Here is a 72,089-nt window from a genome sequence, read left to right as displayed (position 1 = left end):
ATATATTTGCAGATGTCAGTGACCCCTTGTATATCGACATATATCACACTATCGCCCTTTCTATCTGTATTATGTGTATATATATATATATATATATATATATATATATATATATATATATATATATATATATATATATATATATATATATATATATATATATATATATATATATATATATATATATATATATATATATATATATACACATATCTCGGACAGGGGTGGTGACAGGCACGCTACGCCTTTCATTGTGTGTTTGTCAGTGTATACTGTGTTTCCTGGACTCCGCATGTTTGTGTCTGTACCTGTCACATTACACACCTGCCATAGGATAAGTTTACCTCCCATCCCACCTTGCGAGGGACAGTCCCTCTTTGTGCAGTTGTGTCCTGCAAAATATTTGTGAACATAGCAAATGTCCTGCGACTTTGGGACAAACATATTCCCTATAGTTTATGTCATAGTTGCATAACACACTTATTCTGTATCTGACCCAACTACATGTTACAGGACACGGAACACGTACCTGCGACCATTACTAGACTAAGCTTTTTATCTATGCAAAACACTGACGTTCTGGTTTTCGTCCTGGCTGGGTGTATGTGTTGTCCTGCAGACATCTGGCGTATGTCCCACATTGGTTATTTGAACTGTGGCAACCCATCTTGCCTAGCAATAGTGTTGGGTGATTGTATACATGACTGCCTGTTCCACTCCTGGCAGTGGTCGTTTTACCCTTCAGAGCAGGCACTATTTGTTCGGGGGTGACTAATGCTGGTGTCACCTGTTCTGTACATCATTGACCGTGATCTGCGCAGTGGTCTGTCACGCATAGCCCTGTTTCACGCATATCCATATAGTCGTATTTAAACATCGCTTACCAGCTGTGGGCAACGCTTATTCCTGCAAACATGTGCTACACATATTCTGATGACCTGCATCCGGAATGCATTACCCGTGCCGTCGGGATTACGTTACATCCCTTGCGGGACGTGGGTCCGAGAACATGCATGACAGTCACTGCATGTACCACTTGGACATCTGGGGGTTGTACACGAATTATGTCATTTTGTATGTGCAGTACACTACAGCAGTTACTCCACACTACACTCACATGGATAACTCCGTTAGTTTACAACCTGATTGGTCCAGTTAATGGTATGTCCATGTGATGTTTACTGGCTGTACTCTGGCACTGAGTATGTATAACACAATTAGCTACACCTGATAATTTGCTATACCTTCATACGACTGTGGATGCAGCATGCCGGGGTGACGAATGCCTGTCATGGGTACATCCCCTGCCTTGACACAACATCCATGATTACATTTTGTGGAGCCCCTCAGTAACGCGGCGGGTAATCCGTGATAGTGCTTACACACATGTGCTCCCGTGATTGCCTCTGCTCCAGTGCGCGACAGTTGGTTACTCGATGTTGTGGTGACGGGAGTCACTGTTTGCCCCATCTGGTGTTTTGCCTCTGACAATCGGGTGTGTACCTACTGATGTACCTGAGAACCTATACACACAGCACCGACAGATGCTGATAGGTGCATCTACTGTTCAGGTGTTGACATTTCCGTGTTCCAATGGCTGTTGCGTGTACAATGTTTGAGGGCTGCCTATGTAGGATTCCACAGTGGGCCACCTATACATCACAATTTACAGGTAGTCGTGTTTGTGTGCCATCCATGTTATTGTGTGTGCAGGTGGGGAGGGGTGTCAGTCCGTGGGAGCCTACACTGTCAAGGTATGTGCTATACGTTCCCTCTTTGCCAAGGCATAGGCATATTGGGCATGCCTCCGTCTGCCTACTGGGGCTGGCACAGTGTGTCCATGGTCTGGATCCCTCTGTGCCTGTGTTGGCCTTGGCACTTGCGGTGGGCTGTGAGGCCCTCCCCCATTTTGACCCTGCTGCAGCTGTTTCCGCAGGATCATATTATGTAGCATGGCACATACTATGAAGATGTGGGCACACGTGCCTGGAGAGTACTGCAAGGCTCCACCAGATGTGTCCAAGCACCGGAACCATGATTTCAGCATCCTGAACACATGCTCTATGATGATTCTGGTTTGTGCGTGTGCCTCATTATGGCATTTTTGCATTGGTGTGTGTGCATTTCTGATGGGGGTCATCATCCACATCTCCAGTGCATAGTTAGCATCCCCCACAAGGTGTCCTTGTGGGATGTCCCCCCTGACAAATACCTGATACAGCTGTGAGGCATGCCAGATATGGGAGTCGTGGTAGCTTCCAGGGCTGCCAGCACACACATCCATGATAATGCCCTGGGCATTGAACACGACCTGGCAGTTGATGGAGTGGAATCCCTTGCAGTTTATGTAGTGCCTACCATACTCACCGGGTGGTGACTTGATTTGTATGTGCGTGCAGTCTATCACACCCAGTACCTCTGACTAGTTTGCCACACGGTGGAAATGACGCATATTGCTGGCCAACTCCTCCTGAGTTCAGGGGAAGTATATATGCTCATTGGCATGTGGTAACATGGCATCCAGGAACTGGTGTAGTACCCTGGATGCCGATGCCTGTGAGATCCCCATTATATCTCCAGTTGACCTTTGAGAGGTACCTGTGGCTAGTATTCGCAAGCTTACACATACCACTGGGAGGATCCCCGCTGTTGTTTCTGGTTCTCAGGCATGGCCGGCACAGCTCTACTATTTGCTATAAGATGTCCCTGTCCACCCTGTAACACTCTACTATCTCCAGATCATGTAGCCCCTGGTAGGTTACCCTTGGTCTGAACACTCTTCTCTTCCTCCGAGACCTACGGTGGTTGTCGGCATCATCCTCCACAACACCATTGGTTTGCAACACATGCTGATGAATCACAGCTATGGCAGCTTCCAACATGTGCATTTTAAAAGTTCCCCGTCTGTTTACACCTATGGTCCAATGTTTGGGAATACACAGGTGTGTGTTGGGTGCTTTCACACTTTATACTGTTTTGCTGTGAACACTGATGATGTCATAGGATGTGTATGTACGATCGTGGCTACAGGGTATCTTCTGTGTTTTATTAAAGGAACCACTATTGTGCTGCCTTTGGTGTTGCATTACATTTGGATGCCGTGAATTACCTCCGGCCCTTCCGTTTACATTTGTGCGTGTTACACCTACCATTTGCTGGCATGCATCCAGCTGCCTGCTTTCATTTGTACTTTCCTAGACCTGGCTTATCTTGTGCAATGTGTGCTATTGTTGATCTACTGTGGGTTTGCTTTGCTCTGCTATGACAGTTCTCCTATCTTTGCATTCCAGGTCCTCCCCTCCTTTCTTTGCAATCCTATGCCTCCCCTATCCTGTTTTGCAGGTTTCTGCATGCAGGCTTGTCTACTGCCGTCGATTGGCCACCGTGAGTTGATTGGTGTTAATTGCTCATTAGTATGCCAATTACCCTGCTTTGGCATTTCCTTCTTTTCTTCCCCTGACCTTCCTGATTGTGCTATTGTTCGCAGCGCGTGCATCCGCTTACCGGGTTTCGGGCACGATTTCATCCGCATACACATGTGCTTTCAGGCACCATGTGTGCTCTCAGATAAACGGTTCTATACCCTCCTCCCCACCCCTGTCCTGCAGCTTTGCTTAGCAATGGCCAGGCCAGATTTGCATTGCTCCAATGTGCTTACTGATACGGTGGCACACCCCTCTGCTGATGTCATGCATCACCTCTGATACACTCCTCAGTGTTATAGTGCTGTGCCATCAGGTACATCCTTAAACCAGCGGGATGTTTGTGATTCATTATTATCTGCCTCATTTGCATGGCATTGACTACTAATTCATAGTTACAGCACCGAACACTGTCGCGGGCCCCTGGCAACCCTTGCGCCTTGCTTGTGGTGTGCCATGCCTACCATTGCATATTATGGTGCAATCCTAATTTGTCTTTCAATGCGATTTTATGACATTTGTATATATCTCCTTTGTATTCCTGTTTGCACACACATTTTTTTGCAGATGTCAGTGACCCCTTGTATATCGACATATATCACACTATCGCCCTTTCTATCTGTATTATATATGTGTAGATATATATATATATATATATATATATATATATATATATATATATATATATATATATGTATATATATATATATATATATATATATATATATATATGTACATATATATATATATATATATATATATATATGTACATATATATATATATATATATATCTCGGACAGGGGGGTGACAGGCACGCTACGCCTTTCATTGTGTGTTTGTCAGTGTATACTGTGTTTCCTGGACTCTGCACGTTTGTGTCTGTGCCTGTCACATTACACACCTGCCATATGTTAAGTTTACCTCCCATCCCACTTTGCGAGGGACAGTCCCTCTTTGTGCAGTTGTGTCCTGAGAAATATTTATGAACATAGTAAATGTCCTGCGACTTTGGGACAAACATATTCCCTATAGTTTATGTCATAGTTGCATAACACACTTATTCTGTATCTGATCCACCTACATGTTACAGAACACGGAACACATGCCTGCGACCATTACTAGACTAAGCTTTTTATCTATGCAAAACACTGACGTTCTGGTTTTCGTCCTGGCTGGGTGTATGTGTTGTCCTGCAGACATCTGGCATATGCCCCACATTGGTCATTTGAACTGTGGCAACCCTACAGTACGTATATCTTGCCTAGCAATAGTGTTGGGTGATTGTATACATGACTGCCTGTTCCATTCCTGGCAGTGGTCATTTTACCCTTCAGAGCAGGCGCTATTTGTTCGGGGGTGACTAATGCTGGTGTCACCTGTTCTGTACATCATTGACCGTGATCTGCGCAGTGGTCGGTCTTAGCCCTGTTTCACGATATCCATATAGTCGATTTAAACATCGCTTACCAGCTGTGGGCAACGCTTATTCCTGCAAACATGTGCTACACATATTCTGATGACCTGCATCCGGAATGCATTACCCGTGCCGTCGGCATTACGTTACATCCCTTGCGGGACTTGGGACTGGGAACATGCACGACAGTCACTGCATGTACCACTTGGACATCTGGGGGTTGTACACGAATTATGTCATTTTGTATGTGCAGTACACTACAGCAGTTACTCCGCACTACACTCACATGGATAACTCCGTTAGTTTACAACTTGATGGGTCCAGTTAATGGTATGTCCATGTGATGTTTACTGGCTGTACTCCAGCACTGGGTATGTATAACACCGTTAGCTACACCCGATAATTTGCTACACCTTCATACGACCGTGGATGCAGCATGCTGGGGTGACGAATGCCTGTCATGGGAACATTCCCTGCCTTGACACAACATCCATGATTACATTTTGTGGAGCCCCACAGTAACGCGGCGGGTAATCCTTGATAGTGCTTACACACATGTGCTCCCGTGATAGCCTCTGCTCCAGTAGGCGACAGTTGCTTACTCGATGTTGTGGGGATGGGAGTCACTGTTTGCCCCATTTGGTGTTTTGCCTCTGACAATCGGGCATGTACCTACCGATGTACCTGAGAACCTATACACACAGCATGGACAGATGCTGATAGGTGCATCTACTGTTCAGGTGTTGACATTTCTGTGTTCCAATGGCTGTTGCGTGTACAATGTTTGAGGGCTGCCTATGTAGGATTCCACAGTGGGCCACTTATACATCACAATTTACAGGTAGTCATGTTTGTGTGCCATCCATGTTACTGTGTGTGCAGGTGGGGAGGGGTGTCAGTCCATGGGAGCCTACACTGTCAAGGTATGTGCTATACGTTCCCTCTTTGCCAAGGCATAGGCATATTGGGCATGCCTCCATCTGCCTACTGGGGCTGGCACAGTGTGTCCATGGTCTGGATCCCTCTGTGCCTGTGTTGGCCTTGGCACTTGTGGTGGGCTGTGAGGCCCTACCCATTTTGACCCTGCTGCAGCTGTTTCCGCAGGATCATATTATGTAGCATGGCACATACTATGAAGATGTGGGCACACATGCCTGGAGAGTACTGCAAGGCTCCACCAGATGTGTCCAAGCACTGAAACCATGATTTCAGCATCCTGAACACATGCTCTATGATGATTCTGGTTTGTGCGTGTGCCTCATTATGGCATTTTTGCATTGGTGTGTGTGCATTTCTGATGGGGGTCATCATCCACGGCTCCAGTGCACAGTTAGCATCCCCACAAGGTGTCCTTGTGGGATGTCCCCCTGACAAATACCTGATACAGCTGTGAGGCATGCCAGATATGGGAGTCGTGGTAGCTCCCAGGGCTGCCAGCACACACATCCATGATAACGCCTTGGGCATTGGACACGACCTGGTCGTTGATGCAGTGGAATCCCTTGCAGTTTATGTAGTGCCTACCATACTCACCGGTGGTGACTTGATTTGTATGTGCGCAGTCTATCACACCCAGTACCTCTGACTAGTTTGCCACACGGTGGAAATGACGATATTGCTGGCCAACTCCTCCTGAGTTCAGGGAAGTATATATGCTCATTGGCATGTGGTAACATGGCATCCAGGAACTGGTGTAGTACCCTGGATGCCGATGCCTGTGAGATCCCCATTATATCTCCAGTTGACCTTTGAGAGGTACCTGTGGCTAGTATTCGCAAGCTTACACATACCACTGGGAGGATCCCCGCTGTTGTTTCTGGTTCTCAGGCATGGCCGGCACAGCTCTACTATTTGCTATAAGATGTCCCTGTCCACCCTGTAACACTCTACTATCTCCAGATCATGTAGCCCCTGGTAGGTTACCCTTGGTCTGAACACTCTTCTCTTCCTCCGAGACCTACGGTGGTTGTCGGCATCATCCTCCACAACACCATTGGTTTGCAACACATGCTGATGAATCACAGCTATGGCAGCTTCCAACATGTGCATTTTAAAAGTTCCCCGTCTGTTTACACCTATGGTCCAATGTTTGGGAATACACAGGTGTGTGTTGGGTGCTTTCACACTTTATACTGTTTTGCTGTGAACACTGATGATGTCATAGGATGTGTATGTACGATCGTGGCTACAGGGTATCTTCTGTGTTTTATTAAAGGAACCACTATTGTGCTGCCTTTGGTGTTGCATTACATTTGGATGCCGTGAATTACCTCCGGCCCTTCCGTTTACATTTGTGCGTGTTACACCTACCATTTGCTGGCATGCATCCAGCTGCCTGCTTTCATTTGTACTTTCCTAGACCTGGCTTATCTTGTGCAATGTGTGCTATTGTTGATCTACTGTGGGTTTGCTTTGCTCTGCTATGACAGTTCTCCTATCTTTGCATTCCAGGTCCTCCCCTCCTTTCTTTGCAATCCTATGCCTCCCCTATCCTGTTTTGCAGGTTTCTGCATGCAGGCTTGTCTACTGCCATCGATTGGCCACCGTGAGTTGATTGGTGTTAATTGCTCATTAGTATGCCAGTTACCCTGCTGCATTTCCTTCTTTCTTCCCCTGACCTTCCTGATTGTGCTATTGTTTTAGCGCTGCATCCGCTTACTGGGTTTGGCACGATTTCATCCCATACACATGCGCTTTCGGGCACCATGTGTGCTCTCAGCTAAACGGTTCTATACCCTCCTCCCCACCCCTGTCCTGTAGCTTTGCTTAGCAATGGCCAGGCCAGATTTGCATTGCTCCAATGTGCTAACTGATACAGTGGCACATCCCTCTGCTGATGTCATGTATCACCTCTGATACACTCCTCGGTGTTATAGCGCTGCGCCATCAGGTACATCCTTAATCCAGCGGGACGTTTGCGAGTCATTATTACCTGCCTCATTTGCATGGCATTGACTACTAATTCATAGTTACAGCACCGAACACTGTCGCGGGCCCCTGGCAACCCTTGTGCCTTGCTTGTGGTGTGCCATGCCTACCATTGCATATTATGGTGCAATCCTAATTTGTCTTTCATTGCGATTTTATGACATTTGTATATATTTCCTTTGTATTTCTGTTTGCACACACATGCCCTGCAGTTGTACTGTGAGTTACTGTGGACATGACATTAAATGTTGTTTTTTAGGTGTTGTACATCTTTTCTTGTGCCATTGGCTGTGTATTTCGCCATTGGCATATGTTAACTTTGTAATACATGAGTCTGGTCCACTTCCATAACTCCAATGTTCTGTTTGGGAAAATGTAAACCATGTTTTTTGGTTTACGTTTCCATGGGTTTGAGCTACGCCTGCACCACTACGTGAATCACTGTATGCCTTTATTAGCATGGTGCGACACTGCACATGGGATGATTTGCATACCTATGCCAACGGCTGCGTAGATCTGGCGTATGCCAGTAGTGCACGTTGTGTTGGTTCGTACCTTAATAGCTCGGCGGACATATTTGGCATTGTCCCGCATATGCTACGCCTGTGCCTGGCGCAGGCTTCATGAATCCGGGGGTAAGTTAATGAATGTACACATTTCTGAATACTCAAACGGCTGAGCTACACTATGCCGAATAGGAAGTTACCTCTGCAGAATAAATAATGAGTAAGTTTGTCCTGTAGCGTACCTCATACAAGCAACAGCATGGTGGACTTGACAAGCAATGCAACTGGAACTGTAGGTAGAATTTATAATACTAGCAAGTCACAAAGAGGAAAAGATGTGCTACTAATAGATGGCTTCATTTACCACCTGAACAAAAGAGCAAAACACAGGAGCTATTGGGTATGTAAATTCAAACATGCTCTGCAGTGTAAGGCAACAGCTATCACTGATGTTTTAACTAACGGAGAAGAGTTAATAAAGTTAGTAGAGCATAATATGAAGGAGATCCAGGCGAGGTAGAAGGGTACACTGTCTGTGACATGCTAAAGCAAAAGGCAGCATTATCTAGAGCTATCCCGTGTCTAGTAGTTGACAATGCTGTTTCTAGTTAACATATTGAGTATGCCACCTCTTTGCCAAGTAGAAAAGCAGAGTCCGTACATGTTCCGCTGTGAAGTTTAACTGTATTTATGATGTAGGATTATGTTTCTTGGGATTGAAATTTTGTGGTTTACGTTTGTGTTGATAAACAGTATTTGTTTAAGTCATTGGTTTGTGTGAATTGCACATGTGGTCATGGTCTTTGTTTCCAAGGTGTGCACTAACGGGTTGCTGGTGTGCTGGTCAGGTCTGCTTTGTCTTTTTCGGCAATATGTGGTTCAATGCAGTTACTCGGCCGCTTGAATATTCAGCAATGTGTACGTTCATTAACTTAATCTCGGCAATGTGTAATTCGGCGTAATGTTGATTCGCTCATTAGATATGAACCGATATATATATATATATATATATATATATATATATATATATATATATATATAAGATCTTTCTTCATAAAAAGCGTTACTGCATTCGAGTATAAATATATATATATATATATGTATATATATATATATATATATATATATATATATATATATATATATATACACATATATATATATATATATATATATATATATATATATATATATATATATATATATATATATATATACGGATTCACTTTACAAGCTCATTGTTTTAAAATGTTGAAATTCATATGGCCGAGACCATATAATTGACATTTCAAAACATTGAAACTGTAAAGGAAACAAACAAAAACAAAAAACAAAAAAAAATTTTCTAAGATGTTTTTGCAGGGGGGGCCTTTTCTTCCAAGTTAGTGCAAACCAAGAATAGTATTGCCAGGTCTCTGGAAGGTATTCCACATACCTCCAGCAAATGTCTTTTGAACCTTAATAAATGGCTGTAAATTTGGCTTGAGTACAAAAATACTTGTGCTAACATTGCCAGGCAAAAGATGCAGAAATATCTTGACATAATACCATATGACATGGATAAACAAACACTCTACCATTCCATATCAGTAACATGCGAGCTAGGTACAACTCCAATTTCTCACTAATGCTCTAAGTATTTGTATTTTACTGGGTAACAACCTCTTAAATGTTCAACTAACTAATCAACTGTTGATATTCAAATGTGCAGAATGTTTTGTTAAGTCACACTTTTATTTTGTTAGATATACCAATGTCTCAGACCATACATACCCTTTCATTTCAGAAGTATGGAGCTACACTTTCATTGGCTCCAGGTAAAGTATGAAAAGGACAGGCCACACAGTATACACTTTCTTGTACTAGTTGTAAGACTAACAGCTCTCAAAAAGGCCCACATTCCCTTTACCTCTGATTTTAAAGTCAAGGTAAATAACCAGTTTTAGGTCTACACATGCCATGAGAAAGATACATTTTATGAATACAGAAAAAAAGAAAGGTCCACACTATTCTGTCAATGGCATATCTCTTTTCTGGTGGCTTTCCCATGGATGTTGCTTCCTGAAGGAACAGCAAGGTGTCATCTGTCTTATCAAAGTTTGCCTTACCAGAAAGTGTCCACAATAGTTATCCAGTTAAGTAGTACTGAATCATTCTATAGGCAAATAGGTTCTGTACACTCAGTTGAAGAGCAATTTGAGTGCATAAATAAATCAAACACATTCTTTTGTCAATGATGTTTTACCTTAGAGGCAGGATGTTCAAAGACTTTGTTGTTCAGTAAGTGGCTTGAGGTAGGAATATGTGCAAATATTGTGTGTTTGATTTAGAATCAAGGTAAGTACAGAGGTAGATATGGTGGTATGTGTCTGTGTGTGTGAGTCTGTGTTTGTGTACATTTGTATGTGTGAGGTTGATGGTGAAAATAAGTGCTATGTATGTGGATCGATTTAGCCATGTTTGTGTGTGTGTGTGTGTGTGTGTGTGTGTGTGTGTGTGTGTGTGTGTGTGTGTGTGTGTGTGTGTGTGTGTGTTTGAATGTTTTGTAGTGGGAGTGTAAGATTGTCAAATGCAATTTGTTTTACAAAGGGCTGATGAATGTTGTTGAGTGTATGTTTAAGTGTTTATTGGTGAGGTTTCGAGTAATGGTTAGGCATGGGGATAGACATAGTGCTGTGCACATTTGATTGTGTGTGCATCTGCATGTGTTTATTGGTGTCTTTGAGTGTTTTGTGCAGTGGTACTGTCATGCGAAGTGGTCTCTGCCTTTAACCCTAACCCTACACATTAGATCACAACAAGCTCTTCAACTTATAGTATTATTATTCAGACAAATTTAGTTTGAAGATAATGTTATGGTTATGGTATATGGATCTGAAAATTAATGTATCTTTTTTTCTTTTTCAGTCATATTGACATTAAATGTTATTTTTCTGTTAATTTCCAATTTGAAGTACTGGCGCCTATCACTTGTGTGCCAATATCAATACACTTCTATGTAAAGGACTGTAATTATGTAAATATAGACATGATAAATTTATAATCAGGAATTATAACAGAAATCAATGTATTTGAGGCAGTCAGACACTGATTTTTAATCTCTTTGGAATTACTGAAACCAGTCCATCCTTCCAGGTTCTCAGGACAACCTTTTTGTCAATATCTCACTGAAATGTTGTAATGATTGTGTTAAATAATATCATCCCTTAGCCTGTACAGTTCAAAAGATAGTCCATCAGGGCTGAGGTGCTTCTCTTTTAGATGATTTTGAAAATGTACAACCAGATCATCTAGCAATACAGACCAACAAGGTCCACATCTTTTTACTCTGTTAAAGATAATAGAAACAAACCGTAGTTCTAAAAAAACTTCATTTAGCTACAATCAATTTTCATAGCATCTGTAACAAAATAACAGACTTTCATGCTTGGATTGCTCAACAAACCCCAGATATCTTAAAAGCCAATGAAACCTGGTAAAAACCTGACATAAAAGATTCTGACGTGCTAACTCCTGGCTATAATGTTGTCCAGGCAGATAGGATCTGTATAAAAGCTGGTGGTATCACCGAATTCTATTCTAACCATTTTAATTGTATTTTATACTATAACACAATCCCTACTTTTGGAATAGATTAATTATTTGTCTCCTTCCTTCAAATAAACACCTCAAAAGACTATGCATATTTGTAATCTGAATTACCCCAGGACAAAACATCCCTATACTTGAAACTATTTTATTCTCGATATATGCTACAATTCCTAATGAAACAATTATATTAGGATATGTAAATATAAACTGGAGAAAAATAACATTGGACTCCCCAATAGATAGCATTAATCTTTATGACTTGTCACAACTCATAACAACAGCAACTCAATATGACAAAAGTCTTTGGAATGGATTTTCACTTGATTGGTTTTTTGGTGTCTGACCCAAACGCATTTCCCATTTCTGGTGCCTTTTGCTTATATTTATGTGACTGGCTACATGCCTACAGTTTTAGATATACCACCCATATCCCAAAAATATCATTATAAAGTAACATGTACTCTAACTAAATTTAACCTTGAGTTCTTTCTCACTCTGTTACAGTCAATCAACTGAACTTCTCTACTGTCGCTAACTCCAGGCAGTGCAACTGATTGCTTTAATAATGTATTTCTAAATCTTCCAAACAGTCATGTCCCTTTATGCACAAAAAGAATAACAGTTAATCATGGTCCCTCGTTATCTAAACCAACCAAACAGCTAATGTCAAGTAGAAATAAAGGATGGAAAATTGGGATAAAACTAAACCTACTCTCAATTTACAAAACTTCAGGTGCTTCTCAATCAGGTGAAAATGCAAGTAAAAAAAGAAAAATAAAATAAAAGACTTCTATAACAAACTTCAAATTGCAAACAAAAATAATTCTAAGAAATTTTGGACTACCATTAACTCCATACTCAGCCCTGGCACCAAGATTGTCTCCAACCAACACCCAGGTTAATCCCCTATTCAATCTGCCACTGTCTTTAACAAATACTTAATTGATAATATTGCTAACTTAACCTTGATAAATCCCAATCTGAATACTTGTACTTCAGATTTCTCACTGTAACCAGTATCCTCTACTCACATCAAAAAACGTTTAAGCAAACTTAAACCTCGCTCATCCTCAGCTAATAACCTTCCCCTCAATACATCAAACTAGCAGCTGAAGCTATAGCCTACCGAGTTAGCATTCTCATCAGGTGATCCATCACTGAGTAATATGTTCCAATTCTGTGGAAAAAGTCATCCATTATTCCATTACACAAAGCAGGTAAGCCTTCTAATGTCACTTTAAAACCATTGCTATATTAGTATCGCTGTCCAAATCCATTGCTATCTTATTATCTCTGTCCAAAATGTTAATGAAATTTATACATCAGCATTTTGTCAAACAATTAATTTAAAATGTTCTAATTTCCACTCAGCATGGTTTCTGGCCAGCCCATAGCACTACAATAGCCCTAGTTTTCTTACATAGACATTGCAAACAATGCTAGAGACTCTGGGAAGTTTGTTTCTTCTTTTTATTGTTCTCTATAAAGCTTTTGGTACTGTTTCCCATTCAAAACTCCTCCATCACATGCCCAGCTTTGGTCTCTCATCCCCCTCAATCAACTGGTTTTCCATCTACCTGTCAGATAGACAATCATCTGTAAAATGGCAAGGCTCCCTATCGCCCTACCTCACAAATATCACTGGTGTTCACCAAGGCTCTATACCTGGGCCACTATTTTTTCAACATTTTCATAAATAACCTTGTACATAGCATCCTGCAATAGCTCTTTAATCCAATATGCAGATGATTCCATGATCATCTGCTTTTCATATAACCTGCTTCATCTACAACAAATAACCTAACAAGCTTTCTCCTCTCTGAAGCATGGATACATGTTGATTAACTATTACTTAACCCAATCTTGTAAAAATACATTAATTGAAGTTGCCCCATCTACTAAACACCTTGGTGTAATAATTGACAACAGTCAAAAATTTGATCTACAAGTTCAAGAAAGCAATAAAAATGCATTAAATATTAGCTATGCTATACAGGCATAAATCTTATCTAAACAACCAGACCAAATTTTCATTAGCCCACACCTACCTATTACCTTCACTCCTGAACAGTACACACATTCTCAAAAAACAACAAGCCCCATTCAAGTCCAAAGTTGAATCCTGCTTCAACAAAACAGCTAAATTTGTTATCAGTTCCACACATCTCATCTACCACTGTACTCCCCTACATTCCCTTCAAAGGCTGTCACTACCTCAATAAAATGCCTATTTTCAGTTTACAATTACTCATAACATAGTTTACAAACCTAATGACTACCCTGCCTTACTCTTTCTTCTCCAAACCTATAATTCCACCAGATCTCTACAATCTGAAAACAAAAATTTTCTTACACATTATAAACCCAAATATTCAGCTGATAAAAGCTTGTACTCTTTTTCACTATCAAAGCCTGCAACATCCTCCCTACTAATATTAGAATTAACTGTAATCATTTTACCTTCAAACATGCTTTACATAATTCCTAAGTCAAGCATGGATCTGCTATCACTCTAAACCAGATTAAGACTTCCTCTCTCCTTTTTTCCTTTTCACAATTTCCAACTTTACTTTCTTAATCCTTCACTTACCCCATTGGTTTCTACTCTTTGTAACTGTCCAAACTAATTTAAACTCTGCCTTTCTTACCATTTACAAAACAGCCTGACACTATCTGTCCAAACTAATTTAAACTCTGTCTTTCTTACCATTTACAAAGCAGCTTGATACCATGTATCTATATATATATATATATATATATATTATATATATATATACATATATATATATATATATATGTATCTATATATATACACTCAATCCCAATCACTATATCTTTTCAGCTATTTCCCTATCCAAATCCCACCTTCTGTCTAATACCATAAATCAATGCCTCATTCTTCTTTTGTTTTTCCCCTACCCCTTCACATAATCCTTCCATCTTCAATGAACTCTGTGATATCAATCATCTCTTAAAGAGCTCTACTTAGCTAGTTCTATATCCCCATGTCTAAATCTACCAAATCCACTGACTCTCACTTCTCACTGTCCCTCACAACCTTTAATTACTCTTTGATTTCACCTCTCTGAACATATCCTAACACCTAACCTTGTCCCAATTTCTAAGGTAGTATAACCACTTGATCTTTTAAATATACCTGGTTACTTATCAGTACTTATATAACTGATAGCCCATAAGCAGAATCATTACTCTTTCCTTATATACTTTATTCAACTTTACTACCCTATCCATATGTTATCTCACAATTGATTCAACTATAATGATCCTTTTCTTTGACAATCAAACATTACTTCTATTGTTATCCGAGTATCTACATATGTTTGAATTTACCAAGCTTGTTCTAATACCATACTCTGTGTCAGTGGGCGGGATTCATGATGGCTTGCACGGAGTCTAAGACTAGAGTAAGACTCCATGCAGCCATCATGTCCGACGAGCGATCCAGGAACAGCCTGTAGGGGCGTGTAAGAGAGCTCCTAAAACAGCTCTTACACGGACAGGGCAGGTATATGCAAACTACCTCAATTGCAGGTGAAAGGCATGCAAATGAGGTAGATTTGCGATTCAGGAAACCCGTACCTGTCAGAGTAAGAGCAGTGTTATTTGCAGGAATGTACTCAGTTGACAACTGAGTACCATTCTGCAAATAGCAAAATGGAGCCATGACAGCTCCACATAAAGGTTGCATCCAGTGCAGGAAGCATGCAAATGGCCAAATATATGGCCATTGGAAATGTTTTCTGATGAAATATAAAAATAAATTTTTTTTCGCCAATTTCTGTTGTTTAAGCGTAGCGCAGCGTCGCACAAACGAGCTGCGCTCTAAAACCCAGAATACTAAAAATTAAAACCCACAAATTTTGTAATTTATAGAAATTGTTAATGTACAATGCAAGGGAATGGCAGGCTGAAGACAACATGGCCACTGAGTAGCGGTTGCTAAGGGGGGAAGCTCAGTCTAAGACATGTAACCAAGCATTAGTAGGCAATCCTATGTAAATGAGTGTTAGGATAGTGAATCGCAAGTTTATATAGCAAATGAGGACAGTCAGTGGAGTGTAGGAGTAGGATATGGGGAGTAACAGAGTAGAAGATAGGTGACATCATGAGGGGGGTATGTATGAAAGAAGTGAAGCTCATTGGAGCAGAGTGGCATGTGTCAGCTGTCATTTATACATCATGGAAAGAGGTGTGTCAACAGGTAGGCTAGGGAAAGGCAAGAGATGGAAGGTGTATGCTGTAGATAACACCAAATTTATTTTTAAGCGAGTATGTACGCATGTAAACCCGAGTAAGACAGTGTGCGTGCGTGTAAGTGTGAGTGTGCACGTTTAAGCCGGAGTAAGCATGTATAAGGCTGTTTAAAGAGTTGTAAGTGAGTTTGTGCTGGTGTGCATGCGTTTTAACCCGAATAAGCAAGTTTTAGTCTGTGTAAGCATGTGTGCGTGCGTGTAAGCAGATGTGCGCGTGTTTGCGCTTGTGTGTGCGGCACTGCCCCCTGAGGAAACAGAAAGGAAAAAGGAAGCACAACAAATAGTAGGAAGCTACCAGGGAGTACTAGCAGAGCTAGCAGGTGAAAACAATCAGAATCAGGCAATTACACAGGCAGTACACTAGCCCAGCCCAGCCTAGCACTTAAAACTCTGCAATCAAATGTCCATTATGTTTCTCACAAGAGACACTGCAGTAAGCTAATAGAAGTGAAAAATGAAAAAGCTTTACTGAGACAAAGAAATGTTAGGGGCTGCCATTGCTGTTATAAGGAGACATATGCAACATGCTGAGGGTGGTGACAATGGAAATGATGCAGGACAACCCACAGTGAGGCAATGGAGAAGAGTGTACAGGCCCAGGGTAACCTACCAGGGGTTACATGAGCTGGAGATAGTGGAGCACTGTAGAGTGGACAGAGAACTCCTGCAGCAAATTGTTGAGCTGTGCAGGCCACACCTCACACACAGAACCAACAGAGGGGAACCCATCCCAGTGTAAACCAAGGTATGTGTTGGCCTAAGAATACTAGCAACAGGTACCTTCCAGAGACCAACTGGTGATATGATGGGGATATCACAGGCATCAGCATCCAGGGTACTACACCAGTTTCTGGATGCCATGTCAGCACATGTCGGTGATCATGTATATTTCCCCAATTCCTGTGAGGTATTGGCCAGCAATATGGGTCTCTTCCAGCAAATAGCGGAATACCCTGAGGTAGTGGGTACAATAGACTGCACGCACATATGCATCAAAGCACCAGCCGTTGAGCGGGGTAGGGTCTACTTCAACCGCAACGGCTTCCCCTCCATCAACTGCCAGGTCATGTGTGATGCCCAGGGCATAATACTGAATGTGTGCGCAGGCTGCCCTGGAAGCTACTATGATTCCCATATCTGGCATCTGACACAGCTGTACCAGACATTTGCCAATGGGGACATCCCACATGGTCACCTAGTGGTGGATGCTGGCTATGCACTGGAGCCGTGGCTGATGACACCCATCAGAAATGCACACACACTTGAACAGGAACACCATAATGAGGCACATGCACAAACATGTAATTTAATAGAGCGTGTGTTTGGGCTGCTCAAGTCATGGTTCTGATGTCTGGACACGTCTGGTGAGCCTTGCAGTACTCACCAACTACATGTAACAAAATTGTCATGGTATGTGCTATGCTACATAATATGATCCTGCGAAAACAGCTGCAGCAGAACCAGCATAGGCAGAGCGTGACTCAGAGGAGGAACAACCTGAGCCTGCCCTAGTAGGCAGAAGGAGGCGTGCTCAGTATGCTTTGGCCTTGGCAAAGAGGCAATGCATAGCACATACACTGGCTCAGTAGGAACTCTGGAAATGATACCTCTCTCCGACTCGCACATAAAGTAAAAGGGATGCCTAAGTTGACAGTACCGGCTTCCAAACATGTGCAGGGAGTGTAGTATGTGCATCCGACATAGGCATCCCTGCAGCACCAGCTAAGGCATGAATGCCATGTGTTAAGCAATATAAAGCAGTGCTAAACAGCAATTACCACCATGTAGTATATGCAAACAAAATTGCACACACCAACTAGCACAACTGTGGTCAATGTTCAGTAATATTGGGCAACGTCCAGCAATGTTGGTGAATATTGAGCAATGTCGGACAAGCTTGGTCTAAGTAGGGCATAGTGGAACAAAAGCCAACATGCACATATTTGCTTAACAGGCCCTTAAGCAGTCTGGTCTGCTCAGTATGAAAATATAAAGCAGTGATGGGCTTCGAACCCAGGATACTGTGCACTATAGCCAAAGTACTGAACCACTAAATCATGACAGTATTGCAGTGGTCTACCTGTATGAAGGAATGTTGATAAGTCTATGCAAAGTATTCCATGGAAACCCTGCAGGCACAGCATAATCCTTGTTGAGTTATGACACAAAGGTGAGTCCTGCAGTGAGAACATAACCTGACTTCCAACACACACAGTATAAATGTTAATATTGGTCATGTTCGCACACATCAACAAATGTAGTGGACCTCAAATAGCAACATACTGAAGGGTCACACTGGGCATGCTCACACACGTGAATAAATGAGACAAATGTCAGGCTACAAAACTTGGAATGGCAGAACTGGGCATGCTCATACACTTAAGCCATGTCTGTGTACAGCAGTGGGCCACGCATATCTGGAAGTTGCATGTGTTAACCCAGGAACCTGTCACTATACAGCAATCCATACTGGCACACAGTTATATGACAACAGACACATCTATAATATAGTGGAACCCTGTCATAATCAAATATGTTCTGCAGATACCAAAATTATTCATGGGAACTGGTAAAGCAAAGATGATAAAGACCTGCAAACAGTATCAGTAATAAACATTTTGCATCTTGAACATTAGCATAGGTTCAGAGGTCGATACTAGGCTATCTGCCCTAGAGCATGTACAAGCCTAGCCAGAGTGTGTTTGGCATTTGCAACCCTGTCAGATTACTACACTGTTTGTGTGAATAGTAGGTCACACAAGATAGCCTATGTATATTTAGGCTAGTGTGCCTCTGTCTAGCAGGGACACAGAAGATATCCCAGGGGTAAATATACAATCACCCATACAGTCGTCAAGATGTCTCCAGTAGGTGGTCAGTTGGTGGCTCTGCCAATGTGAAACTGGGATTACATTCTGTAGCGAGTGGAGCCTCTGGGATAAGAATCTGTCCCTCCACAATGTCCTATTAACATCTGTGCAGAGGTATACGTCCCTGGAGTGTGTAGCTCCAAGGGAGTTGGATATCCTGAGGTGGAGCATGTCCAGTAATTCTGGGTTGGGTATATCTGTAAACAACAAGCACACATCATATCTGAGTAGGTGGTAAGCGACTGAGTAGAGCTGGAGTTACTGCATCTGAACTATGCAGAGCATCTGTGTGAGTCCCTAGATCTGCTTGGTGAGGACCTTCCATGGCCAGTACAGTTGCTGCAGGTGTCAGGTAAGGTACACCCCAAATGTGGCATTGTAACCAAGCATGGATGTGATGAGTATAGGGGCACAATGACCTCACTCGATCTAGATGTGAAACCATATGGGATAAGGTGGCCCACATAGAAGGTGTGTCCAACCACTTTGGCAACGTGAATGTTAAAGGCAACAGTACGAACAAGTCATGTCCCTACACCCCTAACAACTCCTACCGTATGTAATGGAGTACTACCTATGTGGTAATGTGTGGGCATGTTGTTACTCCCAAAGGGGATGACTATGCAACTAATGGCATTTAGCTGTAGGCCATGGCTCAGGCACCAGTCATCCATCTCTGTGAGACCCTGATTGAGTATGCATGTGGCAGCTGGAGAGTTGATCATGGCACCCAGTTTGCAGTCAAGTGCAAACATGTTCAGCCATATTCCCCCTGTGGTAGCCTGTACGTAAGACAAATATATACTGAACAAGAGAGGCCCCAGGACCAGGCCGTGTGGGATGCCATGTGTAACTGGTGTATAGTCAGACATGGCACCTGCAATTCTGACCATGTGGGTGCTATCCCTGATCTAGGTATCAATCCATTGTGTGAGATATGTGTCCATATTGGCCCAGTGGGTTATTGTGTTGAAGGGTTTTGCAAGGTTCAAGTAGGCTGTGTGGACAGCTCTCCCTATGTCGATGGACCTGTTAGCCATTTAAAGAATACAAACAGGTTCAAGAGGCAAGATCTGCCCACAACAATGCTGAAATGTGTAGGACACAGTGTCTGTAGGTTCCCGATGTCTATGTGTATGAGTCCTATGACAATATGCTCCATAGCTTTGCAGAACAGGCTACATAGGCTTATAGGGCAATATTGTCTGTGGTCCATTGTGGCACCAACTCTGTGGAGTGGGACTACTGTCGCAGTATGCCATTCCTTGGTTACATATCCTGTGGTAACTCCGATATTGAACAGTGATGTAATGTGACGGTTGCGTTTGTCGTGATGCTCGTGTAGGATGCAGGCTGGGACATCATCTGGTCACATTGATACTGTGATGTACGCTGTGGGGAGGGCAGCACTCACCTGTTACTGTGTGATGTCATGGAGGTTATACTCTGTTGGTATGGATAGTTGCTCCTTAGGGGGGAATGGGTGGGAGACATCTGCACTGAACCTGTTTGCCAAGATGTAGGCAATTCCAGTGGGTTCAGGGTAGGTTTAGTCAGTATGCAGTAACTCACAGCATATCAGTGAGTGTCCACCCAGGTTCCTGACATAACTGAAGAAGGCCGTGTGATAGTCCTACATGTCTGGTGCAATTGTCTGGTAGAAGCAGCCCTTAGAAAAGTCCTTGAGTGATTGTAGCTATCTGCTAGTACAGAACACAGATGCCTTCCCAGTCTGGGATTGTGTTCTATCATGTAGTAGCTTCCTCCTGATGTTGTACAGCTTATTAATGACTGTGGTCTACCAGACAGGTCCCCTGCCATTGTAGTAGTGGGTCCTGTTGTTATTTGGGTTAGCACAATCCATGCAGTCCACTAGATGTCCATAGAATGTGTATGCAAAGGATGCAGCAGTGTGAGCCGTATATGCCACTGTCTCAGGATCTCTGAAGGATACCACCTTGCTTCGGTGAAGTGAGATACTGGCTCATGAGAAGTTCACCAAGATTACCCAGGATGGGTGTGTGGAGGGTATATGTATGTCCTGTGAGATACATGTATGTTCTGACTTTACCAATGAGGGGTATATCGCTGGAGTGGAACATAGAGTACCCATGTTGGTGATGATCAGGTCCAATATGTATTCCCCCTTGTGGCTGTGCTGACTGGTTGTGCCATAGCATATGAGTCCACAAATGGCAGCGACTGTTGGGTGAGGGTTTCGGGGCTTGAGTAGTATCCCCAGTCAATATTTGTGTATATGAAGTCACACAATATAATGGTGTTTGTGGAGAATGTCATATTCTCCATAGTTCCCATGAAAGCCGAGTGTGGTTCCTGAGTTTGGGAGTGTATTCTGTAGCAAGCAACAAACTGAAAGACAGTATTGCACAATGGCAGTTGTATATGTATGGTCTGTGATGCTTTGTGCAGTGCTACTAACCTGGAGGTGTGTGTATCTGTGATGTATATGGATACTCCCCCTAGTTGTGTTGTTTGTTCCAAGTCCTGTTGTCAGACAGCATGATATGAAACATAACCTGGTAGTGCTGGTGTGCATAAGCGATCCTGAACCAGGTGTCTGTCAGTGCACATATATTGCTATCCTCCATACTGAGGAGAGTCCTGAGTGGCCACAATATGAGGTTAACACAACTGTTGTTGAGCAGCATTACCCTTAGTTTCATTTAACCTGTGATGTCTATGGATGTGGGTTTGTCTTCTGAGCCCTGCTTAGAAAAGGCACTATGGTGGTAGCAAGAGCCATAGCCAGCATTCCAAAGTCCAAGGCTGACAGGTGCAAGCTGTCCATAGTGAAGCTATGTGGCATGTTGAGCATGTCACCATACACTGACAGACACTTTATCCCCTATGAATGTAACAAATGTGTTAGGCAACTGTTAAATGTGATATGTGTGTCCATATACTGTGACATCATAATTGGTGGGTGTAAGATGCTAGACAAGGTCAGGGTCATACTGGCCTGGGCTACATGATCAGAGTGTTCCTCCATGTATCATGTCATGTGGTCCAGGGAGTAACGTCTGAGGTTATACACACCAGCATGGACAATGATGGTGCCAGTCTTGTACTTGCTTTGGAGTGACCTGACTGCCTGTGTTATGCGGCAGATCTTGGCACCCAACAGACAGCCCAAAGTGACTATTCCCTTGTTAGGGCTGGTGAGTGGTACATCAGTGTGTCTGACAATAAGTGTCACCTATTACAAGTGTATTAGGTGTGTTGTTTAGCCCGAAGGGCAGTGACTGTGTGGCACACTGACATTGTGAACATTGTGATATATGGGTATTGTAGTGGGATAGCAGGTGTGTGTGTGTCTGCTTTGGAGGTCTCTGCTGCTTAGGTAGAGTACATTTACAGCATCTGAATATGTCTTTATGTGCTAATGTGGTTTGAGTGCTGTTGCTAGAGGATATGTGAGACTAATATGTGGTGTATGTGGTTACCTTCACCACCTGATAGACTGTGCCAGTCATGGGTCAAGAGAGTTCAGCTCCCTGTATGTCTATATAGGTGCATCTCACATATATCTGAGTTTGTCAGGAGGAGGAGAGGGTTGTCTGTGTACATGAGGCAGATGTGACATTGTGTCAGTATCACAATATTCACCAGCTGGACTGAAGAGTACACACAAAACCGGCCCCTGGACATGCCAGGATATTATCATGACATACTCTGTAGCCTGATCACAAAGGATCAGTAGGGTGTTAAGCGTATAAAAGAGTATAACAGGGATTAGTGCTCATGTTCATTGGTATTTTGTAAAGAGTAGCTGAGAAGGATCCAGACTGAATCATGACACCTCCTTCAGCTATGTCATAAATATCAATGTACACCCATATATGTCCTGAGTCAGGGCCAACTGTACCTGAGTGACAATGCCGACATCATGACAGACAGGCCCATATGTACATACCCATCCCCCGCTGACAATAGTCCACATCAACATACCAGGAGATATCACATGTAGAGTGGATGAGCAGCTACCCCCACTGCCAAATCATGGCAGCAGGTGGAATACATTGATTCCCAATATGTGTCATGCACAAACTACAGAACAAGCAGATCATGCACCTGAACAGTCAGCTGAGCCTCACCCCCTACACAGGATGTGGAACCATTGAATGTGTCACAGCTACATATGACACTCCCCACAAGTGTTGGTGCACAACACACCATGGGAAGTCAAGTCCAGTATGCCTATGAGGTCTGATCTGCAAGGTCATGGAGTCCATCATGGTTGCAGTCATAAACAGAGCTATTGGAAGCTGACATACACACAACCCTACCAACTGTGGTATGTTCATGTGCGGATTATGGTTCCCAAACATGCTAGACTGTTTGCAAGGCAGCCACCCAGGACATACATCAATGAACACATCTGCACATGTGTCATATAGACTTTGAATAGCCCTTTATCAATATCCCAGACACATGTAGTATCCACAAAACCAACAAGCTGTGCATAAATATGTGTTGACATATGACGGAATGTCAATGTGTCCACAGATAAATCACACAAGGTAAGGATTCTGAGGTCTTGGTCAAGCTGTTGACACCTGCTAACCCACATGGGCCATTCCTGGGATGGCATAAAACAAAGTGTACACACATCACCATGTCCAGTCTGATGATGTCACCATCCTATAAATACAGCAGGAGAAGGGCCATTAGCTAGAAAAACAAATAGCGCACCATGTTAATGTGTATTTCTCCAGTATCATAACGTAGATAGGGGTTTGAATCCTGCAAAGTGTGTATGTGTGCAGTTTCCTTTGAGAGGTGTTCCCTTTTTGGAGACTGGGAAAACTCACTAAAAGAGGTACATTCCTCTTTCGAAAGTCTAATAATGTCACCATCCTACAAATACAGCAGGAGAAGGGAAACCAGCCAATAAAGCAAATATCGTGCTGTGTTAATGTATCTCTTTCTAGTATCATAACATAGTTAGATAGGGGTTTGAATCTTGCTAACAGTGTGTGTAGGTGGCAGGTGTGTGTATGTATGCAATTGTCTTTGAAAGAAGTGTCCTTTTTGGAGACTGCAAACACACTAAAAGAGGTACATTACTCTTTGGAAAGTCTGATGATGTCACCATCCTACAAATACAGCAGGAGAAAGAAAGCCAGCTACTAAAGCAAATAGCATGCCATGTTAATGCATCTTTCTCTAGTATCATAACATAGTTTGATCGAGGTTTGAATCATCCTGCAAATTGTGTATGTGTATGGGGGGGGTTGTGTATGTGTCCAATTGTCTTTGAAAGGAGTGTCCTTTTTGGAGACTGTGAAAACACACTAAAAGAGGTACATTCCTCTTTGGAAAGTCAGATGATGTCACCATCCTACAAATACAGCAGGAGAAGGGAAACCAGCCAGTAAAGCAAATAACGTGCTGTGTTAATGCATCTCTCTCGGGGGTGTGTGTATGTGTACAATTGTCTTTGAAAGGAGTGTCCTTTTTGGAGACTGTGAAAACACACTAAAAGAGGTACATTCCTGTTTGGAAAGTCTGATGATGTCACCATCCTACAAATACAGCAGGAGAAGGGAAACCAGCCAGTAAAGCAAACTGTGCACCGTGTTAATGCGTCTCTCTCCACTATTATGACATAGTTAGGTAGGGGTTTGAATCCTGCAAACAGTGTGTGTGTGTGTGTGGGGGGGGGGTATGTGTGCAATTGTCTTTGAAAGGAGTGTCCTTTTAGCAGACTGTGAAAACACACTAAAAGAGGTACATTCCTCTTTGGAAAGTCTGATGATGTCACCATCCTACAAATACAGTAGTAGAAGAAAAACCAGCCACTAAAGTAAATAACACGCTGTGTTGATACATTCCTCTCTAGTATTATAGCATAATTAGGTAGGAGTTTGAATCCTGCAAACTGTGTGTGTATGTGTGCAATTGCCTTTGAAGGGAGTGTCCTTTTTGGAGACTGTGAAAGCACACTAAAAGAGGTACATTCCTCTTTGGAAAGTCTGATGATGTCACCATCCTACAAATACAGCAGGAGAAGGGAAAACTGCTACTAAAGCAAATAGCATGCCTTGTTAATGCATCTTTCTCTAGTATCATAACCTAGTTAGATAGGGGTTTGAATCCTGCAAACAGTGTGTGTGGGGGGTGTGTATGTGTGCAATTGTCTTTGAAAGGAGTGTCCATTTTGGAGACTGTGAAAACACACTAAAAGAGGTACATTCCTCTTTGGAATGTCTGATGATGTCACCATCCTACAAATACAGCAGGAGAAGAGAAACCAGCCAGTAAAGCAAATAGTGCACTGTGTAAATGCGTCTTTCTCTAGTATCATAACCTAGTTAGGTAGGGGTTTGAATCCTTCAAATGCTGACTGTTTGTTACACTGTTGGTCAATGCAGTGTGGGTTTTGCTTTTACCATGGTATGACATAGTATGATGACAACAGTAAGTGCATTGCACACGTCAGGTATCTGCGAGGACGATATATATGTGTACATGTCCCCTCAATCAGTACATAGGTGTGAAGCCTGCATACTACATGAATACATTTGTTTCCATTGACAGGTTGTGCCACTGCTTCTCAGATCATAGGTCACATATGTATGTATGTGACACGGCCATCCACTGTCGTGTTCTGTGGCCAAGGTCATCTGTGGCACACACACCCATGACAGTTACTTGAGTAGTGTGAGTGAGGGTATATGCCTGGGGTATATGTCAGACATGGTCATACACAACAAAGTCTGCCAAGAATGGACAGTCTTTATAGGTGTACGACTGCCTTGTGGATATGCATTCAGGCCTCTAATGTCTGTGATACACCTTGGGACTCCACAATACCTATGGATATGTGGGTATCAAGGGACACATGACATAACATGGGTCTGTATGTACACAATGTTACTCAACATACATGTTGAGGGCTACCACCTGTGTGGTACTGACGGGATAGTATGTATAGTAAATGAAGATGACTATGCCATAGTCGGCTTACTGCTATACAGCATGTATCAGACAGATGTCTGTATGATACCCTTGTGTAGGATATGCGTCCCATCCAGGGAATGCATTGTAGGCCAATTCATGTATTCCCAGATTTGGATGGACACATCCCTAGTGTGTCTGCATGTACCTAAGGGGGCTATATGACACACAGGTGTGGTCACAGTAATGGGTGGCGGTCATTACCACAGGTTAGTGTTATAGTGTAGCACCAGAAGGATCCAATTGATACTGGGTTCCCTACTACTGTGTGTCATTTGTCAGGACATCATCCAATGATTGCTTATAGTCATGCTGCTGAGGTTGTGTATACTACCAGGCCACAAATCATTGACAGATATTAATGGTATCACCCACAGCATAGTGTCAACCCATGTCATACACACATCTACCCATGTTAGTACATAACTGTAGTAGAATGCATACTGGCCATTGAAAGATGCTATGAGATGTCAATGTGTACAACAGGGTATGCCACACGTCCATGTGTCCACTATGCATGTACATCCAGACAGTGCGCACTCACCATGTTCACAGATGTACACTTGCTAATCTGTACTGCACACATCACACACGTACTGTCCACTCACTAACACATGCTGGCAACACATCACACATCAGCCAAGGGGCACATGGGTGGATAATACATACTCAGACCTAACAGTGGTGTAAGCAATGCTACATTGACAATCAGAGCTTTGATGCATAATGTCTGCTCAGATATACCTGCAAGGATGTAGTTACACTTCCTTGTTGACAACTTGCTATTATTGCTACACTTTTATAGTGTCACCCTGTGCATCAGCACCATGTTAGCCTGTCCCTCCATCAATAATGCAGATGACAGGAGGCGGCACAGGTATCATCATATGCACAGGGTGTTTTGGTGTTTGCCAGAGCCTGGCATTGACCCATACAATCGACATGTCTGTGTGTGTCTGTGTGTGTGTGTGTGTGTGTGTGTGTGTGTGTGTGTGTGTGTGTGTGTGTGTGTGAGGGACAACAGTACAGCATGGGCCAATGTTGATGTCATTTGTGTGTGTATGCGTGAGCCCTAGTTGTTTGCTTAATGGGTGTGTGTTTGCATGCACACAGCTCCACCATGTGGCTGCCATATACAGTGGTTTGTGGGACAGCCACAGACTGTACCTGCTAGGCTGTACAGATCACTGTCTCCGGCCACGGACACAGTACTTGTGCCTGGCAGGTGTGCAACGGACAGTATCGGGTACCAACCCTGACTGGGTACTGTCATCAGAGGCAGAGGCATGACGACTGGACCCATGTCCCTGTTGGGACTGGCCAGAGCCACGTGCACATGGTCTACTAGGAAGGTCAATGGACAGGCCAGCACCAGCATTGCTGGGGCTGGTACTGCCACTACTGGAGCGGCTGTGAGCTGTGGGCCATCTGCGACCACTGCCAGCTGTTGCTGTTGCTGGCATGCATCCGCGTCGACGTAGCAACTGTCCCGCACGGTCCTGGCTCAATGAAGACATGTTGTGGAGGGCATCTATTGTCTCCACCCAATGTCTATCAATGACCTCGGTGTAAGTCCGGATGGCACCGGCAAGGTCACGGATGCTGTCATTGATAGCGGTGTAATGTGCCCTCTGCACCCTAAGTCCCTGCCTGGTGTACTGTTCCATACGTGCCTGAGCCTGCATTACAGCCCGGAACATAGTGGTCATCATAAGACCTGTGAGGGCACGCCTGCCAGGGGAAATACGACCAGTGGTGCTCCCCCGAGAACCCCTGGACCTCCACCTATGTGGTACGATTCTGGGTCTATGGCTATGGCTGCTGTGAGAGGATGCAAGTGCCATGGGTACCACACTCTCCTGGTCAATGCCAACTGTATGCTGTCCCTCGCCTATGACCATTGGTGGTGAGGGATGTAATGGCAGTATGACTGTGCACATAGATGGGGTTGAACGCTGTGTACTGTCGATTGGTGGACCAACAACAGACCCTGTCAAATTTCCCTGTGCCACAATACATGTGTCATCATCACCACTATCCGTGGCAGTGGCTTCAGGTCGCCTGCTGGTTTCGCCAGCCCCTAACTCAGCACCTGTGAGAGGAAGACAGGAAACACACTTTACGGTCTGCACATGCACACATGAACACATGAACACATGCACACATGCACATATGCACACATGCACACAGGAACACAGGAACACAGGAACACAGGAGCACAGGAACACAGGAACACATGCATACTCCTCACTACAGCAGATACACACACACAACAGCAATCCAAAACATACTCAATAATGGTTGAAGGTGGGTGACAGTATCACAAGGCAAACAGTAGCGTCACACGTCAGCATGCAGAATAAGTGTTGATCAAGTCCATGCAGTGTGAGTATAGACAGCCATAGTTAATGACAGTGTACATGGCTGTGGTGCATGTGTGTACATGTTCAGTGATTGCCTACACCCTGGAACACAATGTGTACAAGGACACAACATTTCTGTGCAAGTATTATAAGCTCTGCAATGTCCTGTGCACCATCACTCACAGGTATACATACCATGGCTGCATGTGTTATCTGTGTGTCACATGGATTTCCATGTCTGATTGCAGTGTCTGTGTCTGTAGCAGATAATTGTGGACACAGGTATAGCACATGCATGCTATTAACATACACGGGATGAGTGGTGCATGTGTACGTGATGGAATATCAATCCTGGACATAGCCATTGTAACTGTATTGTAATCATCATCATGCATCCTGTGGTCACTCAAGGCCACTGAAGTGTGCTAGACCACCGCCTAGCATGCTGTACCTGAACCACAGTGCCATGGCTAAGTTCACAATTACACAGCCACATTGCACAAGGGTGTGTGAGGTGCCCAATAGGGAGCATTGCCTAACATGACTGTGTTATGTGTTGAAGAGTGTTGCACAGCCCCATGCTAGGCCCCTACCCCTCAGGTATAATATGTGTGGTGTGTGGATGACATGTGGGATACTGAAGTGTGGCCTGGCAGCGGGTGTCCAGTTACAACATGTGTAGCATGTTGACGTGTACTGCGTATGACAAATGTGTTATGTTGTGTACATGTGTGTCAACTATGCCTATCCAATGTGCAGTACAGTGTTACCACATTTGTGTCTGATGCTCTGTGCATTGCATGTGAATGAGGCAGCTACTGACTTTACTGAGATGTTTAACGTCTCACAGCAAACATGCACAGCATGCATTTTGCGTAGGTGTGTTATGTGTACATGGTCTACACCTCACCTATGACATGCACATTTCAATACCAACTTTAAAGTGTTAACACACTCACCAGCATGTGTCATCTGCCCTGCTGTCACAGCAGAGGGACCTACAAGAATATGACACAATTTGTCAGTGGCCACAACTGTGGCATTGCTACTGTGAGTGTGCTAAACTACAGTAGAACAACAGGCATAGGTGTACAGATACTATTCACAATATCAGTATTGCACACAATAGGCAGCACAACTGCTAAACACAGTACACATCTCACATATGCATAATCTAACAATACAGGTAACAGTAGTCTACAGCTAGGGCATGTTACCTGCATGCTCCATGTCATCATGCTTGGTGGCTCCGGCCTCCATGATTACACATGTGTGATGTTGTTGCTGCTGTAGGCCAGGAGCCACCACACTTAGGAGCAGTTCCTCCACTCTGGTGAGGGGGGGATGTATGGCCACCCCACCACCTGTGGCAAGTTGTTGTCTATGGATATCAGATGCACGCTGCCAGATATGTCTAATTAAATCACTGCAGTGATGGCGTAACTGCTCATATGTCCGGTTATGTATGCCTATGTCATTTACCCGATGAACAAGATCTTGCCACAGTGCAGTATGCTCTTGCTGGTGCTGGCTGGCCCTGGAAAAAAGCAGGGTATAGTGCTGAACCAGACTGTGGTAGATTTCCTCTTCCTCTGTGGCTGTGTAGGAGGGATTCCTTTGATGAGCCATTAGCCTGGAAGAAAAGTAAATGATATGTGTGAGCAAGTCATGTGGCACACTTAATATTATAGAGTACAGATATCAGTCAACTGCCATGTATAGCATCTGTTCATCTGTCAGAGGATACACACATTCAATACCACATATCAGTGCTCAGCCCACAACTGGCTGACAGTGCCAGCCATACTCCATATAACAAACCAGTATGCACCTGTACTGGGCACAGTGTTTGGGATCCAATGCACAGCCTTGCCACGGGGGTACATATCAAGCTAATGCATGAAGAAATATGTCATCCATTGCAATGTATGTGAAGTACAGTTACAGTATAACCAGTAACCCATCCTAGTCATTGATGCCATACCCCTACCTAACATATGTGCACAGTTGTTAATATAGCTGGCATACTGCTGTAACAACGTATACATGTTGCTAGGTACACACGCAAACCCTGCAACACACATGCAATTGCGGACATGATACAGGCATTATTACACACACATCAGACATTCATACAACACACAAATGTATGCTGACACAGATGAGCATTTCCTGTGTACCTTACAGTACTGTGTGCCCCTACTTATAGATACCTATGCCTGAGGTATGTAATCTGTGCAGACTACAGGAAACACACAAGACAGTGTTACCAGGGAATGTGAACATACACCATACTGTGCTGTCCATATATATCTGTATATATCTATATATGTATATATCTATATATCTACATATATATATGTATATATATATTTATATATATATATATATATATATATATATATATACATATATAAATATATATATATATATATATATATATATATATATATATATATATATATATATATATATATATATATATATATATATATATATATATGTATATATATATATATATATATATATATATATATATATATATATATATATATATATACATATACATATATGTACACACACATATCTATATATATATATATATATATATATATATACATACACACACATACTTGTAAACATCCATTGCTGTACATATACATGCACATATAGGCACATATACTGCCCACTTTCATGGTGGGAATATCAATTATGAAACAGTTGTGAGACATGCAATTATGTAATAATATTGCACAGTGTTGTGCAGAATGCATTTTGCTGTCCTCACGCCGTATAGCTTTAGCAGACCTCACTGGCTATAACTCAGTCCCACTGCATTTAACCACCACATGACATATACCTGCACTGCTTGCTGTTTTCAATGCCGCACACTACAACCAACATAAATATGTGCACATAGCAACCTTCTCTACTCAGTGGCATACCGCCTGCTCAGAGGCGATCTGTGCCTGACGTATAAAGCCATGTCCAACCTGGAATTAATGGACATGCTGCACCTCAGAAAATCCAAATCCCATCGAGCTACACACTCGAGAGACTTGAACCTCAGCACTGAAATAAATAGGACATGCTGGAGGGACAGATTCATAACCCAGAGGCTCCCTTCACTCTGGAATAAAATCCCAGTCCAGGTTAGGTCGAGTCCCTCATTGACTCTCTTCAAGAGGAATCTTGATGAGTGGATGGGAGATCGTAGGTTTACCCCGGGTATCACTTCTGTGTCACTGTTAGACAGAGGCACAGTATACTACCCTTGAAAAAGGGCATAACAAATTTAATTTAAAATGGGTGGCAAAAGCCAAACACACTCTGGCTAGGCTTATAAATGTCCTAGGGCAGATAGCCTAGTATGAACCTATGAACCTATGAACCTATGTCCAGCCTTCACTAACAGTTGCAGTATGTCCCTTGCCCTATGCACATCTGCATATACATATAGATACGGACTGCTACCACATATGGAGGGTTCATAGTATGTAGAGTACCCTTCAGACACATCATTTGGATGCCAGCAAATACATCTCTGTTACATACCTTACCTTTGTATTTCTCACCTCTGTCTGTTGTACCTGTTGACGTTTTTTTTTTTTTTGTTGTTGGTTGGTGTCTCCAACTGCCTCTGTTTGTTTTTGTTTTGTTTGGTTGATGTCTCCAACTGCCTCTGTTTTTTTTTTATTCTGGTTGGTGTCTCCAACTGCCTCTGTTTTTTTTTTTTTTTTTTTTGGGTTGGTGTCTCCAACTGCCTCTGTTTTTTTTTTTTTTTTTTTTTATTATGGTTGGTGTCTCCAACTGCCTTTGTTTGTTTGTTTGTCTCTCGCTCTCTATCTCTCCAGTTGCTGCAATAATATTATTGCATGTGTGGACAGCAAGTACAGGCTGCTTTTGTAGGTATCTACATATGTGCATGTGATGGCCTCTGCACCCATTGGTGTCCACCATTTAGTAATTGCATGCAGCCTGCTGTGTGGTAATTGCAGTTCTCACTGTGATTTCAGGACACTGCTATAAAATGATAGGTTAGGTAAGCATAGGCCTTTCAGTTTAGCAAGGTGGGGACCATGCTTGTTTGCTGTGGACACTGTTGTGTCAGTCAGAAGGTTGGTATATGTCTCATATCTGAGGCTGGGTTGTAGCCAGTGAAATGCACGCTGTACTGATACCTGACTGTTGCTTCTTCCAGTACACTCTTCTCAGTGTGTAAGTTTACTCACACCTTCTAATGCTAACACTGGATACATGGGAGTATGTACTTTCTTATGGGATTAGGGAATTAACTGGCATACAACAGTAGTTATTCCTATGGCTTTACATTTACTCCTTGTAATGCATGTTATATGTCTTTATTGCAATGTATTCCTATGGCTTTCCTATTTTCCCTTTATATTCACTCCTTGTAATGCATGTTATATTTCTTTATTGCAATGTATTCCTGTGGCTTTCCTATTTTCCCTTTATATTCACTCCTCATAATGCATTTTATATTTCTTTCAGCACCAAGTTATTTTATATCTGCTGTGACTTATTGGTACATCATGCAGACTGGTGAGTCCAAGGTGTGGGGTTTGAGACTGACAAGGGTATTTTATTTTGCTGCTGAGCAGTACAAGGGCCTTGTCATACAGAGTGACTAAGGCACTTTTAAGCAGTTGTAAGCAGGTTTGTGTGGGTTTGCGCGACGCTTAGCGATGCTAAGCTACGCTTAGCTTAGCTTAGCTTATTGTATTTTAGCAATACTAAGCTAAGCTTAGCTTAGCTCATTTTATGTTAGCAATACTAAGCTAAGCTTGGCATAGCTTATCATATCTTAGAAATGCTAAGCTAAGCGCACACATGCGCACATTGGTGCAAACCTGCTTACTACTGTTTACAAGTGCTCACTCCTGCTTACCCCCGCGCTCATTTCTTTGACAGAAAAGTAAATGGGGAGGAATGTGGTGATAAAGGGTGCACAAAGAGGGGAAGACAGTAGGGAAACCAGCTCGGAATGTACACGATGGGTGTGGAGAAGGTCCATAGCTGCCCATTTCTTTACCAGCAACAGCTGTGCATATGCAATACATTAGGAGGGATATTTGAAACCTTCCACCCCTGAGAGAGGGGTGAGGACAACTAAGTATGTTGTATTACCAATTATGAATATCAGGCACATGCACTGTTTGTGAACTTCTATACTGTCATTAGTACGTTACTCACTTCTGAACAGTTTGTGGTTTGTTTGTGTTGACATTAGCACAGTCTGCTCAGGACAACTGGACATATTTCTGTACTGTGTATGCCTACCTACACCCTTGGTTTTGCCTGACTAGACGGGTATATAGTACCATTTGGTAGGGGTGCAGAACTGCAGAGTGCATTATTTATTATCGTCTGATGTTTATCCTACTGAACATGCAGAGTTGCTGTGTACCTGTAAGTCTATGAAGGCTTGTAGTCTGTCTGAGTAACTCCCACCTGTGGACATATCCAGATGGTAGACAGAGGTCAGCCTAGTATTCTTTGACTGTGCACCACAGCAGTCTTTTCAGCACCTGAACAATGGCATTGTCACAGGTGGTTGCTAGCAGTACATGGCTACATCCTTTGATATTTCTGTGTTGTACTTCTACATAAAGGCATGCTTGTGGGATTCATTCTACAGCTATTTGCAGAGTGTGTAACAGCAGACAAGCTGATATGCCTTTGTGTTTCTGACTCTTCCAGGCCTCAGATACTCTCACGTATATATTTGAACAGCCTCAGGGAAAGGTACATATAACTGGGTTACACTTGTGATATAGTTCAGACATTTTGCAGTTCAGACTTTGGGGGATTCAGAGCATATGCATTACTGCACATTTTCTGATGTGCAAGCGGTGTCTACTCTCACTTATTGACATTTGTCATTCAATGAGATTCAACACTTGTCTGCCTACTGTTAGTACATTTCACAAGGAGTCAGAGGGGCACAGCTAACATTTCTTTACAGATCAGGATCATCACTGTAGATCAGTCACTGTTGGGAGGTCTGGCCTGTGACCTATGCAAATATGCCAGTGTTTATCCTGCTCTGATACTGTGTGGGGTTTGTAAGCTGCTAATGTAACCTTATTCCCTACTAGCATGGCTGATTCTCTTTTCACAGTCATGTCATGCAATTCCACAACACCTGCTGGTTAAGGCCCACAGAACAAGATTTGTGTTATGCCATTCCTATTTTCCCTTTACATTCACTCATGGTAATGCATGATATATTGCTTTCAGCACTGAGTTATTGTGTATCTTCTGTGGTGTAGTGGTACTTCATCCAGACTGTTGTGTCCAAGGTCCCGGGTTTGAGAATGACAAGGGTATTTTATTTTGCTGCTGAGCAGCACAAGGGCCTTGTCATACAGAGTGACTATGGCACTTTTAAGCAGTTGTAAGCGGGTTTGCGTGGGTTTGCGTGACACTTAGCGATGCTTAGCTAAGCGCACACAAGCTCACACCCGTGCACCCCCGCTAGCTACTGCTTAAAAGTGCTTACTCCCGCTTACCCCGCGCTAATTTCTTTTAAAGAAAAGAAAATGGGGAGATAGGAAAGTGGTGCAAAAGGGGGCACAAGGAGGGAAAGACAGTAGGGAAACCAGCTCGGGATGTGCAGGATGGGTATAGGGAAGGTCCATAGCTGCCCATTTCTTTACCAGCAACAGCTGTGCATATGTATGAAATTTGGTGTGAAATGTGAAACCTTCCACCCCTTAGAGAGGGGTGAGGACAACAAAATATGTTGTACTGCCAATTAGAATTATCAGTTTACAAGTCCAGTGGACATGTCTGCGAATTGGGCAGCTATGTATGGGGCATAATTTTTTGTGGGCACAGATTGCCCTTTTTTTTAATTTTTTTTTCAGGTGAGAGTGGAATGTGAGGTAGAGGAAGTAGGTATATTTGGGGAGGTAGGTTGGGGAGGTAAACAGACAAGACAAACAAGATGCATACAGGGGCAGAGTTTGGCACATGGGGTGGCTGAACACAATTGACGGGAAAGGATGTTTGGAAATCGCAAGCCCATGAGCCCACAGATGGTAACAGTGGAACTGAGATCCCCACCCATGGGCAGTCACCACTGCACCTTCACAGCCCTGAGGGTGGCTGTGCTGGGGGCTGAGTAGGATGGGCAGGCTCACCCAAGAGACGCGCCACTCTCACCTCAAGCTGGCATAGTGGATCAGCGACTGAACACTGGATCTCCCTAGGCACCACAGCCCGGACCCTTCGAAGGGTGATGGGTGGCCCTTCTCCACCCACACTTGCACAGGGGGGACAAGCCCCATCCCCTGCAGCACTTCCACCCAAAGGTGGCACAGGACCAACGGAGGAGGGGAGCCCGGGCTGGGCACCAGAGCTGCTGGTACCAGGTGCACTCGCCAATTGAGGAGGGACAGGTGGGTCCGCTGGGACTGGCCTTGCCATACATTTTGTGATTAGGTGTTTTTAATTACAACATAAACAACAGCATTCCAGATTAGTTGTAACAGCATGCAGTAATATTCCCATTAATCCAACACACCAAGGTTCCAACAGTTGAACAGCAAGCTTAACACATGCATATATTGAACGACAGTGGATATTCCAGCAGCATGCAGGGATGTTTGGTAGCAACAGGCCACCATGAACGTGGTGTTTAAACAGGGCACATGCATCAACATCAATGCAAATATTTATAAAACAATAGGACATATGTCCCAACAAATATTTAAGGTTACACATACCCATTGAGGTGTGGAATTGCATGGTTTATGCACATATGGTAGGGTGTAGAAAAAACCTCAGTTAACATCTTATAATGACCTTTTAGTCTACACTACATTCCCAGTGACTGCAGTTGTATATCCCCTACCTGTATTATTGCACTTGCCACCATACAATAGGTTGTGTCATGGGTTTCGCTAGTTCAATATATGCCTGACCCATATCTGACATACTAACTGTCCAGGATTCAGGTGTTACTGCTACATATTTCTTGTTTGCATTTATATTTCTTTATCTACATATCTGGGATGTTTTCACATGACATTTTCACTTCGATTTGTGCAGAACCCTGCATTTCTTAACACACACTCACATTTCTGATGAATAATTACATGCTACATGTGTGCCAGGTTTACTTATTCATGCCAGCCAGTAACTGACTATTGTGGACTGTATATATGTTTCACAGCTACTAGCACTTCCATCACCCACTTTATGTGAGGCTGCATAACTCTGGGTTGCCAGCACATTTTCAAACAGTACTGTTTGCATAATGCAAGGGTACTACAACAGTTCAGACTCTGTGACACAGATACACTCTGGATTTTAGACCTTTATTAATGACATTGCACACTTTTCCACAGGCTCACTCCTTTATTTGTTTTAATGGTGTTTATGGCAGACATGTTCATGACATATTATACCTTTATTAATAGGTTAGAACAATCTTTTTTCAAGCTCACTCACTTATGTTATATGACAGTGCCTGCAGAGATATTATTCCAGACATATGTTACCTTTCTTAATGGGTTACTACACTCTTTTTCTGCCTCTCTGACATTTTTATCTGGCAGTACATGCAGAGGACTTATTCAGGTAATTCTATGGCTGTTTTATTGGACTACAACACATTCTTTCATGCTCTCAAAACATATTTTATATAACAATACATGCGGAATAATCACTAACCTGCCTGGTGGCGCAACCATAGCAGCCTATCAGCATAGGCTTGCTGATTCATAAAACGGTCACCTGCAGCTGTTAAGTAAATGAAGGGATATTGAAACATACCTATCCGTTATACATACTCCATTATTAACTCTTACATACTGCATTCCATGGCTACATACTCAGTTGTGGGGCGTCCTGCATCCCACGGGCCTCCTGTATCCACTGGTTCAGGCGGTCCTGCTTTCGTCTCTTCAGTTTGCATGGTGGTGACAGACCTGCCCACCAGTCCGGGGAACACCTGTGGCACTGATGAGGTCACGAGCTAACCGGTTCCAAGCCTCTGCCTTGTACTCCGTCCCTTGGAACTGGCCCTGCAGGAGTCTTGACTCGTGATGGTGGACAAGGAGCTAAACCATGTATTTGGACTCCTTGATGCCCCAACGTTGCGCTCGGAAGTGTGAACCCTCTCCTACACCTGCCATTCTGACTGCAAATGTGTGCTACAATCAGTTATGGCGAGTATTCCCGCCTATAGGGTTAAAATATGCCGCATTTCCCACACTTTTTTGTGGTTGGCCATTTTGTAAACTTCTCAGCTGACTGCAGATCTGCTTAGTAATGGTTAAACTACCATTTGTAAGTATATGAATGTTAATAGTGGCTGCTTGCCCTATGTTGTCATGGCTTAGTGGTTCTGTACTTTGATTATGATGCACAGGGTCCTGGGTTCAAACATTGTCATTCTTTTATTTTATTACTTTCTAGACAGGCTAGGGGATGTGGCTGTGTTTAAGCAACTTAGCTCTATGTTGTTCCCTGGTGCCCTACAGTGCCCTGGTTGGCACTGTGCACACGTCCATGCAAACACATTGCTCTGGGTAAAGTGTTATTAAACTATGGGCAACTCTGTTTAGCTGGATAAAGCACTATTAAACTATGGGCAACTCTGTTTAGCTGGGTAAAGCGCTATTAAACTATAGGCAACTCTGTTTAGCTTGGTAAAGCGCTATTAAACTATGGGCAACTCTGTTTAGCTGGATAAAGCGCTATTAAGCTATGGGCACCTAATTTAGCTGTGTAAAACGTTGCTTAACACAAGGCTATCTGGCTCCTTTAAAAATATATATTTTGTTCACTGATACATTGGCCATGTCACTGCTTTTAATAAGATTTTAATCATATATGTCTGGTATTATTTAAAATACTGATTTAAAACATAAATAAGAAGGGGAGTGGTGAGACTCAAACCATGAATGCTTTCCTTTTGTGCATACGCTCTACCATTACGCTATTGCAATTTGGTGTGATTTGCATAAACATTCTTTCTTATGCTCTTCCATGTCAGAATTGCTAACTCTAGCTAAGCAATGGGCACACCTGCACACACACGCGCAAATACGGGCAGCTATATTGTGGATTTAAAAAAATATATATAATTATTTACTTTATATATGTGTGATGAAGGTTTACAGTGTCAGGGAGTGTGGTGTTGGGTGCAAGTACATTTGAGCGAACTCGCTCTTGTGTGTTGACATTTTGCTTTTTATAACCTTGCAGGGGTGTGCACATTTAGACTGCTTGGCAGTCGGACATGCCCCCTGCTTTCCTACTCAGTCCGTGTAAGAGTTACAGTTGAGTCAGCATGCCCTCATGAATATTCATGGCACGCTGACTTCAAACTGTTCAACTGCAGCCTCTGAGTAAGACTTATTAAGTCTTACACGGTGGATTAGTGAATCTGGGGGAAAGTCTTCTAAAATATAATATAAATGTATTATAATAAAGCATTAAACCAATTTTCATATTATATTATATATTGTTTTTCATGTGATTATTTTAAGTAATTTGTAAGTATTGTTGGAGCTTTTCTCCCTGGGCCTCTGGTGAAAATGAGCATTTGAACCCAGTTATATTTTTCTGGTAAGCAAATGTTAATAAATTAATTAATAATAAATAAATAAAGGAAACTCTGGATTTCCTATTCACTTAGGAATGTGGGACTCTGAGGTTTGTAAAGATAATCCAAGGAACTCAGAAAGCCTCAAGTGTAGTGTCAGAGGTTTTATAAAACCTAACCCTTTAGCTTAAAGACCATATCTTTACATGTCTCATTCTTAGGGCTCAGGGTCTCAGTAATGCTAAAGTATTTTTATAATATTTAAGCAAACAATTCTATTTTTAAACTAACATTTTATCCAAAATAGTCTAGATCTCAGTTTGACCTTCTTTATATTTTGCTTCATTGCTGTTTGTCCCTTGCTTCTTTATAGTGAAGTTCCTGAAGCAGCTGACATCATTTAGATTTTTTTTTATTCAGACCAGTAAAACCATTTAAATGATTAACTCTGTAAATGCACATTACTAGGTTTTCTATCACTCCTAATAATCTAGTTAATTGGCAGACCAATTTTACTACAGGCTTCTCTCTGCTCCTTGAACTACATCCAAAAATCTCCATATCACAATAAATATAACTAAAGCACTTCATTTATTTTAAGATGTGGTATCACAAGAGAATCAATCTTCAACAGATGGAGATCATGATCAGATCTCATTATCAGTGTTAAATGTTGAACTTTAACCAAAAATAAATGCTCTGTAGGCGTTATGGCCCTTAATACATTCAGTATACCTAGGACTTGTATGTATAGTTATTCCCTCTTGTATCCAATATCAGAAAGGCATCAGACAAGCTCCATACCTTGGAGCTTTGGTATCTCCATCAGATAATCCTCACTAGCTAAACCAGATGCTCTTGCTTTTCTAAATGAATGGGAATTTTAGCCTTCTGATGTGATGCCCTGGTTAATTAAAGCTTTTTTGAGCATGATAATGGTATCTGAAGGTGACATGGGCTATCCATTGGGTTGCCAGAATAGTAGCTCTTGCACCGCTACTTCTCCTGAGATTTTTTTTTAATTGACATTGCCCAGTATACCAAACAAGAAGTCAACATTTCAGTCTTTTTGCAAGGTGATTTGCTGGAACAACCTGTCTGGTCCATTTTGGATTTTTTTAACCAAATTAAAACATACATATTTGTTAGCCCAACATCTGACGAATGATAAGACTGCAGTAATTCATTAATTCTGAAAGCCCCATCATAAAGCCTTAGAAATAATGCTGTCCATAGTACTAGTGAATGGAAATCCCCTAACTGATTCCTTTACCCTTTTATTACCAATGATAGCAGCTGAGCCTCTATGGGTTTTGTAAAGCCTCTTCAACTGGTCTTCATGTGAGATCACCCTTTCACTAATATATTGACAACCCCATATTGTCCCATATTGTGCCAAACTAGACAGGCCCAAGCAATACTTTAAACAACCTAGTACATACATTTGGATATAGAGGGAACTGGGGAGTCTTTCAGTGCACATCTGTGTAAGATGAAGTAGATCATGCAATCCAGAGACCCAAGCCTGATGACAGCTGACTGGTTCAAATAAAATCTTCTAAACTTAACCAAAGATGAAGTGTAAGCTCTCCTGGTATTTGGAAACCATGAACTGACTCGTAATGTCAACATTGTTCTTCTCCTAGGAGCCATGTTTGCAGTGGAACCAGTGTGGGACAGCAATGAGCCCCAGATGCCAAAGTTGGAAACCTGGAAAACTTGAGATGAGAAAGCTATGCTGTTTCTAATACTTGGTAAGTGCTTAGCAGAAAAACTAACACTGATTTTCAATTATATTAAAACTGGTTGCCTCAAAGCTGACTTAACTCATTGAAAATGGGAAGACATTCTTAGAAGGATCTGCACAAGAGCTTGGTTATCAGAATGAAACATACTTTTTTATCCTTAAGATGATTTTGCCAAATTTACACTGCAACCCAGATTGAGGGGATTTCCAAAAATGTGATGTCTGTTCTGAAGGACTCTGCCCAAGAAGCCTGGCATCCTACTGAGAAACATTTGACTTTAAAAGAGCCACCCATTCCCATGCAGCTGAATGTTCCTCTTGATGAGATTACTCTACCTGCAACATTAAGATAACCCATGAGTGACATGATCTGACTTACTATGATGTTTGACCCACCCAGAGAATCCTTCCAGTCTGAATTCATCTGCTGTATTTTGTCATCAGACAGCTTAAATGACTGATAGCCTACATCAATTTCTAGCCTTAAGAATGTGATGTAGCATGCAGGACTTTCCATCTTGTCCTCAGCCAATGGGACCCCAAGGTTATTTCATAGCTCAGTGAAGATATAATTGCCTGACCTAGTGCCCTGTCATCAGTGATGAGAAAATCATTGCAGTCATGTATTGCCACTTTCTTTGTAGCCTTTTATTGTCAGCACAAGTGTAAAGCTGTGCTGAATGATTGAAAAATTGCACAAGTGGCAGGACAATTCATTGGTGAAGCTGTGTCAAAATACAACTGAACTCTGAAGAGCAACCATAGCCTTAGCCAATCCTGTTCCTGGATGGTTAACAAGCAAAATGCCAAAAACATAATAATGATGTTGGCAAGGCTCTTTAATAAATATTCTAATATTGAGCACTCCCTGTAACTAAATGAGCTAATAATATGTGTCCTCCTTGCATTTAAAATGTATAATACCAATATCTCCTTTGTAGAAAATCATAAAGGATGCCCTGAACATTTTATTTTATTTAACCCTTAAACCTATTCTTGATGTCATGAATTGAATTATCCATCTACCTTGAGAAAATAATTGTTGTAATATGAAATTCTAATTTTCTTTTTTATTTGTATTCCTATCCTTCAATAAACTAGGTGGGTGAATTGTTGGTGTCTAAAAAGTTAATAAAAGAAGCTAAATCTTCTATTTGTAAAATGGCAGTCAAAATTCAAAAAATATGTTATCTCATGTCTCTCAGTTGGGATTTCTTATGTTAGTTTTGTGGTACTAAAAATCTAAAGGAACTCCAGGGGATGGCAGATCTTTGTCTCAATCTGGGTCTTATTCAATTTCTTATGTTATAACCTACTCTCTTTCCACCTCAAAAAAGAGCCACTGTTGATCACTAATAAAAAGTGGGCTAGCTCCCGTATCAAGGTGGAGAATCAGACTGGTGAAGGCTCATGAGTCAAGAAAGTAAGGTTACAAAGAGCCAAGTGTCACTAGAGGCTCTCAATTTGTTGATATGCAGACTTAAGAAGAAGACTGCAGACTGGTGCTGATTGTGCTGAAGTTTTAAACAGAGATGTTTCTATGGGGGTGTTCTGTATGTTTAAATTTGAATTTTGGCAGAATGTGCTCTATTGAAAGAAGTTTGTGCTGAAAAATCTTGTGATTTAAGTACTTATGCAAGCATTTATTGCAATTGAATTTAGTTGAGAGATTTTGGTGCTTTTATAAAAGATGATGCATAGATTTTAGGACTAGGAATCCATAATTTCCAGACAATTGAGTTGATTTTTTTTTTTTTTAGAAAAAGACAGTAATTTGGATAATGAAACCTAGTAATTTCTTAATGGATAAGAATTCTTTTAAGTCCTTTCATTTTTAATGAAGTTTGTGAATTTTCATTTTATTTTGGTGAAGCAAACTAAGTATGATTGTATTTGTTTTATATGTTTCTTTTGATATTTGTTTTAATGCTTGAAGTATTTTAAATTGTCGTATATTTGTATTTCTGCTGTATGTTGGGTTGACTACATCATTGTATTTCTAAGGTATAAAACTTTTAGGCCCCTGTGGGATTATTATAGGTACTTGTATACATGCATTTTGTATGTCATCAAAAACACCTATATGCAAAAGAAACAATATTTGTTTATAATCTACAGTGGCAAATCACAGTATTTCAACACTGAACAAACAAATCACAAATTACTTGTAAACAAATTACCATTTGAAAATGAATCATTGTAAGGTATCTAAATATTTTTAGATAACAGCACTATCACTGTAGAGAAACTATTCAACACTTAGGAATAACCTATAAGAAAGTATACTACTATTATTATTATTATATTTTTTATTAAATTATTATAATTATATTTATTATTATTATTATTATTACATGTATATATCAAACAAACTTATGATTATTATTATTATTATTATTATTATTATTATTATTATTACTATTATTATTATTATTATTATTATTTATTGTATATTTTGTAACTCCTTCTTGTATTAAGACAACTGATGTAACCAACATGTATCTTATTTTTTGTAATTTTTAGGAATACAGAACTAAATATTTATTTATTAATATTTTTTTTTTATTAACTTATTTATGGTTTTTATTTTAATTAGGCTGTTTTTGCTTTAATTGAATCTTGATCATCATTTTTTTCCAAAATGATTGTTGTTCATTTATTTATTATTTTTATTTATTGACAGCAAATCATTGAAAAATTCCAATTTACATGAAAACCATTGTCAAAAAATTACTGGAAACCACATTGAAATAATTATTTAACAAATAAAATAATAATGAAAGATGTAAAAACAGGAAATATATATAGTTTGAAGAATTACAAATTAGTAAGAATATTAGAAAAGTATATTAGAGTATAGTAGGAGTATTTGAGTTTAAACTAACAGCTATTATAGCTAAGGAAAAGGAATATACATATAGAGAATAAGTAGTTAGTAGTTAAAAATAGAAAAGTATAGCTAGAAATTTTATATATGTAGTTATAGGTGGCATGTATTTACAGCAGCATTAAAAGTAGAAAGTGACAGAGAAGAGAAAATGTGTTAAGATAGTTGTGTAGATGTGTGGACTAGGACACTAAAGATTAGGGATAATTCATATGGTGTAACAGTATGACATACACACAAGCATATTTGCTATATGAAACAGTTTTGCTAGATTAAGGAGGCTGTGGATGTGTGTTGCGTGTGCAGCTGGGGTTATCAGTGAGGTGTTGTTTTAGTTTTCTTTTGAAGGAGATTATGTTGTATAATTCTGTAACTGATGATGGGAGGGTATTCCACATCTTAGTTATGGAATGGGAATAGTGGCAGCTACCTGCTCTTTTATTAGGTTTTGATTCATTAAGTAGGTGTTTGTTGTTAGAGCATAGATCTTTGGATGGGACGTAAGGTTCAATGATATTTTTTCATGGAAGGGCAACACTCGGGTTTATAAATGAGTTTATGGGCAAAGGTAAGTTGTGTGAAATGAAGGTAATGTGCAAATACTATCCAGTTTAGTTCTCTAGTGGCTTGGCAATGGTGGGTGCAATTTGATTGGGCTGATGTGAATTTTGCAGTCTTATAATAACAGAACTGCAGTTTGTGTTGCAAAGAGTTGTGGAGATTGGTGAAGATAGGAGACTCATATAGTAAGGTTGGAAGGAGAATACTTTTTGAAAGTTTTATTCGGATGGATTTTTCTATTGTTTGTTTCTGTAAAGTTTGTCTAATTTGAAGTGAGTCTTTTTTATTGCATTATTAATATGCAAGTCAAAGCTAAGTTTACTGTCAATAGTAACCCCTAGTAGTTTGGCCTGATTTACTAACTCTATTTGGGTTTTGTTTATGGAAAATATAGTAAAGTCTGTGGGAACAGGTTTAGATGAAAAGATGAGTAGTTTAGATTTATTAGGGTTCAGTAAAAGCTGTGATTGGTTTAGCAAGAGTTCTACGGATGTAAAGGCCTTTTGTGTTAACTTTTGGAGGTCAGAGAAGTTATTGGAGGTACAGATTATGGTTGAATCGTCTGCATATTGTATGGAAGTGCAGTCAGGCGGAACTTTATGTAGGTCATTTATAAAAATGTTGAATAGTAGGGGTCTTAAGATTGACCCCTAGGGCACTCCTATGTTATTTTGGAGAAAGTTAGAGAGAGCAACAACAATAAAAGTTCCAGAATGCAAAAGAAAATCACTGATAACCAAAAATAATGCACCCAATGACCATCAACAAGAACTCCACTTTATTAGAATGAAACACCATCAAAATCCATTAATTGTTAAGTGCTTTCATCATAGACAATGACTTCATCAGAACAAGATAAAATTCTCATACTAAAAATGCCTGTATATATCCTATGAGTTAACACATGATTGGCTACTAGGTTAAATAGATCAATTAAGCAATAAAACTCTCTTAAAAGCACAGTCTCAAATATATAGGAAATGTATATAGGAACAATCTTTGATAAATCATTAGTATTAAAAATGTAAAACATTTTTGGTATTCTAAATATCATATAAATGTAAATAAAAAATATAGGTATGTATATGTAAAATGTTTAAAAAATAGATAAAGCATTTTACATTTTTTAAGCAGTGGACAAAAATTAATTTAATAATACCTAGTTGGTCTAATGACCCCATTCCTTGATTTGGGTTCTGTCCTTAAGAGCTGGTACTATAGAAACATTGTCGTTTAGCCCTGGGGGGAAGTTAGCAGCAAGCCTAAGTTGCCATACAAGTTCCTTTCTGCTAAGCTTGTTCTTTCAGTCTCCCCCCTAGGTTCGATATCGATAGTGTCTAGTATGCCAAACTTAAAACCATGGAAATTTGAACAACTTTGGGAATGCCTATACAATGCATTAGTTTCTTTCTTGTTTTTTTAATTTGTATAAATGTTTGTAAATCCTACGTCTAAAGGATCTTTCCAACATAATATGCCAGACAAGTGTCATACATTGCCAAGTACACTAACCTCTGAGTTCTACAATTTCCATTCCTAAAAGTGATGTTAGTCATTAGTCTGTCACTCAACATAGTAACAGTTTCCCTAAAAATGAAACTACACTGTAAACAACTGCCACAACTTGTAGCGCCTTTAACATTCTCATTTCCACTACAATTTATAGGTGTTTCAACCAATTTCTTAAGATTCATTCCCACTTTGTTAGTGAAAAAAGGTTGATCACCCAAGGTATGGTAAATATCCTGATTAGTCCTAAAGATACTCCAATTTTTTCCGCAAAATGGCCTTAATGTTTTTAGATAGTATACTGTGTTGTACTGTACATGCTCTTGTATATGCCACAGATCCAATATGGGACTGAGAATTACTCATATGTAATTTTAAGAGGTACCCTGCCCCCAAAAGGGGTTTGTACTTCGTACCCCATTCATGATAAGCTCCATCCAAAATTGGCTCCACCATTCCTTGATGATACCCCCTTTGCACAAATATATTCATCAGAGTATCAAATTATTTTTTAACATTAATCAATTCAGAGGTCATTCGGGCAATACGTATGGCCTGTCCTTTAATAATGCTTTTCTTTTGCGACAAAGGGTGATGGCTAGAAAAATATAGGTAGGAGTTACAAAACGTAATCTTACAGAAAACCTTGGATGTAAAACCATGAGTGTCCATACCTTTCAAGTAACCCTGCCTTTCAGGGTTATCCTTGATTATTGCCATCTTTTATAGAAAAGGTGGTGAATAACTCCTATAAACAAAGACCATAATTGGAGTTAAAAATAGCCTTACTTCAGAAACTCTAAATTAATTCATATTCTCTCATTTTGGCACTTACCCAGGTTACACACAAAGGAAACCAACGGCCTGTAAACTCCCAAAGGAAATCCAACAGCAAACTCTGGAAAACAGGAAAAAACTCTGGCAAAACTGACTTTCCTTTTTTCCAGTTTTTTCCTGTTTTCCAGTTTTTAGCTTTCAGTTGTTCGCTCATTGGATTTATCTGCTTGTATAGCTGCTTACTTTGGGTGTACTCCAGCTGAGTTTGCTGTTGGATTTCCTTTGGGAGTTTACAGGCCGTTGGTTTCCTTTGTGTGTTTCCTGAAGTTTGTTTCGTGTTTTTACTTACCCAGGTTAATTGTATTCTAATTTTAAAAATACTCCTGAGTGTCCCTGATTATTTCTGCATTTTACCCTGATACTGATGAGATTTTCCTCTGATTGGTTGAGACCTATGTCTGTTCCTTTGTAAAGGAATTAAAAATGTGAGAAGAAATGCTAACGATAGCACAGTTATATCTATAATCACACACATTAGGATAAATAAAAGTAATTGAATAAACCTTTATACAAAATTCTTCAACCTTTTATATTTTTTAAATTTATTTGCATCTGTGACAACCCTCCACTGGACCAGTAATCAAGAAGCCATAATCCTCACTACTGGCACCTGTGGGCGGATGTTCACTGGGTGCATTACAAGAATACATGCAGTATTTCTAGATACAGCTCTCTACATCATGTGCAATTTCCCTTAAGAGCACACAGAGACCACATTCAGTTTGGGGCTGGTTTCTCCCTCTTTCTCCAAATCCTCAGTAAGACTTCCCACTGGCACAGCTAAGCAGTTGAGATCTTAGCTGAGTGACCAAGCCAAGACCTCCTGCATGCTTTCTGTCCAACCAGTTCTTCTTGTCACTACCCAAGTAGCTGACACACACACACACACACACACACACACACACACACACACACACACACACACACACACACACACACACACACACACACACACACACACACACACACACACACACACACACACACACACACACACACTTTGAGGTTTGATTTACATACACTCACATACACACACCTGGGAATGGCTCTCACTGGCTATGCCCCCTTCTGCCAAGACAATAAGGTAGTTTTCACTGCTACCACTCACTCCTGCCAGCTACCTTAATGGTCTTCCAAGGGTACCCAATATACTGAGTAATATTAATACAAATGGTAGTTTGACCAAGAGCAAGTCTATTAGGAGTGATCTGCACAGTGTCACTAAATAAATCTGCAAGTATTCTCAAAACTTAAATATTGCTACACAGATCAGCCACAATGAAAGGTTTAAATATATTTAATAATAAATAATAAAAAAAACACAATGCTAAATATATATTCACAGTGACATCAGAGTTCAAAACTACAGAAAATATTTAAAATAACATTGCAGTACAGGCTCACACAAATAAAGAAAAACATCTAAACTAAGCTTCAGTATATTTCTCTTTTCAAAACAGGTTTATTGTTTTAACATACAAGGGAAATATCATAACAATTTTATACAAGTAATTAAAAATAGATATGATTATAACATTCAACAAAACAACTAAAGTATTTACAAAGACATCCACTACAATCAGATCAATTAATTAAATTAAAATACCATGCTATTGAAATTAGGATTTTTTTAACAAATTTTGTAAATTATCCCATACAATATAATAATATGTTTTTCTAGTTGTTCTTGACCTAATTGTGTTTATTTCCATATGGCACACTATATTCATAACATTTTTAAATTCATTGAACGAAGGAGGTGTATCTGAAATCCAATTTCTGGTTATTATTTTCCTAGCCACTGCTAGAATAGACCATAACAAGGAAGCTTAACCTTTTTAACACTTTGAGGTACAGGTGTGCTGAATAATATAATAGATTTAGAAATAATGAAATTATCTGTAAAAAGAGCCTGCAAAAATTCATTAATTGACTTCCAGTATTCTTTCAATTTTATACAGTCATAAAACATATGAGCCCAGTCAGCATTAATTTCTACATTACATCTCTTACATAGATTATCTTTATTATTTATTTTATTCATCATCAAAGGTGTATAAAAGATCTATGTAAAATTTCCATGTATAAAGTCTCCAGACAATGGAAGACGTAGTTCTATAGGCAGATTCCAATATATATTGTTTATCTTGTTGATTTGGTGGGTCCCCATTAATAGAAGTGAAATAATTCCAGTATGTATCTACACTGTAAACAGTTTCATGTCTGATAATTTTATGTATGTATGAAAGTTTACCTTTATCAGAAACTTTATGTTGTAAATTTAATATCAAGTAATCAATCAGTGTTGGAATAGATTCTTTAACTGTTATAGACATTAGATCTATTTTATTAATGAGATGTTGTCTAAAGGTCTGAACCTCTAACCAGCAAGTTTCTCTTAGATCAAATTCTTGTTTTAAGAAATCTAGATTTTTAACTTTATTATCAGATATCAACTGATACCAGTACTTTAGATCATTATCTATAGCTAAATGAGTTCCTTCAGAAGTAGATGACAAAAGCATACCCTGAGTATACATTATAGGAATATAATAAAATTCCATTCCCTATACTTAGGGTGCATGAATATAAAGTTACGATAGCTAATAATAATATTTAATGGGTAACAAACCATATGTTTAGGTGTAATAGGTGAAGTACAAAATTCCTTTAGTAACCATAACATGGAGTTATTTACAATCATATTTTTATGTGTTAAGGAGATTTTCATGAAGTGCATACTAATTAGCTCCCTATAATCTTTCCATTTTGCAACATATGACTTATCTATTAATAAAGTAATAACTTTTACAATAGAAGAGATAGTATATAAATTAAAGTCTGGAAAAGAAATACCCCCTTGAGACCAGCTATTAGTATGTTTCTTTAATGCAATCCTAGGTCTATTAGGTGCCCATAGGAAATTTAACATTAGTGTATTCAGTTTCTTGATAATTATTTTTGTAGGTAGAAGTATTATTGATTGTATTAAGTATAAAATCTTGGGGAATATTATCATTTTAATAATTGTAAGTCTCTCCTCCATAGTAAAAACATATTATTCCAGGTATTAAAAAGATTTTGTATATTAAGAAAACAGGTATTATAATTATTATATATAATAGATTTAATATCTTTAGATAGTATTATACCTAAAGAAGTTATCTGACCTGAATTGGGTACATATTTAGTAAAATCACTAATGAGAATATTTTTTCGTGTATATATAGGTAGTATTTTAGTTTTTTCTTCATTGAATATTAAACCAGAAATACTTTTAAAATTCATCATTTTATCAAATAGAGACTGCATAGAGGAATTAGATCCTGCTGATGTAATTAGAACATCATCTGCAAAAATTTGAATTTTGGATGTTGTATTTTCATCTATTTCAAAACCCTCTATGTCAGTACTGTTTCTGATCAAATTAGCCCAAGGCTCCATTACTAAAGTGAATAATAGTGGAGAAAGTGGACATCCTTGTTTTGTACCTTGAAAAATGGGTATTTTTTGTGAAACATATGTTCCTACCTTAATATAAGCCAATGTTCCTTTGTATAAATGCTCAATTAGATTTACAAATGCATCTGAGAAGTTTGTGCACTTCAGTAAGGTAAACAGATAGTCCCAACTTACTGAATCAAATGCTGAACTTATATCAAGACTAATAAGTGTTAAATCTTTCTTTTTCCTATTTGCAAAATCAATTAATGTTAAAGTTCTTCTTATATTATCAAAAGTATTTCTATTTACAATGAAGCCTGTCTGATCTATATCTATAATGCCGGGGATGATTGTCTTCAATCTATTAGCAAAAATACTCATAAACATTTTATAATCAACATTAAGTAATGAGATGGGCCGATATGAATTACATCTAGTTGGATCTTTATTAGGTTTTAAAATTGGCGAAATAAATGTATATTGCCAAGATGGGGGGGGGGTTATTAACTCAATTTGGGCCAAAATAAAAACCTTATGTATTAATGAATATGTACTTTTAGAAAGGATTTTATATATCTCTGGTATAATACCATCATTACCCATTGCTTTGTATGATTTAAGCTTATTTATTTGTGTAATAACCTCTGTATATGAAATACTTTTGTCCAATAGTTTAATCTGTTGTTTATTAAGCTTTTTATTCATGTTTGTGGTTATAAACTCCTTTATTTTATCTTTAGGTTCCATGTTAATGTTATTATGGTTAATTTTGTGAAAGTGATTTCTAAATTCATCTAGTATTTCTGGTATACTAGAAACATTCTTCTTTTTCCTTAGAGAAAATATTTCTTTGATATGGTTTTGTTTATTCAACCTTTTTGTTTTATTTTTAAGTCTATGTAAGTATTTGGGGCTTATTGAATAAGACAAAAACTTGTATTCTCTAAAGTTATTTTAACTTTATGAGTTAAAATTTCTTTGTATTTCTCATTTAGTTTGTTTATTTCTTCAATAACTTTCTTGTCCATAATATTTTCTTTATTATTATGTTTATAAGAGTCTAATTTACTTTGATTATCTAACAATTCCTTATCCCAAGATTTCCTTTTATTATTATACCATCTGATACTTTGTCCATATAGATATGATTTTAAGGCATCCCAAACATAGACAATGGAGACTTCAGGAGTATTATTTATGTCTAAAAAATGTTTTACTTCTGAAAGTATATATTCTTTATAGTCTTTTAGTTGAGTTAAGTATGCTGGTATCCTTTTGATCTGAACATTATGAGTTGAGTATTTTTTATCATGAATTCAAAAACAATTGAATTATGATCAGATATAGGACATGAAATGATTTTGGAATTAATTAAATCTGTTACCATCTGGTTAGAAATAAAGACCCTATCTATTTTTGAATACGTTTTGTATCTGTTAGAAAAAAAGGTGTATGGTAATGATTTTGAATCTATCTGATTATTAATATCATTCAAATGATAAGAATTAGCAAAATCATTTAAATGTTTTGCATTAGATGTAATTCTTCTTTTTCCTATAGTGGTAGTATCACTTTCATGTAGTATACAATTAAAGTCACCAGCTAAAATAATATCTCCTATAGAGAATGATATGATCTTAACAAGATGATGTTTCACTGTATTAATACCAATTCCAGGTATCCAATATACATTAATTAAAGTGTAAGTCTTCCCATTAATTTGTATTGTAACCATACAAAACATTCCTTTGTCATCCTGATGAGACTTAATGGTTTTAGGAATGGGCATACTTTTATTCCATAAAATAGCCACTCCTCTTTTTTTCAGAGTGTGCTCTGAACTAACCAATACTGTATATTTGTTTGTGGCTAGTTTATCAATATCTTTTTTCAAGAGATGGGTTTCTTGCAGGAAGACTAAGTTGGCCTTATGTAAATTAATGTATCTTATTAGGCTTGCCCTTTTACACGGATTATTCAATCCATTAATGTTTAAAGAAATTCCTTTTAAAGATGTCATTTGGCATTTTTAAAACTTAAGAATCTTATGATCAAAATAACAAATAACAACATAAGTAATGTTACATCTCCTCCTTTAGGTGTACCTTTAAATATAGCTGTATTTATTGAATCTCTTATGGGATTTTGTATAGGATTCAATTTTGTTTGTAGTGACAATGAGTGTACAAAATATATTGTGGATGTCAAAACTATATACATATAACAATGAACAAGTGAAAATAATGTAAGGATTAAACCTTGCATCCAGCCTGGAGTGAAAAACTCCAACTTAGAGTAGTATTTACCACTCAAGTTAACCCCCTACCCTAAGCAGCAGTACCTCAGCTACCACCTTATCAATTTAATACTGGTTATATTTAACTTAAATTAACAGCTTTCAATTCAATTATCTAGCAAGACAAGACTACACATTTGATAAAACAGCATCATATAAACTAAAATAAACTTTTTTTTAAAAACTATTCATACTACTATATACATCTATGTAATATAATACACTTGTATTCAAATAGCATTCAAATAATCTTGATATTAGGAACCAAGAGGAGAGAGAGAAATAAAAGATGTGAAAGAGGGAGATAGAGTGAAAGAATGAGGGAGAGAGAGAGAAAAAAAAAAGGAAGGCATATTAACATATTAATTTATTCAAAGTATGTAAAATAAGCTCTAACATTCATTTAAATCAAAAACTTTGGCTAATATAGCTCAGACATTACATATATTAAGATGCATCTATTTTCTGTCATGTAAATGCAGTCAACAGCTTCCAAAAAAAAACCTTGAATTGCTTGTATATGAACATTTTACTCATACTCATTATTGTCAATAGAATAAAATATTATATTTATAGAAATTGTTATAAATCATACTGCATAGTTATGCAAATTCTCAGAAACACTTGCATTATTGTAAAAAAAGCCATCTGTATCTTGTATGTCTATACTACTGCTTTAAAATATATCACATGACAATTTCTTCCAGAATAGAGTTATAAAGTTATTTATGCTTGTCAATCAGATGAATTAAATGAGTTATAGTAATGTATATGTTTGGAACATAAGTTTTTAACACAGATTAGTATGCTGCAGTCACGTAGATTTTCAAAAACACTTGAATAAATGTTTCATTTTCTATGCCTTCTAAAATAAGACATTTACTTACTACAAGAAACTGCATCATTTAAAATCATTATAACTGACATATTTTATGAATTATAACATAGATATTTAAGTAATTATATAAAATAACTCAGATTTAAATGTTAAAGAGTTCATTTTCCTTCACATAGTCTCATTTGCATCAGTTCTACTTCCTGGTAGAGTGTTCTTCCTGAATCTGCGATGTGTCAGTGTGATATCTGGGTCAAAGGTCAGACTGACTGCTTTCAGCTTCTCTGTGAGAATTCTGAGAGTTGAAGCTTTTAAAACAACTTGAGGACACTGTTCATGAGGTAGCCCACATCCCAGATTGTCTCCCTTAACATTTTGGTGGGAAACTTGTTAAGAACTAGTGACAAAGATTCATTTAGCTGTGTAAATGCATCTAAACATGACAAAACCTTCACAATGTATTTTACAGGTTATTACAGCCTCTATGTAAGTGAAATTAAGCCCAAAGTTATTAATAAGTAATAAAACTCAATATTTTTGTCCCAACACAATTTTTATGCAAATCTTATTATTTACTGTGTCTATATGATCAAAAGCATTTCTATATATTAATATGAAAAAAAAATAAAGAGAAAGAATAAAGAAAAGAAAAAGAGAGGAGAAAATAAAAGACTGTAAAGCAGAAATAAAAAAAAAATGTAAGAGAAAGCTATAAGAAGTATATACAATGGAATATTACTTACTGTTTATATTAATAGAGTTAAAAATACAACATATTATTTACTATTATTTAGTTCTAATTATTATTAGTTAAAGCATGACAGATTATTTACAAACAAGCATAAGCAGTATAATCAAGAAAGTATAATTAGGAATAGCATTTGAAGAACATATAAACTTTTTACAAGGAATAAATATGTTATTATTCCATTTATCATATTTTCATTACTCTTCTCTCCCTGCCCCCCCCCCTTTACCCACTACATAATCTAAATAGAATGTCATTGTTTAAACAAAGAAAAGAAGAAAAGGAGAAAAAAAAAAGAAAAAAAAATGTATCAAATTACTGACCTTACTTCTCTTTTTCAGAGAGAAACAAATTGAATAATAGCTTGTTATTAGTTCCTCAGATATTTTGACTGGTTATGAAACAAAACATTTCTTTGCACACAGAGAATAACTTTGATTAAATCTTTTTCAGAATATTTGTGGCTTTCTGGAAATGCAGGAACTATATTTAAAAAGATTAATAATGAAGTAAAATGATGAGAGAAAAAAAGAAAAAAACACATAGAACAAATCATTTGTTTTTTAGTCTCTTCTTCTTCTCTGAAGTCTTCCACGAAGTTTCAGTTGCCAGTCTCTTTAATGAAGGACTAGCCCATTCCATTTCCTCTATTTTATCCAAAATTTTTTGATAAACAGTAAAGCAGAGTCTAAGTCATCAAAATTTTAGGACCATCAGGAAGGAAGATTTTTAGCTTGGCAGGAAACAGAAGGTATGTTTTAAACTGTGCTTTTTAAGCTCCCTTATTAGTGGCAGAAAAACTTTTCTTTTAGCTATTACCAAGGAAGAATAGTCATTGTCAAAATGCACAGTTGTCTCATTAATCTTAACAGGAGCTTTAGCCCAAGCAGATTTAAGAACCATCTCTTTATCAAAAGATGATAGAAATCTAACTATCACTGATCTAGGATAGTTTTTGTTAGAGTTAGTATTAGCTATAGATCTATGTGCTCTTTCGATACCAAAAGAGAATGCTTCTGGTAAGTCTAAAGTTTTAGGGAGCCATGTTGTTAAAAAAGAAGTAATATTGTTACCTTCAATATTTTCTGGCAGTCCAAAAACTTAATGTTATTGCGCCTAGATCTATTTTCCAGGTCATCCAGCTTTGTTTGTAAATGTGTATTTTGTTTCAGCAGAAACTCAATGTTGATTTCCTCTTCTTGGATTCAATTTTCCATGTCATTCACAGCTTCTTCTATGCCTGTCATCTGGATCTTCTGTTGTTGCAGGTCTATATGTAACAAGTCTATTTGTTTTGTAGTTTTTTCTATGAAGGTATCAATTTCAGTATCCATTTTATCCATCTTAGCAGTAAGTTGCTGGATTATAGTTATCAGAGACTGAAGTTCTTTCTTGATGCTGGAGTCTTGAGAATTTGTCTTACTGGAACTCATTTCAGACTGATAAACTGACAGGAAAATTTCCAAAGTGATTTCTGACAGGAATATTGTTAAAATGTCCTTTCTTTTTTAGATATAGTTCAAGAACTATATAAAACAAATATATTTAGAAAGAAAATTACTTCAAAAATTAATTTTTTAAGTAATTAATTCCTGTCAGAGTAATGAAATTGGTGGAGCTGAAGAAATCTGCTGCTATCCTGTGTTCATCCTTGGCCACGCCCCCACTTCAGTATATTTCTGACTGAATCTGAGAGAGTTACTATACTCTAGCAACTTACTAAGAGAGCAAGGCAGATGTGGTGAATGGTTCTTGCTGTCAAGCCCAATACAGAAGGAAGAATGCTGTGTCTCATTAAGAGACTTCTCAAAATAATATCTAAAATATTACTACTAGGATAGCTTGCAGAATTACATAATTTCTGGTTATCTGACTTCTAGTTCAGAGGACAAAAATCCCCATTGCTGGTAGCTGGCAGCATTAGGCATCTACCTGTAAAAATACTCATACAAAGGCTTTTGCTTAGATTTTTAGGCAGATGCTGGAATTTATAAAACAGTTACATTTCTTCATGCTTTCAAAGTAGCAAATAGTCCATCCTAAAGACAATACAGAAAACTTCCTAGTACAGACTTTGTGTCTCTATCTGCATTGAAACATCTTTATGGTGCAGACTATAAAGTAATTTAGTTTCAGATATTTTACTAAAGTTTTCTGTGCTGAGGTTACCCTCCCGTATTCCAGTTTCCACTGTTAAAATATATACATTTAAACAGTTACAATAGTGCATGTACAGTTCTGTTCTCTTCCAGAAGGGCACACTCTGGATACATTTTAAACACAGCACTTTACAAATACCTTTTCAACACAAATATCTGTACAGAGCAGTTTGATATACACATGGCATACAGTTCTAATACATTTGTGACAAAAGTATCTTATATAAATTAGTTTGATATTCACAAATGACATACAATTATTTACAAATTTCCAGCTAGCTGTGCTGGCAGTACCTTTTTCATCACAGCATCTATCTGACAGTCCAATGCTACTAAAGAACATTTCCTTTAATAGGATTACTCATTCCAAAAGGCTTTAATTTTGGTGCCACATGCAGAGTATATACCACAAAAAAATAAATAAATAACAAATAAAAAAAACAGTTGTAACCAAGGCACATGCTGTCTTCTGACAGGAATTAGTAGCTACTTGGTGTAAACAACTGTGACACCCAAAGCCTTTCACTTGATAAAAGGCAAACTGATCCACACACCCATTTTTGTTTTACAGTGACCATTTGCTACTACTGCATGCATTCTAAATTCCAGCTAAATTAGAAAATGTACAAATGATTAAACTAACATCGGTGAAACTGCTGTGTAACCTGAATATATTAAGTTAGTGAACCAAATGATCCCTAGACCATACCCACATTGCCATAGCATATTAGCTTTATGGAAAAAACATTCCATACTTAAATTGCTTGTAATCCTTATATTATTAACATAAATATATATATATATATATATATATATATATATATATATATATATATATATGTATATATATATATATATATATATATATATATATATATATATATATATATATATATATATATATATATATATATATATATATATAGATGGATATTACATCTCTCTCTCTTTATCTCACTCTCTATATGTATGTATATATATATGGATGGATCTACTACTTTTCGACAGCACATTTGATCAAAAACCATTCATGGCAATTAACAGGGATTTGTTCCCCTCCCCAAAGTTGTGCAACCCTGGAGTTGATATATAAAGGTAGGGGGTGTGTGGGGCATAGCCCCCCACATTGGGGTGTGTGGGGCGAAGCCCCCCAACTATTTTCATTTAAAATATATACATGCTCTTTTATTTTCTTCCTTTAAAGGAAATTATGTGGGGGCCTTCACCCCCCCACACACCCCAATGTATGTCACACCCCCCTACCTTTATATATCAACTCCAGGGTCGCACAGCTTTGGGGAGGGGGACAAATCCCTGTTAATTGCCATGAATACTGGTTTTCAATCTAATGTGCTGTCAATCAAATGAGTTTCGATCAAATGTGCTGTCGATCAAAAGTAGTAGGTCCATATATATATATATATATATATATATATATATATATATATATATATATATATATATAAACATATATAAACTCCAAACAACACAAGAGTCACCAGAGCAAGTAAAACTGCGAACAAACAAGCAATCTAAAGAGCAGAAGTCACAGTTTGTATAAATCTGCCGAGTTTATTGTACAAATGGTAAGCGCTTTCACAAATAAATTTGCTTCATTAGACCTAACTGATCAAATGAGGGCATTTCCTTTTATACTCAATTCAATTCAGACTAACCAATCATACATTTACACATTTAAAGATGTACTTAAACATTTAAAATATAACCCAGAAATATATTAAAAAACATTATAAAATACATAATAACTCAAATAAAATCAACATTATTTCCTAAGTCTCCTAATTCTCAGTTTTGCTGTAATAGCTATATGGTCATTTAGCCCCTTACCCAAATGGGCTCTAAGCCTAACAATCCATGTAAGTTCCTTTGTCTCGGTTCTATTAGATACATCTCCCAACCTGTCATCATCATATACTAACTCTACTCGAAATGTAAACTGATGACTATCATCATTCTCAATAGTGTGCTTTGCTAAGGCACTGTATATATGCCCTCGCCTATAACAATACATATGATCTCAAATTCATTCACGAAGGCATCTGTTCATCTTCCGTATATAAAAGGAAGAACAGATAATACACTGGGCTAAATATATAAGATTTTTACTATTACAATCAGCATTGATGTCAAAATTATATACTTTATTAGTATTGGGGTGCTTAAACTCTATATCTTCATGTATAAAGGTGCAGAAATTACAACTTCTACATTTAGTGGTCCCCATACCCATACCAACTCTCATTTCATGTGTCTCACTTTTAGGATAGCATAACCTTCTTTTCAAATTCTTAGTATTTTTAAATGAAATATAAGGTCTTTAACCCACTATTTGAACGTTTGTACATAATAAATTCCAATTTTGTTGTAAAATATTTCTGATCATAGCATGATCTCTGGTACAGGAGAAAACAAAAGGTGTCTTATTCATTGTCCTATTCAGCATATGGCTGGATGTATTGAGCTCAGAAAAATACGGCCTAGCCCTAGTTTTCCTCATCTTATGTACTTCACAAGATATATTATTGACTTCACATCTATCATAGCCTCTGTTAACAAAATCAGATGTAATATGTTCAATGTCCTCATGCAGATGATTATCTCTGTCGGTTAACCTCGAACAACGCATAATTTGGCCCTTGACAATGTTATTAAAAACGTGTCAGATGCATACTAGTCCTATGTAAATAGGACGGACGATGACATTCTTTAATATATATATCTGTATGCAAAGAACCACTTTCATCAATACTAATCAAAATATCCAGGAAATGAATGTGAGTCTCAGAGCATTCAGCAGTGAATCTCAAAAACTCACTGCTGCTATTCAGATGCTCAACAAATCTCTCTAGTTTGCATCTACTACCTTTCCAAAATAGACAGAGGTCATCCACAAACCTCCTATATAATATTAGATGTTTCTCCGCTAGAGGGTGAGAGATCAAGTTATTTGTTTCCCATTCAGCCATCACCACGTTGGCATAGCTATTAGCTCAAGAAGTGCCCATAGCTATGCCCAACAACTGATGGTAATATTTCCCATTGAATAGGAACACGTTGTTACATAGAACAATACTGAGTAGCTCACATAATAAATCAATATTCTCTCTACTATATACACTACACCTCGTTAAAAAAACTCCTAACCATACAAATTCCTATATTATTAGGAATAACAGTAAATAATGAGGTAACATCATATGTCGCTAATATAATACCTTTTGCATCTTTCTTTACATCCTTATTAAACTTGTAAAGCTCTTGAAGCATCTGTTTAGTGTCATGTAAAATGTAGAGATGATGCTCAAGTATAGGTCTTAATTGCTTCTCAATATAAATACTAAGTGGTTCAGTAAGCCATCCCCCACTGGCCACTATCAGCCTAAAAGGAGGTCTTTGAGAATCTTTATGGACTTTAGGAAGTCCTTGCAAAGTTGATATTAATGGTTTCTCAACAATAAAATAACTAAATAAATCTTTGGTAATAATCCCGTGGTTTGCAAGTTCTAACAAGTTGTTAGTCACTTTCCTAGTAATTTCATGGACATCATTTAACTTAATTTCATGATATACATCTCTGTCACCCAACATGACAAGAACAGATTCATAATAAAACATACTATCCATATCAATAATCTGCCCCCCCTTGTCAGCAAGTCTAATAACAGTACTGGCATCATGTTCTAACACTTCAAGAGCAGATATTTCAAATTCAGTAAGGTTATCAGAAATTCCTTTCATACACCTATGCTGTTTATCAAAATAATTATAGAACTCCACCTCACACACTTTATAGAACATGTCAAGAGTTGAATTAAATTGTGGACTGTATAATCTAAGTGTTTTAAACAACATACCTCTACCTTGATCAACACTGTCATTCAATGCTTCATTTTAAACATTAATTTAAGTTGCACATTCTTCAATGCTAACTTTAAATCAATTAAAGTATGTTGTTTAAAAAACCTAGTTTATACAGTCCACAATTTAATTAAATTCTAGACATGTTCTATAAAGTGTGTGAGGCTGAGTTCTATAATTATTTTGATAAACAGCATAGGTGTATGAAAAGAATGCCTGATAACCTTACTGAATATGAAAGATCTACTCTTGAAGTGTTAGAACATGATACCAGTATTGTTATTAGACCTGCTGACAAGGGATTATTGGTATGGATAGTATGTTTTATTATGATTCTGTTCTTGTCATGTTGGGTGATAGAGATGTATATCATGAAATTAAGTTAAATGATGTCCATGAAATTACTATGAAAGTGACTAACAGCTTGTTAGAGCTTGCAAACCACGGGATTATTACTAAAGATTTATTTAGTTATTTTATTGTTGAGAAACCATTAATACCAACTTTGCAAGGACTTCCTAAGGTCCATAAAGATCCTCAAGGACGTCCTTTTAAGCTGATAGTGGACAGTGGGGGATGGCTTACTGAACCACTTAGTATTTATATTGAGAAGCAATTAAGACCTATACTTGAGCATCATCTCTACATTTTACGTGACACTAAACAGATGCTTCAAGAGCTTTACATGTTTAATAATGATGTAAAGAAAGATGCGAAAGGTATTTTATTGGTGACATATGATGTTACCTCATTATTTACCGTTATTCCTAACAATATGGGAATTTGTATGGTTAGGAGTTTTTTTAACGAGGTGTAGTGTATATACTAGAGAGCATATTGATTTATTATGTGAGCTACAAAATATTGTTCTATGTAACAATGTGTTCCTATTCAATGGGAAATATTACCATCAGTTGTTGGGCATAGCTATGGGCACTCCTTGTGCTAATAGCTATGCCAACATGGTGATGGCTGAATGGGAGACAAATAACTTGATTTCTCACCCTCTAGCAGAGAAACATCTAATATTATATAGGAGGTCTGTGGATGACCTCTGTCTATTTTGGAAATGTAGCAGATGTGAACTAGAGAGATTTGCTGAGCATCTGAATAGCAGCAGTGAGTTTTTGAGATTCACTGATGAATGCTCTGAGACTCACATTCATTTCCTGGATATTTTGATTAGTATTGATGAAAGTGGTTCTTTGCATACATATATATATATATATTAAAGAATGTCATCGTCCGTCCTATTTACATAGGACGAGTATGCATCCAGCACTTGTTTTTAATAACATTGTCAAGGGACAAATTATGTGTTGTTCGAGGTTAACTGACAGAGATAGTCATCTGCATGAGGACATCGAACATATTACATCTGATTTTGTTAACAGAGGCTATGATAGAAGTGAAGTCAATAATATATCTTGTGAAGTACATAAGATGAGGAAAACTAAGGCTAGGCTGTATTTCTCTGAGCCCGATAAAGTCAGCCAAATGCTGATAAGGGCAATGAATAAGACACCTTTTGTTTTCTCCTATACCAGAGATCATGCTATGATCAGGAATATTTTGCAACAAAATTGGAATGTATTATGTACAAACATTCAGATAGTGGAGGAAAGACCTTACATTTTGTTTAAAAATACTAAGAATTTGAAAAGAAGGTTATGCTATCCTAAAAGTGAGACACATGAAATGAGAGTTGGTATGGGTATGGGGACCACTAAATGTGGAAGTTGGAATTTCTGCACCTTTATACATGAAGATATAGAGTTTAAGCACCCCAATACTAACAAAGTATATAATTTTGACATCAATGCTGATTGTAATAGTAAAAATCTTATATATTTAGCCCAGTGTATTATCTGTTCTTCTTTTTATATAGGGAAGACAAATAGACGCCTTCGTGAACAAATTTGAGATCATATGTATTGTTACAGGCGAGGGCATATATACAGTGCCTTAGCAAAGCACACTATTGAGAAAGGTGATAGTCATCTGTTTAGATTTCAAGTAGAGTTAGTATATGATGATGAGAGGTTGGGAGATGCATCTAATAGAACCGAGACAAAGGAACTTCCATGGATTGTTAGGCTTAGAGCCCATTTGGTTATGGAGTTAAATAACCATATAGCTATTACAGCAAAACTGAGAAGTAGGACACTTAGGAAATAATGTAGATTTTATTTGAGTTATTATGTATTTTTGTAATGTTTTTTAATATATTTCTGGGTTATATTTTCAATGTGTAAGTACATCTTTAAATGTGTAAATGTATGCTTGGTTAGTTTGAATTTAATTGAGTATAAAAGGAAATGACCTCATTTGATCAGTTAGGTCTGATGAAGCAAATTTATTTGTGAAAGCGCTTACCATTTGTACAATAAACTCGGCAGATTTATACAGACTGTGACTCCTGCTCTTCAGCTTGCTTGTTTGTTCGCAAATATATATATATATATATATATATATATATATATATATATATATATATATATATATATATATATATATATATATATATATATATATATATATATATATATATATATATATATCGCCTGTTGGAAAAAAGAGGGGGGCTTACCAGTACGATTGGTAATATTTGGTTTAAATGGCATCCTGGACACAGAAAAATTCTTTTTCAAAATAATTCTGACACAAACAATCTTGAAGGTAAGCTGAGACCATTGAAACTTTGTAGCCCTTGTGATAGCTGATCACCTGAATGAACTGCTAATCACTTGCCACCACACTATTAATCAGCTTGAATATCTCCCCTATTTCCAGTCTACTTGACATCTGCATTTGCTTTGACAGCTATTCCAATATCAAGATGCTTATTTCTGATTATTGGAGATGTATGTAGTAAAAGCAATTAAATTTGTTTGATTAGAAATTGATATATTGAGAGCTTTTGCATGGTGTTCATCATGAAACAGTATAATTTAAAGAACACATGAAAGATAAAAACACACTATAACTGAGGCAGAACAACTGAGTACAGCAATTACAAAGGAATATTAATTTAGTTTTAAACCCTCTGATAAAGGCAGGGCTGTTGTGAATGAGAATTCAGAATCTAATAATGTTTATGGGCTATTCAGCTTGCAGACACCCTCAAAAATAACAATAAACTGCACTATGACAAGGTTAGAAGCAAATTATGTGACTATCTAGAAAAGGGTATAATGGGTTTTCTAACCTGCTATGATATGGAGAAAAATAAAAAGCATATACTATGCATCTTACAATTGCTACCTTCTATTCCTTACTATACAGATGTGTAATTCATAAACATTTGTCGGTCATACATTTTGAAATCTCTATATATTTTTGTGAAATAACAATAAAAACAATACTAGTCAGCTTTAGAAAATAAATCATTACAGTTGATTGACCTGCCTATGTAAAAGTAGCATGCACTTCAGAAGATACCAGTAAACCTAAATAATAAATGTTCTTTGAGCATGTTTAGTACTACTGCCTTTTTTAACAAGGAACATTTTTTCTGCTTTACTTTCATACTGAACCAGCCCAGAGTTTTCACTGTCATTCACAGTCTAGAAGCTTTCTAATTTCTGTTCATTTTCATTAAATTGTTTCATTAGAATTAAATAGTTGTGTGCTTTCACAAAATATTGTTGCTACATAGTATTTAAGGCTGTGCAGACTGTCATTTTATATATGTCTGTTCATCAGTTAAGTTGGTGGTGTTAATGAAAATGCTAATTACCTCTTACATTATTTGACTGGAACCTTTTCTTTGAATTGGGCAAGGGTTTCTTCTGCCTTTTTAGATGCCAGACATATAAATAATGAAAACATTCCTACTTGTAATCAATCTGTTTCTGACAGCATTAACTTTACCCTGCAGCAGAATGGAAATTTTAAGCTGCATTTGTAGGCTTTTGAATAACTGCACAAATGTATTGTGGACCCTTCATTTCAGCTAATTCAACAGAGTGAGACTGAATTTGGCAAATGACGAAATGTGCTGACTTAGCTCAGACTTCAGACATACCTGAGGCTGAATTGCTCTCCAGAAGAAACAATATGTGTATATTTTCCTTATTATATCATTTGATTGCAGTGGTCATACACTAATGAATAAGGCAAAGTAGCAAACAATAAAATGACTAACAACATTTCAAAGTAGTGAGTGTTCATTATGTGGCATTGCAGAATATATAGCCTTTTTTGTTTTTCATCATTGTTAGCCAGTTTATACTTAAAGACACCCACACCACCTATGTGTTAATACCTTATTTTGCAGGGATAAATTCATAACCCAGCTGCTAAGCATTCACATATGACATTACACCTAGTCCTGCTTAATTTGTAGTGTAGAGGTCAGTAAAGCTTGTTTAATGTTCCTTCCTTCCTTTCTTCCTTCCATCCTTCCTTCTTTCAATCATTCACAAATTCAGCAATTATCTGATTCATTCATGTAAATACTCAGAGAGAGACAGAGCTTATCCCAACACTCGGTGGATACAGTACAGGGAGCCAGATCTTGGATGGGAAGCCAGTCAACCACATGGATACAAGCACATTCATTCATTCATTCACAAGTGATCTATAGAAAACTTTGAGATCTACAATTCACCTGTGGTACTTCTATACTTGTATAAAATGTGTGAGGAAATAAACAATCACAGTAAAATTCCAAGGAAAATCAAGGATGACTGGCAGAATCTGCTCTGGGGAATCAAGGGACAACTAAAAGAATCATTCAAAATGCATTTTATCCAAAGCTAAAAAGATAAAACTAAACACTGAAAGGCAGCAGCTGAAATCAATATGCTGTCCTAGTGGAAAGTTGAACTTTGCAAGCTCATATAAACAGCATTGCCACCTATCCTTTTTTTTCTGCACTGTCCAGAAATAAAACCAGCTGTCCAGTAGTCTGGAAAGCACTGTACAAACTCTAGATTTCTGTTTCAAAAAAACAAAAGGAACAGACTATCAGAGTTTGTTAAATTGATGGGAATACTATGCTTTTTCACAGAAAAGCATTGTAAACTGGCAAATAAATGCATCACAAATGGAAAAGAGAGAGCAACTCATCACCTGAAGTGATGATGGTGTCACAAAATGGGAGGGAAACAGGCAGATATTGGGGAAGAGATGGATGGAGTTATGGGAGGTGCAAGGGCTGTGGCCCTGGTCCAGTTTTAGTTACAATAAAAGGTGTCAGCCCTACATATAGATATATGTTATACTTAGCGCTGCCACCTATCCATTTTGTTTCTGATTATCCAGAAATCTAACTGGTTATCCAGTAGTCCAGTATGCTCTGTATAAACTCTGGTATTCTGTTTAAAAAAATAAACAGACTAACAGAGTTTGTTAAATTGGCAGATTTGTTATGTTTTTTTTTACAGAAAAGCACAGTGAATTGGCAGAAAAAGAGCATCATAAATGGAAAAGAGAGTGTTTCTCCTCACCTGAAGTGATGATGCTGTCATGAAATGGACGGGAAGTATGCACAGAGAGAGGAGAGGAGATTTATTGGAGGTGTGAGGAGTGTGCCCTTGGTCTGGCTTTTGCCACTAGAAAAGGAGGCAACCATAGTTATACCACATAATTATATAACTGTACCAAACGTTTCTGGGAAGCACAGTGCCACAGTGGATAGCATTTGCATCTCACAGCAAGAAGTTCCCTGGGTATGATTCTTGGCTGGGGTGCCTTCTGTGTGGAGTTTGCATGTCATCCCTGTGTTTTTTTGGGTTTTCTTCAGGTGGATTGGACACTCTAAATTGGCCATAGGCTTATGTGTTACGGCAGGGTGGTGTAACTTGGTGGTATAAATCTTGGCTCAGATGATTGTCACTGTTGAAGTGACACACCTACCCCATGTGCAAAAGTGGGAAGAGAGGGTTGTGGATGGATGGATTAAACATCTCTGGATGTAGAAAGTAAGACTAGTAGTGCAAGACTGTAAAGTCTTCCTCAATACTTTCTACCACACAGTACTGAGGAACTCTTCATTGCCTTTCCCTGTACTATCTGCTAGAAAGTTAAGCAGCTGGAGGAATGAGAAGCAATTAATTTCTAGCAATGGAAAATGGAGATGCCCTTTACTCCAAAGTTAGCCAAAGAATGACTAAACTAATGTACTGAATCCTAAGTCATTGGGCAATATTGCATAACTCTCACCCCAAAGATAGATTATTCCAGTAAGCAACATTTGCCAAACATCTGAGTCTTAAACTACATTGAAAATCATTCATAAGTGGGAGTCAGACAAAGGAGAAGCAAATAATAACTAAAATCAAAATGAATTCACTAAAACAAAATCATTATTACTACCAAAACTGTTACACACCTGCAATGTGAATATTTGTCAGAAGAGCACATAGCAAATTATTAAAACACTATACACAATTTCAAAGTGAAAAAAATGCTTCAGAAATCTGTATCAACAGAAAAAAGCCTTCCAAAACATAAACAAATGCAAACATAGACACACACACACACACACACACACACACACACACACACACACACACACGCACACATATATATATATATATATATATATATATATATATATATATATATATATATATATATATATATATATATATATATATTTATGCATGTGAGTATATATAAAATATATAGTTTCATTGTGGTTGTGCCTGTATGACTGTGAATATGGTATATATGAGTTAGGAGAGAGTAGGTAAGTCTCCACATAAGAATGAGTTTTTTTTTTCATTATATTATGTTGTATGAGTGCAGGTGTGTGTCATGGGTTTTGTTGAGTGAAATGTCAGAAAGCTGGGAATTACTTTTGGCTGCTCAAGCAGTTTATTGTTGCTGTTATTCATGGTAGAATAAGACATCCATTTATTTTTAACTGTGTGTGTGTGTGTGTGTGTGTGTGTGTGTGTGTGTGTGTGTGTGTGTGTGTGTGTGTGTGTGTGTGTGTGTGTGTGTGTGTGTGTGTGTGTGTGTGTGTGTGTGTGTGTGTGTGTGTGTGTGTGTGTGTTCTTGAGGGTGTGATCACTATACCTGAGTGAAAAGGGAATATTCTGAGAAATGGCATCTCAGACTTAGTATATGTAAGTCCATTCTTTCACCCATTCAGTCTCCAGGTTTTGACATTTCAAATGGTTACTGTGTGTGCATCTGTCTGTTTATGTCTGTGAAACTGTGTGTGCAGGTGTGTGCATGTGCATGTCTGTGTTTCCAAATATAATTTTTTTACTTGTCGGTTAAGTGCATTGTGACTCTATTTATGTCTATTTTTTGAGCTAATTTGCATGTTAGTTTTGCAGTTTCTTTTCAAATGCTTGAGTTTTTACATAATTGCAACAGACATATAATGCAGCCCATAATCTAAAACCATGAGAAATATATGATGGGTCAGATTTACGATGGCTTGCACGGAGTCTAAGAGTAGAGTAAGACTCCATGCAGCCATCATGTCCAACGAGCGATCCAGGAACAGCCTGCAGGGGCATGCAAGAGAGCTCCTAAAAGGGCTCTTACACGGACAGGGCTGGGATACGCAAATTACCTCAATTGCAGGTGAAAGGCATGCAAATGAGGTAGATTTGTGATTCAAGAAACCCGAACCTGTCCAAGTAAGAGCAGTGTTATTTGTAGAAATGTACTCAGTTGACAACTGAGTACTATTCTGCAAATAGCAAAATGGGTCCATGACAGCTCCAAATAAAGGTTGCATCCAGTGCAGGAAGCATGCCAATGGCCAAATATATGGCCATTGGAAATGTTTCCTGATGCAATATGAAAATAAAAATAATAATTTCTTTTTTCTTCGATTTCCGATTTTTAAGCGTAGTGCAGCGCCGCGCAAACAGGCTGCGCTCTAAAACCCAGAAAACTAAAATTTAAAACCCACAAATATGGATCTTATTTAAATTGTTAATGTACAATGCAAGGGAATGGCAGGCTGAAGACAACATGGCAAGTGAGTAGAGGTTGCTAAGGGGGAAGCTCAGTCTAAGAGATGTAATCAAGTATTAGTAGGCAATCCTATGAAAATGAGGGTTAGGATAGTGAATCGCAAGTTTACATAGCAAATGAGCACAGTCAGTGGAGTGTAGGAGTAGGATCAGGGGAGTAACAGTGTACAAGATAAGTAACATCACAAGGGGATTATGTATGAAAGAAGTGAAGCTCACTGGAGCAGAGTGGCATGTGTCTGCTGTCATTTATACATCATGGAAAGAGGAGTGTCAACAGGTAGGCTAGGGAATGGCAAAAAATGGAAGGTCTATGCCGTGGATAACACCAAAGTTTCTTGCTGAGTGAGCATGTGCGTGTGTGCGCGCCTGTAAACCCGAGTAAGACAGAGTGCGCGCGTATAAGCGTGAGAGCGCGTGTTTAAGCCAGAGTAAGCATGTATAAGGCTGTTTAAAGAGTTGCAAGCGCATTTGAACTGGTGTGCATGCGTTTTAACCCGAATAAGCAAGTTTTAGTCTGTGTAAGCATGTGTGCATGTGTGTTAGCTGCTGTGCTCGTGTTTGCGCTTGTGTGCGCGGCGCTCCCCCCTGAGGAAACAGAAAGGAAAAAGGAAGCACAACAAACACTAGGAAGCTACCAGAGAGTACTAGCAGAGCTAGCAGGTGAAAACAATCAGAATCAGGCAATTACACAGGCAGTACACTAGCCCAGCCCAGCCTTGCACTTAAAACTCTGCAAACAATAGTCCATTATGTTTCTCACAACAGACACTGCAGTAAGCTAATTGAAGTGAAAACTGAAAAAGCTTTACTGAGACAAATAAATGTTAGGGGCTGCCATTGCTGTTATAAGGTGAGATATGCAACATGCTGAGGGTGGTGACAATGGAAATGCTGCTGGACAACTCACAGTGAGGAGACGGAGAAGAGTGTACAGGCCCAGGGTAACCTACCAGGGACTGCATGAGCTGGAGATAGTGGAGCACTATAGAGTGGACAGAGACCTCCTGCAGCAAATTGTTGAGCTGTGCAGGCCACGCCTTACACACAGAACCAACAGAGGGGAACCCATCCCAGTGGAAACCAAGGTATGTGTTGGCCTAAGAATATTAGCAACAGGTACCTTCTAGAGACCAACTGGTGATATGATGGGGATATCACAGGCATCAGCATCCAGGGTACTGCACCATTTCCTGGATGCCATGTCAGCACATGTTGGTGATCATGTATATTTCCCCAATTCCCATGAGGTATTGGCCAGCAATATGCGTCTCTTCCAGAAAATAGCGGATACCCTCAGGTAGTGGGTGCAATAGACTGCACTCACATACGCATCAAAGCACCAGCCAGTGAGCGGGGTAGGGTCTACTTCAACCGCAAGGGCTTCCCCTCCATCAACTGCCAGGTCATGTGTGATCCCCAGGGCATAATACTGAATGTGTGTGCAGGCTGCCCTGGAAGCTGCCATGATTCCCATATCTGGCATCTGATGCAGCTGTACCAGACATTTGCCAGTGGGGACATCCAACATGGTCACCTAGTGGGGGATGCTGGCTATGCACTGGAGACGTGGCTGATGACACCCATCAGAAACGGTCACACACCTGAAAAGGAACGCCATAATGAGACATACGCGCAAACACGTAATGTAATAGAGCATGTGTTTGGTCAGCTCAAGTCACGGTTCCGGTGCCTGGACACATCTGGTGGAACCTTGCATTACTCACCAACTACATGTACCCAAATTGTCATGTTATGTGCTATGCTACATAATATGATCCTGCAAAAACAGCTGCAGCAGGACCAGCATACGCCTGGGCCAAACAGCCCCCCACCATTGCCAAGGCCATCACAGGCAGAGCGTGACTCGGAGGAGGAACAACCTGAGCCTGCCTCAGTAGGTAGAAGGAGGCGTGCCCAGTATGCTTTGGTCTTGGCAAAGAGGCAATGCATGGCACATACACTGGCTCAGTAGGAACTCTGGAAATGATACCTCTCTCTGACTCGCACATATAATAAAAGGGATTGCTAAGTTGACACTACCTGCTTTCAAACATGTACAGGGAGTGTAGTATGTGCATCCGACATAGGCAGCCCTGCAGCACCACCTAAGGCATGATTGCCATGTGTTAAGTAATATAAAGCAGTGCTAAACAGCATTTACCACTATGTAGTATATGCAAACAAAATCACACACACCAGCTAGCACAACTGTGGTCAATGTTGAGTAATATTGGGCAACGTCCAGCAACGTTGGTGAATATTGAGCAATGTCAGACAAGTCTGGTCTAAGTAGGGCATAGCTGAACAAAAGCCAACATGCTCATATTTTCTTAACTGGCCCTTAAGCAGTCTGGTCTGCTCAGTATGAGAATATAAAGCAGTGATGAGCCTCGAACCCAGGATGCTGTGCACTATAATCAAAGTACTGAACCACTAAACCATGACAGTATTGCAGTGATCACCCTATATGAAGGAATGTTGATAGGTCTATGCAAAGTATCTCATGGAAACCCTGCAGGCACAGCATAATCCCTGTCAAGTTATGACACAAGGGTGAGTCCTGCAGGAAGAACAGAACCTGACTTCCAACACACACAGTATAAATGTTAATATTGGTCATGTTCACACACATCAACAAATGTAGTGCACCTCAGATAGCAATATACTGAAAGGTCATACTGTGCATGCTCACACACTTGAATAATTGAGACAAATGTCAGGCAACAAAACACGGAAAGCCTGAACTGGGCATGCTCACACACTTAGGCCATGTCTGAGTACAGAAGTGGGCCACGCATATCTGGCAGTTGCATGTGTTAACCCAGGAACATGTCACTATCCAGCAATCCACCCTGTGCACACAGTTATATGAAAACATACACATCTATAATATAGTGGAACCCTGTCATAATCAAATATGTTCTGCAGATAACGAAGTTGTTCATAGAAACTTGTAAAGCAAAGATGATAAAGACCTGAAAACAGCATCCGCAATAAACATTGTGCATCCTGAACATTAGCATAGGTTCATAGGTCGATACTAGGCTATCTGCCCTAGGGCATGTACAAGCCTAGCCAGAGTGTGTTTGGCATTCACAACCCTGTCAGATTACTACACTGTGTGTGTGAATAGTAGGTCACACAAGATAGGCCATGTACGTTTAGGCTAGTGTGCCTCTATCTAGCAGGGACACAGAAGATATCCCAGGGGTAAACATACGATCACCCATACAGTCGTCAAGATGTCTCCTGTAGGTGGTCAGTGGGTGGCTCTGCCTATGTGAAACTGGGATTACAATCTGGAGTGAGTGGAGCCTCTGGGATAAGAATCTGTCCCTCCAGCATGTCCTATTAACATATGTGCTGAGGTATACGTCCCTGGAGTGTGTAGCTCCAAGGGAGTTGGATATCCTGAGGTGGAGCATGTCCAGTAATTCCGGGTTGGGTATATCTGTAAACAACAGGCACACATCATTTCCGAGTAGGTGGTAAATGACTAAGTAGAGTTGGAGTTACTGCATCCGAACTGTGCAGGGCATCTGTGTGAGTCCCTAGATCTGCTTGGTGAGGTCCCTCTGTGGCCAGTACAGTTGCTGCAGGTGTCAGGTAAGGTACGCCACAAATGTGGCATTGTAACCAAGCATGGTTGTGATGAGTATAGGGGCACAATGACCTTACTCGATCTAGATGTGAAACCATATGGGATAAGGTGGCCCACATAGAAGGTGTGTCCAACCACTTTGGCAATGTGAATGTCAAAGGCAACAGTACAAGCAAGTCATGTCCCCAAACACCTAACAACTCCTACCATATGTAATGGAGTACTACCTATGTGGTAATGTGTGGGCATGTTGTTATTCCCAAAGGGGATGACTATGCAACTAATGGCATTTATCTGTAGGCCATGGCTCAGGCACCAGTCATCCATCTCTGTGAGAGCCTGTTTGAGAATGCATGTGGCACCTGGAGAGTTGATCATGGCACCCAGTTTGCAGTCAAGTGCAAACATGTTCAGCCATATTCCCCCTGTGGTAGCCTTTACGTCAGACAAATATATACTGAACAAGAGAGGTCCCAGGACCGAGCCATGTGGGATGTCATGAGTAACTGGTGTATAGTCAGACATGGCACCTGCTATTCTGACCCTGTGGGTGCTATCCCTGATCCAGGTAGCAATCCATCATGTGAGATATGTGTCCATATCGATGCTGGCGAGCCTATGCATAATGACCCAGTGGGTTATTGTGTTGAAGGGTTTTACAAGGTTCAGCTAGGCTGCGTGGACAACGGTCCCTATTTTGATGGACCT

Source organism: Protopterus annectens, chromosome 4.part1 (genome assembly GCF_019279795.1).
Source record: "Protopterus annectens isolate FY-2018-M chromosome 4.part1, PAN1.0, whole genome shotgun sequence".
Taxonomy (NCBI): Eukaryota; Metazoa; Chordata; order Ceratodontiformes; family Protopteridae; genus Protopterus; species Protopterus annectens.
Note: the sequence above shows the minus strand (reverse complement) of the source record.